Source organism: Onychomys torridus, chromosome 12 (genome assembly GCF_903995425.1).
Source record: "Onychomys torridus chromosome 12, mOncTor1.1, whole genome shotgun sequence".
NCBI classification, from domain to species: domain Eukaryota; kingdom Metazoa; phylum Chordata; class Mammalia; order Rodentia; family Cricetidae; genus Onychomys; species Onychomys torridus.
The window spans coordinates 59,558,624-59,630,712 of NC_050454.1; positions in this window are offsets into that span (position 1 = coordinate 59,558,624).

Genomic DNA, 72,089 nt, shown 5'->3' on the forward strand with positions numbered 1-72,089 from the left:
ACAGACACTGAAAACATGCACAGGTCCAGCAAAAGTCTGAGCCTTTTGGGGTGAGACAGGAAGTAGACACATGCCCCCTTCTCTAACTTGGAAGCTATCTCCAATTGATAACTGTTCAGGAAGGAAAAATTAGTTTTCTCCAATGGAGTCTCACTGGGAATACAAGCAACATTTAATGGGAATCCCAATGTATCCAGTAGATATTGAAGAAAAAAATAATGAACTTAGTGGAATTTGTGAAGGCTTTTCATCTCCTAATGCTTTGCCTGGGCAACTTGTGTATATTCCTTACATGTTTTTTTCTATTATATTATGTTTCTGATGTTGTGTTTTTAGGGGTCCTCTGTTTTTAACTGTGTATCTTTGTCCATGTTTCTTGTGATTTTCTTCAGCTCTTTTGTTGTCTGTTTTGTCCTATTGTTTGATTGATTTATTTTATTTTATATTATTTCATTCTTATTATTAAATGACTGTTTTCTATTAAGAGAAAGACAGAAGGATGTTGATTTGGGTGGGTGGGGAAATGAGGAGGATCAGGAAGAAGATGGGAAATGAAACATAATCAGAATATATTATATGAAAAAATCTATTTTCAACAAAAAAGGAAACAAAACAAAATGAAGAATCTACAGTCTTCTAATTGAGCAATTTTTCTATTGCTAAAAGCAATTAATTTAGAAAATCAAAGACTTTTACTATATCGCTACCATCATTTCATGTCATGAAAATATCAAATAATACATATTAAAATGTTAATGCTTTTTAATATTGCTTTTTAAAATTGATGTTTAAGTTATTGATCTGACTTTCAGAAAATCTTATTTTGTGAATTTTGGCTTGGGGTTAATGAAAAGAATTCTCACACATTCTGAAACAGTCTTGAACAGTTTACAAATACCATCATACTATAGATTTATCTAAAGTGACATTTAAAGAATTGCCAATTATAAATTCCAAATAACAGTGAAGTCTGACAAACACTGAAGATGACCTCTGTACAGTGGTAAATGAAATAATTAGCTAAATTTACTTGCTTATAAAAGTACATATGGATATTTTCTTAATATAGATGTTTGCCTTAATCTTTAAAAATGCTAAATTATATGTCTATCAAAGACTTGTTTTTTTAAAACAAGTTTTTAATATTATTACTAGTATTTATTTGATTTGTATATCTATTTTACATACCTGGATACTTAGTTAATAATACATTTTCTGATATAGAATAATACATCCTGATTAGAAAAGTTTTAAAAAGTACTGATATAGTTTCACAAGAAGCAAACTCTATTTGCCAAAAATTGCAAGCACATCATGTTTAGTAAGAGAAATATAAATCTATTTGGTAAGACAATGAGATCATGGGTATCACATATGTACACACATGGTAGCTCTCATACAATGTTCTGAGCATAAGCAAGTACAAAGAAGAACATAAGATAAAGGAACACACTCATGAAGAAGAGAACAAGTCAAAACACAGATAGCTACTTACAGACATTTTTGTTTGTGAAATTAAAAACACTACCATATAACATCTATGAAAACACTATAGATTTCAAGTCATTGATGGAAATATCTAAACATGTCATTTTAAGTTTGATATTTGTTTTAGAAAGAAGTTTATATCTTTGAGGGAACCATTGCTATAATGAAGTGAGTAAGAAATCCCAAATACCTTTCCAATGAGTAATAATAAATGACGCATTTACATTTAATGATGAAAGTACAGAAAAGAAATGATATTGAAATCTAAGCTAAAGCAGAAAAAAGACTAATTACCTCTAAGAAGAGAAAATCAATTCAATGGCGAAATTTTCATTAGACTTGCAAAAAGAAATAAATGGCTTCATATCAGTCAGTCCCATACCCTGAAATATAACTATGTATAAATAGATAAATATTTAATATAGTGGTAATTGTGAATGCTTTTCATCTCATAATGCTCTGCCTGGGCAGTTTGTGTGTGTGTATATATATATATATATACAGTCATTAAAAAAACTATCAGGAACTAGAACACATAGCGACCTTTCAGGTGAGCAACCAAATTACATCACTTCAAAATCATAAATATTGGAGTGAGTTTCAAGCACTTTTACCTAAAGAAAGAAAGTGCACTCTAATATGTTCCCTGAAAAGTCTCTGTGCTGAAAACTTAATGAAAAATATGATCATAATGTGAGAAAGGATGTGATATTGGATCATAATGGGAATTATGCCACAAACAATTCCAAATCAAAAATTTTCAAGAGAGATCATTATGCTTTCTGATATGAGGTGGGATTAGCATTCGTAATGAAAGTAATTAAGTCCATATTAGTTATGCTTTATATTAGAAGACAGTATGAAAGAATTTGTGAGGACTAAAAAGAAAGGTAATAATGAGGTCACACGAGAAATCATCATGCTTGTATGTATAACAGATGTTTTGACTGCTTTTTGAGAATCACACTAACGACAGATAATATTGATTTTCAACTTGACCAGAACTGAGACCAAATGAGAAGCATGTTTCTGGGGCCATGTCTATGAAAATATTTTCTATATTATTTCAAGGAAAAGAGACTTTCCTCAGAGTGGGCAGCATGTTGTGATATACAGCTTGGGGTCAAAAGTTTGTAGGAAGCACCAGTCATTGGAGCCCACTGCGTTTCTCTCTGTGCTTTATGCATCTCCTTTGGCCTCCGCTGCCTTTCTCATCCTTTGCTCTTTGCTGATACTGAGGCTCAGTTCCTTGACCATTTAAGGTACATTGAACACTGGTTCAGGAATTCTCCAGACTTTCAGGACCAGACTGAATTTTCTGATACCCAGCCTAGTGGACTGAGCAGCAACAGGTCTCTCAACACTTTCAGGTATAGATTACCATTTTTGGACCACCAGGTAAGTGTAGTATAACCCAGTATAAGGAGATCTTTTGTGACATGCATTCATTATGCCAATTCTGTGTGTTGATTCCACATTGTTTCATTACTAACGATACAGTATCCATTCAGACCAGTGAATGAAAAGAAGTTATTTGAGTTGTTAGTCTTTGAAGACAGATGCTTTTTAAGAAATTCGGGGTCAGTTTCCATATTACTGCTCTAGACTATCTTGGGGAGTCAGTAATGGAGACAGAAGAGCAGTGAGCAAAGTGCAGATATCCTGTGAAATAAGAATACGCCTTTCCAAAAGGATTCTCATTTCTTTGTATTGTATTTTTTAAACTAGAAAGGAAAAAATAAAAATGTAATTAATAATGTCAAAAACATGATAAGAGTAAATAATACATTCAAATCACTGTTTTATAACTTTTTCATTAACTGATTTTTATATCAATTATAAATATATTAAGGTACATTGAAATATTGAGTGTGAATGGCATTTAATATATACTCAAAAATATGCTTTGATTTCATTTCAAAGGTAGTTTATAAATCCTATGTAAATGTGAAAACAACTTGCAGTTAAACCAATAATCATAGAGATAAAAGTTTACCTTGAATTGTCCCTTCAATATATGAGAGAGAAACAAAAAGTATAGACATTGTTAAACCAAACTGTGAATGATAGTTAAAAGTCTCCTTTGACTTAAAAAGGTATCTGGCCCACAAAGTGGATTTTTACTTTCTGCTCAGAATTGCTTTAGAAATCTGTCTATTAAAATATAATCAGGAGATTAGTTTGTCAAAGGTGTAAAAAAATAAAAGATGTGAGCTCACAAAATTACAGCCTTGCAATTTCAGAGTAATTTAAGTCTGATATATTTCCTTTAAATATTTTTTTTTAGGCTGGAAACTATTCTAAATGATATTAAGAGTGACCCGAAGGTCCTGCAATTATTATTAACCAGCTCAGTTTTATCCATTATTTTCCAATTTATCACATGTTCAAGAAGCAAACTCAAATCAGACATTCCCTTGTGAAGATAACTGGTTTTTCCTATAGTTCAGAAAATTAGATTACAATTAGTATAATACATATTTTCTTTCTTCAGTTCACGTTTTATCCCTTTCTGTATCTGGAAGGCACAATTAGATAATGTGTACAGAATGACACTGACTGTAAAGTGTTCAAAAGGATGAATTGCTTCATATAAATTAGAGATGGCAAAGCCTGATTAGTTCCCTTTGGGTTAATGCACCTGGAGAGTCCCTCAGTAATTCTCTGAAAAATACTACCTTAGTTATACATTAGAATAAAATTACTGTCAAAAATGGACAGCACTGCAAATGGTATGCCACAGGTTCATTTCTGTCAGATAAGGAGTTCCTTGTAACTTGCCAGTGTAGCTATATTAGGTAATTATGCCCCCCAAAGCTTTACTTTTCAAACTAAATATTTAGAATGAATTTAAACCTTTAATTTATTATTAATTTTCCTTGCAGCCACATTTCCTTAATTAAGACAATTCAGAATATTGCATAAACTTATGAGGTGCTCTCTTGTGAGATGTCTACTCTTTTATGTTACTGGTGCACATTCACATTACTCTCTTACAACACTTTAGAGAATTCAGGCCAAATGTAAAGAAATCAATGAGATCTGTTATGATTTGTTTAAAATAGCTTTATACTATACATTTTCAAAGGATTGACAATTTGTAGTAGAAAAAAAAAACTTCTATTTTTACCATGTTAGTATAGTAGTAATTTGGGAGGCTGGAGAGATGGCTGAGTAGTTAAAAGCATTAACTTCTCTTCTAAGGTGTCAAGTTCAATACCCAGTACTATTGGAGTCGTAAAGCTGCCTGTGGATCTAACTCTAAAGGATCCAATGTCCCTCCATCATCTGTGGAAATCTGCACTCATGAACCCATATGCACATGTAGACACATATACACATGCAGAAATTTAAAATGTATGCTGTGGTTACCCGTCCTGCAGGCCAGGTTATTAGGTCGGACCTGAGGAGGCACCACCTGAAAGACCAATGGGGGCGAGAGAGGAAGGAGACCAGGCACATAAAGAAAAACAGAGACAATCTGAGTTGAGTCAAGGTCTCATTTATTGCAAAATAAAGCAAGCTTATATACTGGTGGATATGAGGGGAGGGGAGGGAGATGAAAAAACTGTTAGAAAAGGGTTCAGGACGAGGTCTCTTTGGTCCAGTGCTCAAGCAACCGATCAATCAATTAGAAAAGGGTTAGGGAGAGGTCTCTTTGGTCCGATGCTTTGAACAACTGATCAATCAAACATACTCCAGGAAGTTTAATCTAAAAGTACACTTTGTGGCTTTTCTGGGAATGATTGTTTTTGCAATTCAATGGGTGCAGTTATGCCAGATCATCCAAGCAAGAAAAGTCAAGGCACAGCTATCCAATTTTTGGTTCCCAACACTGTGGATATCACTCTGTATAAATAAAATGCTGACTGGCTAGTAGCCAGGCAGGAAGTAAAGGTGGGACAAGCAGAGAAGAGGATTGTGGGAGGTAGAAGGCTGAGGAGGAGAGACGCCACCAGCCGCTGCCATGAGAAGCAACATGTAAAGACACTGGTAAGCCACAAGCCATGTGGCAAAGTATAGACTAACAGAAATGGGCTAAATATAAGAGTAAGAGCTAGACAATGGTAGGCCTGACCTAATGGCCAAGCAGTTTAAATAATATAAGTATCTGTATGATTATTTTATATGTGGGTTGTGGGACCATGGGGGCTTGGTGGAACCTGGAGAGAATCTCTCCAACTACAATGTAATTTAAAATTGTAACATAACTATTACCTTTGTACAGATACTATAATGTCATTAGCTATTCGATTTCCTGGAATTTTCAATGAATCACTTCAAACAAAAGTTTGCTTGAATACACAAAAAATATGGATATGGGGATTAAACTAAAATATGTCAAAGGTGAATTTCTAAAACTAACACAAATGCAAATTTCTGAGATTAATTCTAGTACTTAGAATGTTTTCCTGAATATAGGCAAAGATTCCTTTTGTTGTTACTGTTAAAAATAACACACAAATGTATGAGGGTAGGTGGGGTAGAATGTAGGATTGATGAAATATAACAACTTGAAATACAAGTAGAAAATTATCCTGACTGTTCCACTGAATTAATACTAAAATATTATGAGGCAGAAAATTTTAAATAACAGTTTTATTATTTTTCAAATTGTAGCATAGTGTATTTATTCATACCCACTACCCTGCTCTGAAACCCTTCCTGATCCATCCCAAACTACTAACTCTTGAAATTTTGTGGTTTTTTTTTTTTCTTTTTAAGTACATTGTAGACAGAAGTCTCTCCTAAGTCCCTCCTGGTCCTGAGGCTCTGACAAATCTCTCCTTCCTGTCACAGAGCCATTTATAAAATAATCACTCAGAGGCTTATATTATTAACAAACTGTATGACTGGCCTGTGGGTCACACTTCTTGCTAGCTAGCTCCTATATCTTAAATTAACCCATTTCTTTTAACCTATGCTTTGTCATGTGGCTTTTTGGCTTACCAATACCTTTGCATCTTGCTTCTCCTGGTGGGGGCTCCCAGCTACTCCCCAGAATCTGCCTTTCTCTTTCCTGTCTCTTTTGAATTTCCTGCCTGCCTCTAAACTGTCTTGACATAGGCCAAATCAGCTTATTTATTAACCAATGTAAAAAACATGTATTCACAGCTTACAGAGAGACATCCCCCAGCAGGGTATTGCATTCAATTTACATTGTTCAAATACTCTTGCTTCTGGGTTTCCCCCTAGAGTGTGATTAGCATACTGAGCACTATACCATTAAAGAATACCAACTCTCCCTCTCCCACTAGCCACAAATGCCACCAGCTCCTAGGCTAGTGTTGACATTTCACACTGCCCTCTCTCTCTCAGTGCCTGGATTTTGTCTGTCATGAGATTGCTTAGGTCTTTCATAATGTTGGCACAGTCACTAAAATTTCATGTATTTTTTTTTCTTTTGGGTATGGCCCCTGGTCACTTACTCATCTCTAGTGAATAACCAGACATCCATAAAAATATGGGAAGCACTAATTGGAATCATTCAGTTTAAATAGATAAATAAGGAAATAAATGAGAAAAATAACACACAGCTATATGCAAACATTAAAATTTGCATTAATTTTCATGTACTGAATTACAATACTATTAATGACAGTATTCATTGTCTTCCAATGCTCTATTCCTCTCTCTGCTTTCCTAAATTGCTATTGTAAGAGCAAGAGATCATGGTGACTATGACATGTGAAGGGTTATGATCAGCAAAGCCTAAAGATTCTGAGATAGTGTTTTCCTTTTTGTCTTTTTTTAAAATATATACTTGGATTCATAATTCTCCCTTTCAAAAAAATGTGTAGATGTAATAGCCATACTGAAGATGCAGCCATCATGAGTTCCATATGAAAGCTAACACATAACGTAAGTCTAGAAAGTCGAAAAGTACAAGTGGAGCTCAGATTTGTCTGCCAGTTGTTTATAGATCTTCCTATAATTTGCCGCCTATTAACATTTGACATGATTTGTGAACTTGACCTCATAAACCAGTAAGAGAAAATTTTCCACAACTTACACATCTAGTAAATTTGTTAGTTAGGGTGCAATTTCACACTGTGATACGTTTTAAACACAAGAATGTCTTAAGGAACATCTTTAGCCTTTCCAACAGTAAAATCTTTCCTTTGCTGTTTTCACAAGAGTAAGTGATCCCCATTGTTGGAGGCCTGAGAGATAATTACTGAATTTTCTTTCTAGAAATCATGACTCAGAGAATATGTCACAGATAATTTCTTAACTAATTTTGCTGCTTAACCATTCAGCAAATTCTGATATACTTCCTGTCATTTGGAGAGAAATAAAATCTTCTTTTCTATAGAAAAGTGAGCCAATTTTAATATTATCATTTCCTAATTTCATAAAATTTCACATTGATTTTTTTAATGGTCATTATATCTTAAACTATGAAGTAAGGAGAGATTTTGGTTTTAGAATTAATGTAGATATATTTTTCCAGTAAATTAAACATATGGCATATAAACCCTCTTAAAGTTTGATATTTTAAATGGTTTTGATTGGATTTTAAATTTCATAGTAGTTTAACCATTATACACTGCTCTTGAAAGTTCTTTGGCAACTTCATTAAGGTGTCTTGATCTGAGTACATTTCTTCTCTATGAACAGTGTTTATCTCAGAGATCTCTTGTATCTTAGAAATATAATCAGTTTTGAGATTAAGTAACTTTCTGTTATATGAATCTGTTATAAACATCCTTTGTTTAACATGAAAACTGCCAGTACATAGTTCCTATGTTTAATAAAATTGATAGACAACTCTGTACTCATTTGAAGACTCACAAGTGTTTCTAAAACAATTTGAACATACTTGATTTTAATGTTGAGTCAATGCAGATTGATGCAATGAACCACTGTGATTAACAAAGCTATCGGCAACAACATAATAATATATTGTGTATTATTTGTATGAAAATCTATGTTTATTGTTCAACATTATTTACATATACACAATAGGAGTCATCTTGTCACATTGAAATTTATGTATAATTTACATTGAATTATGCTATCTTTCAAAGAATTTAATATTTAATATAGGTCTTAGTATTTATACTAAAAGGGTGCTTTCCATATATTTTGTAATATCTCATATTTTACACCAGAAATATATTATTTTTAAAATGAATTCATAAGTTAATTTTCTACATATAGAAAACTCCAAGTCACCACATTCTGCCAGTTCATCTGAAATCATGATTGGTGATATAGTGAATAGGGTCAATTGGTCATAACTTTGCTGACCAAATAATTTACATTCAATCTGTGAATAATGCACGTTCATAATTTGTGCTTTGGTTTTGAAAATCACATCTATTCAATTAGCATACCCTTAGACAACTAAATTCAATGAACATTTTGAACGCAGACAAATTCTGTGCTTCGTGCTTTTATAACAACCTCAACTTCATGAAACTTACTTTTTAGGTGATTTGTGATTGTTTCAGAAAAGTATTTTATCTTCATTTGAAAGAAATTACCAGTAATAAATTCAATAATCATTATATTCTGTGGTGATATTTTATTTGTATGTTAATAAATAAAGTTTGCCTGGAGGTCAGAGGAAATCGCAAGCCATTTTAAGTAAACACAAAGTCAGGCAGTTTTAGCACATGCCCTTAATCCGATCACTCAGCAGGTTTGGTTCCTTTTTGTTCAAGGCCACACTAGGAAACAGAACCAAGCGTGGTGACACAAGCCTTTAATTCCAGTACCAACCATAGAGACCTGGAGGTCTCTGTACAGACAGGCAGTGACAACAAAGTGAGGTAGCTGGGCTAAGAGCCAGTGAGAGGCCAGAACAACAAGGTAATAAAGGTGTGGGTAGACAGGAAGTAGCTCACTTGGGAAGCTGTGGCTTAGTGAGGTAAAGTAAGTTGGTAGCTATTCCCATTTCCCTGATCTCTGTGCTCTTTTATTTAATAAGACAGCTTAGAAATTCATCTACAGTATTCTGTTGTATGCCATGGAACTCTCCGCTTAAGTTTTCACCATATTTCCTTTTCCAAACTACTATTTGGCCACTTGGAAAATAATTTTCTGAGACATGCCTGTGCCCCATGTACTTTGATTCCTATTGTTCACGTTCTACTCCTTTCTCTCCAGTCCCTCCCACATCACCCCTAAGTCCCCGACTCCTGCAAATCCTCTTATTTATTAGTTTAGGTTTTGTTTAGTGTCACACAGCATCCAATCAGAACCATTTTGGGACCTGAGTTTGAAACTATCCATCAGAGCCTGGTAGGTTCACCAATGAGTACACAACCAGGTACCATATTTCTTCTCTACCATAATCTATCAGTTGCCAACATATGAGCAGTGTGTGTTAGGACCACCTGAAGCATTTCTCACCCTACAGATAACTGTGAGAAGGGCTCAACTTCTCTGGACGCAGTGTTGGTACCCATAGGTGAGCTGAGACTTTTGTTCTCATGTCCCTGTACTGTTTAGAGTCTGATATTTAACAGTCCTTCTCCCCAACATCTGGAACATACATTATTTTACCCCTTCATAGAAAATGTTGTGTGAGCCATAAAGTGGTGTGTGGTATGTCTTCTCAAAGACTGACCCATCAACCATCATTTATTCTCAGCAACCTGTGAAGCCATTGATCTTTTGATTTCATATAACCTCAGCAAAAAAAGTCTTAAAATTTCTGAAAGCCCTTTGGGACATTAAAGGGAAGAAAGGTGTGCTGGGGAATATTATTTTAAGGTGTGTTACTTTTGTTTATGTTGCATTTGTTTAACTCTGTGAAGCCTGTCTAAAACACCTGACCATCTAAGAAAGAAATGAACAGCCAGCAGCAAGGCAGGAGAACCAATAGCTGGGATGGCAGGCAGAAAGAATATATAGAAGGAGAAATCTTAGAAGGAAGGAAAGAGGATCAAGGAAGCAGAGAGGAAGGAGGAGGACTTCATGGACAGACCCCAGCTACACAGCCCAACAAGGAGTAAGAAGAAAAGATAAAAAAGAATAGAGAAAGACAAAAGCTTTGAGGCCAAAAATAGACAGTATAATTTAAGAAACATTGTCAAGAAACAAGCCAAGCTAAGTCCAGCCATTCATAAGTAAGAATAAGCTTCCTTTTGTGATTTATTTGGGAGCTGGAAGGTGGGTCCCCCCAAAAGAGAAAAACAATGAACAACAAAGGTACAGAGGTTACAGCTTACTTGTATTAATCATGCACATGATGGAATTTGATATTTTGTAAGTAAAATTATGAAATGATACTAATATGTAACTCTGGATGACCACCCATCCCATAACTGCCTTATGAAACTGAGCTTTGATTTGTTTTAATTTTCTTGTGATGACTTTCTGACTTGAGCTTCATGAAACTTACCTTATAATTGCTCCATTGCACAGAGTATCTGCACCCTTAGCAAGAGAGAAATGAAGTTGACAAAGAATATTTCTAGCAAACACAGCAAGTATCTTCAAAAGTCAATTAGTATTTTCTCTTCTATATTTATTGTGAATTTCATGTATGCATACAATGCAATTTGATCAGGTCCACCCCCATTCCTTCTCTATCCTTCCTACAACTTTTTCTTCCCAATTTCATGTCTTCTATATTTTCAAAACCCATTGAGTCCACTTAGTTTTCCCTGGATTTGCTTGTATATAAGACCAACAAATTCAGAACAGGTAGCCTTTTTGGATGTTGTACTGCTGGAAAAACAAAAATAAAAAACCCCCAAAAAAACCAACCAAACAAACAAAAAACCTGACACTCCCTTACAGGAGCCATCCCTCCATAATAGCTTTTTCAGCTATTGATAGGACGTCATGTGGTCACCACTGCCCATATAGGAATTTTTCTCTGTATTGATCTCATGAAGAACTTGTGGATGTAGTCAGAACCACTGAAAGTTCATGTAAATATCACCCCTGTCATGTGTAGAAAGTAATGCTTCATTGCAGACATCCACTACTTCTGGCTCTTATAATGTTTATGTTCCTCTGAGCCTTGATGATATGTGATATTGATGTTCCATTTAGGATAAATATCCATTTTTATTCTATTGTCTATATACCTTGGCTTTGGAAAGCCAAGGAACCAGCCTGGTTCCTTTAGTTGGTGATAGGTTGGTCTGTTCCAGAGTTGTGATCAAGAAAAACTATGTGGCTGAGTTGGTAGAGGACTTATCTAGTATATGGAAAACCCCTCCTGTATCCCCAACTCTCATAAACATGGGCATCATGTTGTACACTGTAAATACCTTCACTCAGGGACTGAAGGGAAGAGGATCTAAAATCAAGGCAATCCTGTGGTCGCAACCAGCTGGGACTAAATGCAATGATTCCCTTTTTTTCTCTCTCTGCATATATATACATATGTATTTATAACTATATACATTTAGTTATATACATATATATTTAAATATGCAATACATATATACAAATACACACACACACACACACACACACACATATATATATATGTGTGTGTGTGTGTGTGTACATATATGAACTAAGGTTTCAAAGGTCTTTGCTATTTACTGTTACAAATTCTCTTTTCCGTATTCAATTTCATAGAAACAAGAGGCACTGGAGTGATAGAAAAACCACTATCAGATAACAAGTTTTCCTGTTATAAGATCCTTAAACTTGTATCTCATCAAGTAAATAAATTAAGAGTTAATATTGATATGAAAATATCAAGTATGGGTAAGCAAACTAAACAATGTATAACACTTGAAACATATTACATGTAGGAGGGGATGTATCTGTTATGCACCATGCATATTAAATATAGATAAGAATGTACTGTTAGCACATTTTCATGAATCTAGTATTTTGTCCTTTCACCGAAATCAGCAAGTAATAAGTTACACTGTGAACCCATCTATTGATTAATGAGAGGAGGTGGTGCTGAGACATCACACTTTAATTAAAACATTTTGGACTATGTTAATTTTTCTTATCACTCAGCTCAGCTTTGTTTGTGTGAGTGTGCCTGTGGGCGGGTACGACAATAAGAAGGAGAATAGCTCTATTACCACTGTTGTGTTTCATTAAAAAACTGGGACAAGGATAAATCATTATCTCTTTTCCATCTTATTTTTCTGTTAATTTGCTTTACAAAGTTATTTACCAAGCATAAATTAAATGTTTGGAAGATGTTTAAATGTACTTACTTTTTAAAGCGAATACTACATATTAAAAGATATATTTTACAAGATACTTAAGAAAAAAAAACGCTTTGCATCTTACAGAGTGGGAGGGGTTCTCAGGAACAGAGAAGGTAGGGGAGAGCTGGGAGGAGAGAAGAGAGGGGAAACTGTGGTTTTGTTGTTTTGTGTGAGAGAAGAATCTATTTTCAGTAAAAATTTTAAAAGAGGAAAAATATATAATAAACATGATTCTAAGTATGCAGGCTTTCTTACCAATGGTACATTTTTAGTTATATATCAATGGATCATATAAAAGATGCAAAATTGTGAACAATCTATCTTTTATATGTAGGAGGTACAACAGAGATGTTACAATAATACATTTTAATTGATTTTATTATAAGATAGCTTAGCAGTTTTTGATTATCTTTCTATGCATCAGAAATATGCAAAAGAATGTATAATTCTTTGCCAGAGCAGAGGACTGAACCCAGGGCCTTGAGCTTGCTAGGCAAGCGCTCTACCACTTAGCTAAATCCCCAACCCCTATAATTCTTAAAATATCTGACATACATTCTGGACCATCTTCTATCCTCAGTCAACACATTAGACTAGACAGATTAGAACATGATCCAGAGATGCCCTCTGTTTTCTTTCCCAGGTGATTCTAACTGGAACTAATTAAAACTGTATTTAATGACAACCACCTGGAGAAATATTTTTATCACTTTGTGTTAATTTTCAAAGAACTTAAAAGATCTTAAAACTTAACCGTTTTAAAGACAGAGTATCAATGCTGTTTTTTTTTTTCATTTCTGTTTAATTTTTAATTTTTAATGCTACTGAGTATATTTGACAAAGATAATATTTTATGTTTGCCAACACTTTATTTAAATAAAATTTATTTCTCATGGTATTATTTGATAACTGAATGCTTATCCACAAAAAGACTAATTATTCCTCTCTGTGTAGTTTTTGGTTTCTAAAAGTCTTTCTCTAGAAATAGGACAACTTGAGATATTTCCTCTTCAGGATTGGCATGTCTGTTGGTGCCTTCATTGTACACATCTTGTCAATCTTAGTAGTCACTGTTAATGTGTTCTCCTTTCTAGGAGTCGCAGTCTTCACAGCCAACATGCTGTTCTCTGGATTTTAAAGACTTTTACCTTCCCCTTTCCTGATGTTCTCTAAGTTTTAGGTGCAGGAGTTATTAGCTCTGAAATCATACACATACACACAATAGTAAATGCACTAAATGAGTTATATTTATATATTTATGCATGTGTATACAACAATAGTAATCAAAGTCAAAAGTCCATGAATTTGAATGAGAATCAGGAGAGGACATGTAAGTTGTTGGTGTAAGGAAGTTTAGAAGGGATGGATGGGCAGAACAGGAAGGGGATGGAGTGTAATCATATGTCAATGAAAGTTTTCAAAATTAAGAATGAACAGAAAATTTTATTTTTCTTTTTTTTCTCCTCTAGTTAAAAACAAACAAAAAAAGCTTTACATAATTGATTTTAGAACACTAAATTATGAAGATACAAAACTCAAATTTGGTTCACACCATCTCTCTATAAGAAAATAAATAATTTAATATACTGAAATAATAATGACAGAAGCACATTTCTTAAAAATAACTGTTTGGGCCACAGGACTCACTTACTAGCATCCACCTTAGTACTAAGACAGTGGTCAAAGGTCAGGCATTGGGCCATAAGGTTTAATTTCAAGTTGTTGAATGAAATGATTTGTTAATCAATCAATGATATACTCTCATGTAGTATTCTATAATAGAATGACTGTGGGTTGGTTAGGTTTTAACAATGCCAATAACTACAAAAAGATCAAATGTGCTTGCAATTTACTGGTCTATACTGTTTTTCTAATGTCTTAATATTCAGTTTGTAGGAGATGATCAGCCTCACTATCAACAAGTAGTTTCATCTGTTTGTAAATCCAAAAGACTATTGTCTCCCACTTGTATAATATACTATGTTTCTCTCAGAAATAGCCAACATTTTCTTATTATCAAATCCTAGCTGAAAAGTCTTGGATCATATATTTCTTGTTGTGGAGAAGACATCATACTGAAGATAACTTCTGCTGTACAAATTGACCTTGAGATAGTGACAGATGATGCAATAAATATTAAAATGCTATTTTTCTTTTTAGAAGGAAGAAATAATATAATTCCATGAATTCTGTAGTAAACAAATCCTATATCATATAGGCATATCCCAGGGACAGAGATACTCCCTTACACTCTGGGGTGTCTCTAACTTCCCCTATTATCTACGATTATCTTGGTTGTACTCTTTAAATGCCTTTTTATTCATATTTCTTAGGTATTCATGGAGCATTCTTAGAAAAAATATCATCTTTAAGTAATATGCCTCACATTCTTCCTTCTTATTGAGATGGGAAAAATATTGAAATACTCTTATAGGGTTCAGGAAAGTGTACTAATATATTTCTTACCATAAGTGTTTAAAATATTTGGTGCATTTTCCTTTAATCTAATTTTTATGGTCTATTACTCAAAATACAAATTAAAAAAAAACTTTGCAACATTGCTTTCTGCAAAGTTATATACCAATAGAGTTTTCAGATTCAAATATCACTTGAGTTATTTCCTCTTAGACATCAAACTGTCAATATTATTTTTATTCATCAGAACTCTTTCAGTGGTTCTTAACCTTCCTAATGTTGTGAGTATTTAATACAGGTCCTCATGTTGTGGTGACTACCCAGCCATAAAATTATTTTTGTTCCTACTTCATGACTGTGATTTTGCTCCTGCTATGAATCAAAATGTAAATATCTGATCTGTGTCCTCCAGGGGTTGCAACATGAAGGTTAAGAACTTCTGTAAATGGTCTAGTAGCATTTGACTGAAGGCACTGCTCTACTGAATCAGTACATTCTGGAAATTATAATCAGTGGAAATTCATTTTCATCAGATTTTTGAGGTTTGAAATCTAACATCAAATCAAAATACCATTGGATTTTTTTTTTTTTTTTTTTTTTTTTTTTTGGTTTGTCTCTGAAAAATGGCAACTAAAGGGGAAAAAATTTCTTGGGTTCACACACAAGCCTGAAGATCTATAAGCAACTGATAACTGATTGGAGACTGATAATTAGACTTTCCAGGGATGAGTATCCAAATTGATTTTCAATACAAAGTGGTCCGCCCTCTATATACAAAACCACCCAAACAAACTCAGCAGGCAATAGTTCTTTCTTTCTTTCTCTCTCTCTCTCTTGCTCCCCCTCTCTTTTTCTGTGTGTGTGTGTGTGTGTGTGTGTGTGTGTGTGTGTGTGTTTATATTTGTTTTTTGTGTGTGTATTTGTAAAACAATAATTGGGGAGGAATTAGATATCAATTGAATTATGAGGGTTGTAAAGGAAAGGAGTTGGATGAAGGGAACTTGGGAGGAACTTGGGAAAAAGGAAGGGGAAGTGGTAGAATTATATTTTAATTAAAATGCATAAAATATATAATATAGACATTTTTAGAAAGGAAAGGCTAAAAGGAGCTGGGTATGTTGGTACATGCCTATAATCCTGACAGTGGGTAGAAGCATAAGGATTTGGAGTTAAAGTTCATCTTCATCTATATAGTAAGTTTTAAAGCTAGCCTTAGCAACTTGAAACAAAAATAACAATAATGGCTACAAGAAAACTATACAAATGAAACAAAACACAATACTGAGCTATTTCACAAAAGAAGTGATGTGTCTTTAAGTGATGACATTAAAACAATTTTAGTGTCAGCCACATTAAAAACTAAAACAGAACAGACATCAGCTGATCAAGTTTCCAAGCAATATTAAATCACATCAGCAACACTGTAATACCCACAGTTAATTTTAATCGTTTAAGCATCTCTGACAGTAATGCTACTCAGTTATTAAATGCAACATAAAATGTTAGAATACATTACCAGTCAGTGACCTAACATATTTAGAAATAGGTCTTTATTTCTAAAGGGGATGGATATAGGGAAATAATTACCAGGAAAAAATATTTCTCATTTGTCACCTTTAGAAATAGCTCTTGCTACAGCAATTATATATAAAACATTACATAAGAGAAGAACATAAGAATTTTCTCATTCACAGAGTAAAACAATACCTGGCATGGTTATCCCATGTTTGTAAGTTGACAGTGGTGTGTTGGAGACTTTACTGTTTACAAGAGAGTGAAAAAAGATTGAAAGAAAATGTTTCTGTCACTTGGTAAATCTATGAAGAAATGAGGAAGATGTCTGGGTTAGTAAAGAATACAATATTTATATACATAATTTCAGACACTTACTCTCTCTCAACATCATTATGATCTTCATATTCCTTTCTTCCAACATTTGATGACTGTCCAGTTCCACTCTTAAACTGTTTTAAACAACTGTGTCATTAAAACAATTGCTAATTCATTAAGTTATTTCACTGGTGACTGATTTTTCTGATTGCTGCATAAAATCTTTTATAAGTGCATAGTGCTCATTTGCTGCTGTTTTGAGTCATTTGAGAGTTCATTTGTATTCAAAATTTGCAAGATTTCCAGCATAATTTTGACTGCTGACTGTGACTACCAAAACCCCTTATTTTTACTCCTCTTTCATATAGTCTTCCTTATTGAACTGATTTAATCAACTTTTCTCTTTTTTCATTGTTTGTGTTACTGCTTATGTAGATTTCTTATTGCTGTACTGGAGATTGAAACTACAGTCTTTCCCATGCCATCCAAGTGCTCTATCCCTTAGCAGAATGTCCACCTAATGTTTTCTTACTTCATGTGCCATGATTTCATTGTGATTTCATTATTAATGTTATCCAGCATTTTGAAAAATTATTGCTTTATTTAGTTTAATTGAAATATCTTTGACATTGAACTTTTGAGTCACTTTTTAAATGATAATTTAAAAAGTATTTACTTAACCTACTTATTGTGACATTATTAAAGCACCTGTAATGCACAGATCTGAGATAAAATAAATAACATGTATTTAACATTTAGCAAAAATACAGGGTGAGATTAAATCAGATCTCATAAAATGAGAGAATTTATCATTTTTAAAGAAAATAATTAACAATATCTCCATACAATTAATATTATAAGGAAAGAAATTTACTATGAAAATTAAAAAGATTCGAATTTGAAGTATAGATAAAAGAAAAAATAAAGCTTGTACATCTCAATACAAAATCAAGAAGAATAAAAGAGCTATACCAATTGTTTCACAGATCACTGTGTTTCAGGGATTATCTTGAATCTAATGGTTCAAGTTTTAAAAAAGGCAAGTTATCCTTATATAATTATTAAAAATAATACAGTTGATAGTGAAATTATCCCTAAATAGTTACTGAAAATGATACAAATCTGTTTGTTCTTATTAAAAATGTCTTCCTTTTTCTGTAAGACACATTATGTCCTTTTAAATATGTAGAATTAGTATGAAGTTGCTTCCTATTTAATCTTGCACTCAAAAGAAGTTCATACATAACTGTCACTGAATTCATCAAAATATGCATATTTTAAATATCTGAATAAAATTTACTTGTATAAATCATTCCTGGAGTTTTAAGTCAATAATAATAGTTCACTAAGTACTACTGTGAAATTGTGCCTCATTAATGCCATACAAGTTTTAAAATTAATAATATTATGAAACCTATTATTAAGTTCTTATTGGACAAATACTAAGAGATTGTAATATATGATTTAAAATCATGGCCAATATTCTGGGATGAATGTATGCCTGAGGTTTTTATTGGAACAGCTGTCATGGTCCCTAGAACAGTCCTATACAGCTCATTTCCTAGCTTATCAATCTAATTGAGTAGGTGATGCAATTCATAAGAACATATTTCAATGCTACACATTATGTCTGCTTTGACACAATGTAAGAGGTCTTGTAGACACAATAGGATTGATGCACATATGAACTCACAGGGGATATAGTAGCATTCATAAACCAGCACAGTTTCCAGCCAAATGGGCTTCCACACTGAGAAGAGGAAGTGGACATGGGGAATCAACCCTAACTAAGGTGCTGTTTGCAAATTGCACCTACCAACAAAGTAAAAATCTGTTTCTCCTTTGGACTGGGATTATAAACTATACTTCAGTGCAAGCTGCAGGCCTAGGATATTAAAAGAAAAAAAATGAACTCTACAGGTTTTTGTTGTGGTTAATCTTGTGTTTCATTTTGACTATTTTTTTTATCTTATCAGTCTTTTGCTTATATTTTCTGATTCATACTTTTGTGGTTTGATAAAGAGATTGAGACTATAAAGATAGAAGAGTTGAAAAATAGGGGTTTTCAGGAAGTAGTTGGGAGAGGAAAAGATTCACTAAAATATACTGTACGAAATCCTGTGGCATGTCAGAGGAGCAGCAGATGGCAATTAACTTCAGGGGATCAGCCCACCAGGAAACAAAACCCTAAAGGGTAAATCTCTAATAGGCAAGGCCACAAGATTACAGACACAAGAATGTCTTTTGCTTCTGCTTTGCCTTCACTTGTTTGCCACAGCCATCTTTCTCTAGTATCTGACATGGTGTGAATGTGTTGGGGGAGAACCCTACTGCCAGTTATGAGGTGTGTTTATTTCATAGAAATATCCTGATCTCCTGGGTATTTCTACCTGTGGATTATTATGAAGATGATTTCTCCAGAAGTTGTACTGTCTAATTGCTAACAATAATCTTAATTTAATAGAGTTTTGATAAAAAAAAAAAAAACCAAACCAAACAAAACAGGAAGTATCACACAGCTACAGTACATGTATTTCTATTGAGGATCTGTATGGATTATGGCTTAGGTTAATGATTAAAAAAAAAGTTGAATCTCAATAGCCCAGCTAGTTTAAATTCCTCTAATCTTAACATCGGGAGGTGTTTTCACAGGTTTTGGAGTGCATCATAGCTGAAACAAAGTTTTGAAAATAACTTAAAATTAGACTAAGGTGTTTTGTTAACCAGCTTTTATGTGAAAAACCCAAGACGAGAATCTAACATTTTAGAAAGGCACATAATTGAGTGAGGAACTCTTTAAGGTCAGGAAACAAGAGCAAAGCATTTCAATTATCATTAGCTGGTGAGGCTTTCTTACTAGGATGACCAAAGGTGATGATTAATTCCTTATACCCATTTCTGCCCTCAATCTCTTGAATGTTATATATATTACTGATAAGTGGGTATGCACACTAAAGATTTAAAGTAAGTTGACTAATTATTTTTCATGCATAAAAGTTTATGTTTGTGATTCCTTTAAGATTCCCTATAAGATTATCTTCCAAGGTAAGTAATGAAGTGATTGGTCCTTTCTTTGTAACTGCAGAATGCAGCCTGCTGGTAAAAGGACTGACAGAGAATACCTTGCTTATTTACACTCTGTTAAGCCATAACAAGTTGCTTGAGTATGAATGTATGTGGGTTCTTGGGGATAATTTGTTTCTGACCAGTAATACATAAATTATTCAATCATGTAAGGGAAATGAAAAACATGTTTTTTACTTGTATTCATTGTAATTTTTCACTTGAAAAACAGAATGTAACCGCAATATAATTTCTATACTGCCTAAAAGATTTTGTTGGGTTATATAAGCTGCAGAGGAAAAATAAAGATGGATTTAGAAGAAAAAACACCAAGAATGAGAGAATAAGGAAACAAAGACAGAGTGAGAAACAACACATCAAGAATGAGAGAATTAGAGAAAAAAAAATAACATTAAGAGAGTTATAAGGAAAACATCAAGATAGACAGAAGAGACATCTCTGGATAGAGATAAGAAAATAGAACATGAAATATAGAGTCAGACTATAAAGGAAGAATAAAGAAAAGATCTGAAGGAAGCCACCATGAGAGTGTATGAGTGTCCTTTCTCTTAACCCTCATATAAAAATGTCATAGTACGCCAACTCTGTGGACTACCATCGAGCCCTGCGCTACTAGAGGCTGGTTGCCCAGGCAGCCAAAATGGAAAATTGTAAACAAAGTAAGAATATATTTATATTTATATAAGGCAGGTTAGATGGCTATGTTGATAAAGGTGCTTGACACTGAACCAGAGTTCAGTGCCTCAAACACATATCACAAAATGTGAAACAACTCCTTCACATTGTTCTCTGCTCTCCATGCTCTCCAGGGCATATGAGCAAATGTACATGCACACACATAAACACACACATACACAGACACACAGACACACAGACACACACAAAACCTCATAAAAATAAACACATACAAAATCACATATATTGACCATTATTAGAATATATAATAATAACATATTCAAAACTTAATATATAAAATAGTTTGCCACATAAATCTATACTATGTAATAATTCAATTATTTCAATTAATAACTTCATTATGCTTTTATAGGTGCTCTCTGGACAATCAAATTTTTTAACATATCACAATAGAATGCTCAAAAGCTAAGTAATAATTTTAGAAATAGCTTATACTAATTGAATATAGTTTAGGATTTTGTAAATTAGAAATTTTAAGTTAACAAAATTTCAGTTATTTCTGGGGAATTCTGTTTCACATAACTGTGATTGTCAAAATATCTAATATACTTGAGTCATTAAATGTTTAAATATTAACGTGTCTTTTCAAAGCTTAAGTTCCACACAGTAGTTTTTTAATAGATACATTATCTGAAATTTGGATTATTGATATTTTGCAAATAAATAAGGATGTTCCCAGTTTTAATTTGTACTGTGTGTTTGAATTGAATGTCATCTGATAAATGACTAATACATGCACAATTGATTTCCTTTTCATTATATCAAATGTTCCCTTCTGATTGCACTTCTCCATACTGAGCTCATTAATAAAAAGTGATATTTAGATTAAATAGTATTATCTAATAGTTTGAAGAATAATTTAAAATGGCACACTATAGTCAAAATATTCCATTCATTATTTTTACTTGTAGAGAAGTGACAGTATGGCGATTTTTTTTTTCAGATATCCTTGAAAGCTTATATTAACATGTCAGAAGTGTTATTTCTGGAGACCATAATTTCTGGAAAGATATTCAAAAAATTAAATTATTAATACTAGTTAAATTGATTTAAAAATATAGTGAGATGTGGCAATATATGTGTTCCCAATATATTGAGCACCCTAATAAAGTTTATCTGAAGATCAGAGGACAATGCCAGCCACTATATTAAACATAGAAGTCAGGCAATGTTAGCACACATCTTTAATCCCAGCATTCGGGAGGCAGGGATCTGTCTGGATCTCTGTAGGTTCAAGGCCACACTGGGGAAGAGAGCCAGGTATGGTGGCACACACCTTTAATACCAGCACTAATCATAGAGATTGGGAGGTCTGTACAGAAAGAAAGTGATGTAGCTGGGCGGAGAGAGGAAGTAATACACAGAACAGAAAGGCATATAGGCGTGGGTATACAGTAAGTAGCTTTCTTTGGCAGAGGATTTCTAAGTGGTAAGAACTTGGCTGAATTCTTTCTGCTTTTTTGATCTCTCGGTTTTTACCTCATTATCTGGCTCTAGGTTTTTTATTAATAAGCTGTTTAGCAATTTGTTTTACAGTGAGAGGCTATATAATACAAAATTTATAAAATTCAATGGGTATTAATTTAGTAATTTTTATATAATAAAGTATTTAAACTTGAGGATTTGTTTTAATCATTTTATATTTAAAGAAATAATATGGAATTATAGGACCCAGAAATAGCAAAATCAAATTTTGAATATGTTTCTAGTTTAAAAAGTATGTATTTTAAAATTATGTGTTCTTTCTAAAATCTGAAAATTTGTTGCAGGTTCACATATTGAATGCTTGGCCCATGTTAGATGATACTAATTGTAGGGCAGGATATTGGTTATGGTGCATGGTGATGAAGATGGTGGTCTTCATTGGAAGATTGTCTACATGATCCCTGGATTGTTTGTTTTTCTCTCTCTGCGATACATTTTTTAATGATCTGATAATCCCTTCCCATTACCATGCAAACCTGCCTCAGCTAGGGCTTAGAGTCAATAAAACAGAGGAAAATGCACTGAAACTTTGAAGTAAACTAGTTTTCTTTAAACTGTTCCCTTGCACATTTTGGTCAAAGAAAAGTAAAGCTGACTAGTACATTGTCAAGCGCTTGAGAACTTTGGCATTGTCTATGACCAATAAAATGGAAACTGAGCTTGAGCAAATGCACCAAATGTGGTAAATATTATATAATTGTATCTTTAAAATGAATAAAATATAATAGCAAAGTGAGGAATGTTAGCAAAGATAAGCTAGAACCCCACCCACCAAGACCCCCCAGTGGACCCTGCAATCTACATGCCCTGCCCCCATACCCATTTGCCCAAGACCCCCAGCCACTTCCTGAGGCTCAGAAACCAAACTTCCAGCTCTCATTGGAGAAAGAGCTGTCATTGGACCAAGAGTAACCTCAGAAGACAGGGAATCTGTCAGCCCTCATTGGACCAAGAGTGGCTTTCTGAGGAGTATAATAAAATCTGTGATATAATAAATCAGTGAGAAAATCTATTAACCCCAATGTCACATTATTACAATGATCATTACCTATTAATATTTTCCCTTATAAGTATCAAATACTGTACATGCAAATAGGCATTTTTCCATTCAATATTAACAGTTGTGCAATAGGTGTAATAGTAACCCTTCATTCTATTTAATATTAATAATTGTTTGCAGGAGTATCAAGCCATGGTACCAAATACCTGGAATCCCTATGGAAAGGAGAGGCAGGAAGATCAAGAACTAAGTGTTAGCTACAGTTCTGCAATGAGTTTAAGATCAGCCTGGAAGAGTCCCACAGCCCTTGCCTCCAAACAACAAAACAAAACAAAAAGCAACAACAATAACAAAAACCCACTGCAGTTGAAAAAATTTATGCTGTAATGTATTTTTTTTCTAAAACATTAGTACACTTTACAGTTAGGAATTAAATTAAAATCAATCCAACAAATTCTATCTTGTTTTATTTTATCACAATCTCTTGCTTTGAAATTATGTATCCATTTAATGTATATTGTACACTTTTAAAAGTTAAAATTACTCAAAAAGATTTGTATTTAAAGGGTACCTCCTCTCAGGGCATTTTCAACATTCCAAATTGCTTTTATCTTGTTCAGATATAATATACTACCTTTTTCTAATTTCACATCAGATAATTCTGCATGAAGTATAAACACGGCCTGTCTACTGCCATTATCATGGGCTAGCAGAGAACTAAGTCTTGTACCTTTTACCATCTGGACAGCTCCAGTTTTTCTTTCTTTATTAGAAGTTTTAGTTCCTTTAACATCTATTTCTGTTTTGTTTTCATTGTTCTAATATACCAGGGTGGTTGTTATCAACAATTAAGAAAGATTGTTTAATTTATCAAAGTCTCCACAACATAGTTGCTTTGATCTCTTCTGTTGATCAATTTAATAAGGGAGTGAATCCCAGATATCTCATCCATTAGAAGTCATTTTACAGATGCAATTACAGAACAGAGAACTTCTACAAACAATGCTGGGGATGAAAATAACTAATTTTTGCAATTAAACAGAAGTATGTTCAAAGGATTCTGATCCTCACACCAAAGCTCACTATTCCTACAAAGTAAATTACTTTGGAGACATCTGGGCAAGCTGAAGTCTTCAGTGAGTATCACTGGAACACAGATTTTTCTCCAACACCTGGCCTCAGGGAGAAGTTAACTTCAGAACAGATGCTAATGTTTCATGCAGTTTTAACAGAGAATATGATGATGAAACAATTTTTATTTAACTTCATTCTAGAAAAACACAACCTGCATGATTTGGTAAAGTTCAGATTGAAACTTCTTTAAGGAAATGGAAAATAGACACACTTTCAATTTTTTTTTTTTTAATTTTACACAGTACGTAAAATGTCTTTTGGGGAATTAAAATGACATTTGAGTCTATCTGTATTTGGGCTGAAATTTTTATCATTTCTATTACATGTATTTGTTATTAAGACTAGATGTGCTTACTTTCCTCATTTGTAGTAGTATATAATAAGAGTAATGCATATTTTAAAATAAGACATGATAGCTGAATAATAAAACAATAAGAGATAGAGTGATATTTCAAAGCAATTCTTTAAAAACTGTCCATGAACTATGTATCTTGAACAATGAGTTTTTGTATAACTGATATTATCATATCTTTAACCATAAAAATATTTTATGCTAAAGAATTTCTTCTTTGCATAATATTTTTGACAAGATAAAGTAAATCAAAACATATAAGTAAGCACCACTGCAGTCCAAGTACATAATTAATTATCCATCTATCATGACAGAGGGCCAGCTCTAAGAAGGTCACACTGATTTTTACAAAGCATTTTATATTTTTCCATATTTGATGTAAGATATTTACTAAAGTGTCCATGTTTGTAACCAGGTCATCATTATTTCATTATGTTCTATTATTCAAACATCTATTCTGTTTGATAGATGTGATTTCATCCATTGTTTCTTGAAAGGACAAAGATGTTAGAATTTGATTATCTTTTAATGAGGAGAAACAGGACTAAAGCACCATTTTAACATACCAACTGGGATGAGAACAGATGGGGATCTCTAGAAGACAGTCAAGGGGAGCTTAAAGAGGGGGGTGATGTGTTTACCAGAGGGGCAAGATGAACAGGACAATAATTAACATCAACAGGACTGAAGGGGTAGCGCTAACATGTCTTAAGGGAGAATAAGAGTGACATCTTACCATATTCATAAACATTGTTAGATTTCAGTGCAAAACTGATATCACTTCTCACACTCCTCCCTTTCTAACTCTCGTCAGTGCACCCTGCAGAGTAGAACACCCCAAGACAGGCCACTTTGAAATGGGGATTATTTTTGAACCAAAGGTACACACAAAATGAGTAATCTGGTTGCTTGGATTTCTTCTAGAAAGCTACAGATGAAGCTGTCATGTAACAAACATGCTTTTTGTACCTCATCATCATTCCACAACTGAGTATTAATTTAATAATCTGTACCAACCTGCCCTCCTGGTCTTCATTTTACTGTCATAACATTTATCCACATACAAAACTCTGTTTTCCCCCATCTGTCAATCATACCAACTTAACCTTCACTTCCCGTGAAGACACCCTACGAGTAATAAAGTCAAAGTCTGCTGATCCTGCAATCCAATTAACCAAAACCAAGAGGATCAAAGATAAAGGTCCTGTTCAGACTCTTTATCCTCCATTCATAGGAGTCTTATCTAGGGTCACCTGCACAGACTCCTGAGAGTTTCCCTTGTGTTAGGTTTCTACATCTTCACAGAGATGCTCCCATCCCTAGATTCCAGTTGTCTCTGCCAATACTTTCGCCCTCCATCCTCTCCCACATGATCTCTCCTGCTCTCATCTCCAACCACATCCAGAGTCCTTCATTGTCAACCAGCAATGTCTTTTCTGTTTCTCCTTCACAGTGAGATTCATGCATCCCACCTTGAGCCCTCCTTGCTACATAGCCTCACTGGGTCTGTGGATTTGCAGCATGGTTAGCCTTTAATCTATGACTAATACTCACTTAAAAGTGAGCGGGTTTCTTACTTGGTCCGAGTTACCTCACTCAGGATTATTTTTTTACTAGTGCCATCTATTTTCCAGTAATTTCATGATGCCATCGTGTTTAGCAGCTAGTACTCCATTCCTTTTCCCATTCTTTGGTTGAGGAACATTTAGATTGTTTCCAGATTATGCCTATTACAAACAAAACTGAACCTAGTTGAGTAGGTGTTCTTGTGATATGGTGTAGTGCACTTTAGATACATGTCAAGGAGAAGGATAGCAAGGTCTTGAAGTAGATGTATTCCCAGTTTTCTGTGAGACTGCCACATCGATTTCCAGAGTGTCTGTACAAGTTTGCATTCCCACCAGCAATGAAGGAGTGTTCTCCTTGAGCCGTGTCCCCTCTATCATGAGCTGTCAATTTGTTTTTGATTTTAGCAGTTCTGACAAGTGAAAGAGTGCATCCAAAAGTCATTATAATTTGCATTTCTTTGATAGCTACAGATGTTGAACTTTTGTGTTTCTTATACATTTGCGATTCCTTTTTTTGAGAATTTTCTGTTTAGGTCTGTACCCAATTACTTTTTACTTAATTTTAATTATTTTTTGTCTAGTTTCTTAAGTTCTTTATATATTTTGGATATCAGCCCTTGTTAAGATATGGGGCTGATGAAGATCTTTTCCCACTCTGTAGGCTGCTATTTTGTCCTCTTGACAGTGTTCTTTGCCTTACAGAAGCTCTTAAGTTTCATGAGATCCCATTATTTATTTGTTTAGCTCCAAGACTGTGCTATTGGTGTTCTGTTCAGAAAGTTGTCTTTTGTGCCAATTTGTTCAAGGCTGTTTCCCACTTTCTCTTCTATCAGGTTCAGTTTACCGGGACTTAAGTTGAGGTGTTGACCCACTCAGAACTGAGCTTTTTGCAGAGTGATAGATGTGGCTTTATTTGAATTCTTCTACATGCAGACATTAAGTTAGGCCGGCACCATCTGCTGAATCTCCTGTAACCAGGGAAAACTTCAACTGGAGGGACTGGGACACCAACCCATTCACAAAACCATCAGTCTAGAATTTTCCTGACTACAGATATGCTGGGCTAAAGGTGTAGTAGAAATTGAAGGAGTGGTCAATCAATGGCTGTCCAGTGTGAGGCCTATCAAATGACCTTGAGTTTACCCCCAACACTCCCTGCAGTTCCGTTCCAGTACTAAGATGTGGGATGACTCAGAGATCTAGGATAGAATCTGGCAAAATAAAAAAAAGAAAAGAAGAGGAAAAGAAAGAGAAATTTCAATGCAATGATACCTAATGATAGTCTGTTATATTCATGAACTGGTCTCTAGCACTATTTTCATCAGAGATGCTTCACCTAGCAATGAACTCAAATAGATGGAGACAGCCAAACATTAGGTGGAGCTTGGGAATCTGTGGGAGAGTGGGAGGAAGGAATGTCAGAGGCAGAGGAGTTATGGGCATCACAAGAAACCCAACAAAATGAACTAACCCGGGACTGATAGAGATTGAACAACAACTAAAAGGCAGAAAGCCTGCCTGAGACTGACTTTGGCTGTCTGCATATATGTTACAGCTGTGTAGCTTGGTCTTCTTGTGGGATCCCTAACAGTGGGAGCAGGAGCTGTGTCTGAAGCTGTTGCTCTGTTGCCTGCTTTGGGGACCCTTTCCTTCAATTGGATTGCCTTGTGTCTAGCCTTAATATAAGAGGAAGTGTCTAGTTTCACTGCAGATTGATGCATAATGGTAGATGATCATGGCTGTTAGATATCCATGGGATATCCATTTTTCTGAAGAGAAACACAGGAGGAATTATTGGGTTGGAGGGAAATTGAGATTTTAGGGAAAGAGACTGGGAGGAGAGGATAGAGAAACAATTGTCAGGATGTATAAAAAATATAGATACATAAATATAAAAAATAAATAAAACTACACACAACACAAGATAAAAGTACTGACAGACTTGTCTATAACTCAGTTACAATCAGAATGGAGATGTACAGAGATTCAATCTGGCAGAAGAAAATCATCTTTAGTGACATATTTCTTTTTCCCAGTATTGCCTCCTATCTTTTTCACCTTTTTAAAAAAATGAAATGTATTTATTTATTTTACATCTGACTGCAGTTTTCCTTCCCTCCTCTTCTGCCAGTTCCTCCTCCCAACCTCCCTTTGCATCTCTCCAATCCATTCCTCCTCCATTTCTATTCAAAGAAGGGCAGGCCTCCCATGGATATCAAGAAGACATCATATATGAAGTTGCAGTAAGCCTAAGAACCTTGTCTTTATTAAGGCTGGGCAGAGCAACCAAATATGAGGAATGGGGCCCCAAATTCCAGCAAAAGAGTCAGAGACAGCCTGCTCCGACTCGTTTGAGTCCCACTAGAAGACCAAGCTACACATCTATCACATATATGCAAAGGGCCTAGGTCAGTCCCATGCATGGTTCCTGGTTGTCAGCTTGGTCTCTGTGATCTCCTAGGAGCCCAGGGTTCTGTGGGTTTTCTAGTGGTGTCATTGACCCCTCTGCCTCCTATAATCTTTCCTCTCTCTCTTCAGCAGGATTTCCAGAGCTTGGCCTAATGTTTGACTGTGGGCCTCTCCATTTGTTTCTACCAGTCGCTGGATGAAGTCTCTCTGATGACTACTGGGTTAGACATCAATCTATGAGTATAGCAGAGTATTGTTAGGCATCACTACACTGACTTCTTTGTTCCCAGTCAAGTTTGGTTCTAGCCTAGGTATCTTGGCCATCCAGCCTCTGGGTCCTTGTGCTCCAAGCACTGTTGGGGTGCTCAACTTCATATGGAAAAAGAAATAAACAACAACAACAACAAAAAAAAACAAAACCAAACAAACAAACAAAAACAGACAGCTAAAGCAACACTGTACAGTAAATGAGCTTCTGCAGGTATCACCACCCCAGATTTTAAGCTCTACTATGGGGCTATAGTAAGAAAAGACACCATAGTATTAGCATAAAATCAGACAGGTGGATCAATGGGATAAAATCTGATTTCCAGACTTAAAACCACACACATAGGGGCACCTGACTTCTGACAAACAAGCCAAAATTATGCAATGGAAAAAAGAATGTAACTTCATCAAATGGGGCTGGTATAACTGGATATTTTCATGAAGAAGGATACAAATAGTTCCATATATATCACCCTGTATAAAACTCAAATACAAGTGGATAAAATACCTCAACATAAATCCAGATACACTGAACTTGATAGAAGAGAAAGTGAGAAGTAGCCTGGCCCACATTGGACCAGGAGACAACTTCTTGAATAGAACAACAATGATGCAGACACTAACACTGACAATAAATTAATGGGATCTCATGAAACCGAAAAGCTTCCATATAGTGAAGGACACCACCAATACAACAGAATGGAAGCCCATATTGTGGGAAAAATCTCCACCATCTTCATATCTGATAGAGGGCTGATTTCCCAAATATATGAAGAACTCAAGAAAATAGACATTACAACAAAACAAAACAAAACAAATATTCCAATTACAAAGGAGGTACAAATCTAAACAGAGAATTTGCAACAGAACAATGTCAAATGGCTAAGAAACACTTAAAAGAAATGTTCAACATCTGTAACCATCATGGATATGCAAATGCTCCTACTTTCTAATCTCCCTATTTCATCTCCTGTGTTTTGTGCAGATTGCATCTATCTCTTACTTCATGGGGGATTGGTGCGATGCTACCCTACCATGAATACTATCTCCAGATGATCACAACTTTCTACACTGTGGCAAGGGTGTAAATGAAATCTTTTTTATGTTCTCCTATAGATATTACTTATACTATTTAATGTATTGGACTTATGTCCAATATAATGTTCTTTATGTAATAATGTCAAGGAAAAGATTGTATATGCTCATTACAGACACAATATTTAGATAATTTTTACCTGTAATTGGTTGAATCCATTGATGCAGAATGATAGACTGAAATTCCAAATACATACAATTGTGGATAAAACATGATTAACCAATTGGTAACATTTTCTTCTGAGGATCTTGCTTCTCTGTGAAGAACATTTTCTTCCTGCAATGTTGTATTCTACCCTTCCCTAATGCTCTTTCAGACAGTCTGGCTATGTATTTTGAATACTGCTATAAAGAGTTTGTTTGAGTTTGGGACTAACCTGTAACATCCTTGATTGCCATTCATAAAATGTTAATATTTTTGTCTTAATATCTGACTCTTATTCTATCCCTAAATTTGCTTTGGCTGTGGAAAATGTATAAACGCTCTGTCTAGAGCCATCAGGGATCCCAAACCCCTGCATTGTCTTCAGCAAGTTGTTTCTTTGCCCTCATTCTAAGCTTTCTTTCTAAAGACATGATTTTTACCCAACATGGAAGTATGGAATATATTTTGCTATAAAGCAGAAATTGATAAACAGGTGCAAATCAACATTATCTCATTAGAGAGAGAAAACTTATCCTGAAGATTGAATGATTCCTCACAGTGTGGTTATCTATTAACAAACACTGAAAAAACAAACTGTTTGGGGCTGACTTAAATAGAAGAAGGGACAAAATAGCCAGCAAACAAACAAAACAACAGTAGACCATTTCAGAAATCCTCGTCAACACAAGATAATAATAAATGTTATTACAGCCATGTGGCAGGTGGATTAGTACTGACTGCTCCACTCTAACTTTGCCAGCATTTAGGGAAGCGCTTAAATGCTTATGCATATGTTTTAAAATAAAATCATATGTACTACTAATTATCTGATATAACTTGTTGACTTATGCAAACATAATACTGTGAGAAATAAAGTTTTCTGTTAATTATCGTTAAGTGTCAAAATCAATTTCTGTCTTGTAAACACTTACTAATGTTTAACAATCTTTATTCTTGCTAAATAAGGGTTACTACTTCCTAAAAGTTATAATACCTTAGTTAACATTTAAGTAAATACAAGAGACTCTATTTTCAACATAGAGTCATAAAATTACTGAGAAAACCTGCTAAATGTGATTGTTCCACAACTGTATATCTACCACTTTATATACAAAACACATATGGGCTTGCAGTTTTTAAATTCTTCAAATGTCAAAAAATGAATAAAAAATGAACTTTTTTGAGAGTCCCATTCAGTGTTTTCTCTTGTGGTAATACACTTCATGGTTCTGCTGTTAATCTATTTCTCACCTCCTTTTGCCTGTGAAGGGTATCCCAGCTATATTTTCTGGTCAAACACCCTTCTAACAAACATTCACATTTCTGACCAATCATAATTATGTTTTGGTTTTCATTTAACTTGAAAAAAATATATCTATTTATTTTATACATGAAAATGTTAAAATAAATGGGAAAGTGTTACAAATCTGAAATGTTATATTATCAATACTTTCTCATTTTCCCTTCATTTCCTAAAGGACATCCAATTTTCAGTTAATAAGAAAAATATTCAAAAATATTAAAATTCCATTTATTTTCATTGTCATGCATTAGTTTTTTATGCCTGCTTTAACAAACACTTTTTTCTTAGTACAATGTTAACTTAGTTTACCATATTTCTGATGGCTAGAAATGAGAAATTACATCCATATAATTTTGTGGCCCACTAGAATTTGCTCTTTGTCTCCTCCCAGTTGCTAGCAGTTTGTTGTACAACTCGAATGCTTGCTTGTCTGTGGAGTTATCCTTTCTCTGTCTATGTAGTCATATGCCATTCTTCCTTCATGCATCTTTTTCTTAATGTACTACCTTCTGAATAGGATTTCCATAATGCTTGATAAAAATTGAGTCTTCATAACCTTCATCTTGATTGAATACATTGAAATACTGTATTTACAAATAAGGTCAAAATCTGAGGCACTAATATGAATGTAATTAATTTCACTATAATCTTTGTGCTAAGGTAAGGGGTAGAGCCATATGTCACTCTATAAAATGCAGGGAGAATAAAATGTGCTTGCTTTAGAATAGAGATATTTAAATCTGTGGATTCTGTTTTGAACACAGTAATTCTGTACCATGGAATTCCAGGGAACAAAGAGCCTACATATTGCTTTTGTGAATTTACTAAAAATGAAACAATTTAACTGCTTGATTTCACTAGTTTTAAGAATTTCTGCTATCCATGGCCAGTGAGATTTTACCTTCTGTTTTTGGCAAATGGAAGCCATACTACTTAATAACTCAACCATTTGCAATCTGCTCTGTGGTGGGATGTTTTACTGAGCCAGGCCATTTACTTAGAATGCTGTTATTGTTCATTATTCCATAAAGATTGTTTTCCAGATATAGAAATAGACAAAATTCAAAGAATCTCAAGACTGATTTCATATTTATTTGTGTTCTTTTGGATTGGATTTAGTGGCTACTATGACAAGTTACTATACATTGTTAGTCTTAAAAGAAAGGGAATTCATTTTCTTGTCTAAGTCCTTTATCTTTTCTTAAATGTAATGATTAGATAAAGTTTACCATTATCTATTTCAGGAACTCAAAAACACATTGCAAAGATGACTACCATCATATCATATGAAAAAGATTATAAAAGTGCAATATTTTAGTAATATCAAAGAGATCATAGGAAATAAACAAATGGAATTTTGACTTCTGTGACAACATATATAGACTAAAAAATAATAACTCCAAGTTAAATATATTGTACTGCAAAAGGAACTCATACATATTTATGCTGAGTCTAAAATTTCTAATTCCACACATGTCAGGAAAACAGTGATATTTTCCAAATGTTGGGGAAAGGAATTAAGGTGAGCAATGAGGGTGAGGGAAGTTTGCTCAAGCCAATGAACTGTAAGTGACTTAGAATAGAGAGAAATTTTGGTGTTATATTGCACAGTAAGAAAGCTACAGATAAGAAGAAAGTACATTTTAAAGGCTAGAATAAAGATTTTTTGAAAGTTTTTTAAAATAAATAATATATCATTGATAAGACAATTATGTTTTATCTACTTTAAGCATTGCACACATATGGACAAAGTGCATTACATGATACCTACTGAAACATCTATTTTCAATTGTTTTTGCTTTAGTTCAAAGCAATCATTAAAAGAAAATTTTATGCAAAATTAATATTCAAGGTAAGGAGAACAGAGTCTTATGATCGAAAACATATTTGTTCAATAATAATATGATGATGATCTCTGAAAATGGATGGAATACACTATGTTGTGATTTATGACAACAGCAACAACTGAGTATATTCAGTAAAATAACTGACTTTTTTTTATGTGACAAGAGGCTGACTCCACAGGCCATGCATGGCATAATTCATTCCATGTGATAAAGGGAAAATATAGAGAGACAAAACATACATCAGTGTTTTTCTGTATTTGTGAGGAAGAACATTGCTAATAGAAGATAGCATTAGTGAGGTAGGTGGGTGGTGGCACATCTGTTGTTTGTTTCGATTAAGCTGGTGGTAACATGCCTATACGCATTTGAGAAAACTAATAATATCATTTCTCAATAAAAAAACTTAGTTCAGCTACTTGAAAGTTTCTATATATGGCAAAATTTCTGAACATATTGTTGCTTTCACTCTCTTGGACTCCCATGGTTCAAATTACTATATTTATGCTATTACTAACAGGGAATGACTTCCTTATTTGTATTTTGTGATTTGTTTCATGTGACACATTTACTTCATCAGCTAATGCATCTTTGATTCATGTTAGAGTTTGCTTCAGATTGTGTCATTTTATTTTCCCTAACATTACAAGGGACTGTTCAGGATCCTTCTCTCTCTCTCTCTCTCTCTCTCTCTCTCTCTCTCTCTCTCTCTCTCTCTGTCTGTGTGTGTGTGTGTGTGTGTGTGTGTGTGTGTGTGTGTGTGTGTGTGTGTGTGTGTAAGAAATTGAGTTTTATTATTTACACACTCAGTATAAAATCTTTATTCTTTTCAAAAGCAAGTTTAATATATGCTTCCTGATATAAATAAAAGACAAAGGTAGAATAATTCTTCTCTATTGTCTACTTGAAATCAGTCTTGAATATGTCATCTATGGATTCTCTTTCTACTAATATATCCTGCATTTTCCCCTAGCAGTTAGAAACAGAAAAATCTCATTCTTCACTGTTGCAATTGCCTAAGCCTTTTTAACTGCCTTCCTAAATGCATTTGACAGCGTTGATGATCTGTAAAAGGTGTTGCTGTAGCTACAGCCTCATACAGATTTGTGAAAATAATACCCTGATTGTGAGGAAAGGCCCATATTTAGTTCTGTAGTTTCAAACCATGCATTTTATTTTGTACATGTAGAAGGAGCCATATGCTTCACTGAATGTAATGATGAATTATAAACCACCCATGAAAACCAGGCGCAGTAAGGAAAGGAGAGGAAATTAGAAGTTAATACAAATCAACGTGCATGGCTGAAGTACACTGAACCAACTCTGCCTTCATTTTATGAAAGGTTTACATTTAATATTTTTAGTTACCTGGACACTCACAAAGTGTTAACTAATTGTTTTGTGTACATTCAGTCTTTGTATCTCTTTCACAAAAAATCATTAACGATTGTTTCCATTATTCTAACTATCCTAATTATTCTTATACAGAGATTTGTTTAAGAATTTATATTACATATCTCATAATATGTAAATGCTAGTGATTTTAAGTAGATTAATTGTTTCCATGTTTTTTGTAATTATTCTTTGTTTACTCTTTCAGATAATTCAAGTAAATTAATTCATATTGTTCCCATATACCTCTGCTGTGATACAGAAACAATGCCTGTGTATTGTACAGACGCCTTGTAACACAAATAGTTCATCAAGGTCTCAAATGCTTGACATTTGCATGAAACTCATATGTATGAACCAGCAAAGCTTCTAAAACCTGAGGACTCTAAGATGAAATTGACTTAAAGTAATACTCTGTAAGAATTTAAATAAGATATAATTAATAGTGTTCATCATTGTCTCTTGATATTTATGCCACTCTTTCTTTGGTGCTGTTTAGTGAATTACAGATCTTAATGACTGTTAAAATTGTAATTTAGAACAAATACTAATTTTAATCTCACCATGGGAAAAATATACAGCTTTCATGAATATACTGACTGAGACTATTACAATTATAAATAAGGCCTGCATCTGAATAAAAAAAATAAGAAAATAAGATTTAAATCTCTCTACCTGTTTCTAAATTATTCATATTACATGTTCTGTTGGAATATGATCTATTAAAAAGAAAGTGAAGAAAATGATAGAAATGCTACTTTCCTCCAAAAAAAATTGGAGGCAAATATGGAGATTTGAAATAATTGTTTTGATATAAGGAGTCAACACAGTCATCAATTTATGGACAGATAATTGAAATCTCCTTTGGTGTCTCCCCAACTGCTTTGCTGGCAGATGAGGGATAATTCCTAGACTTAGTTTCACCTTCTTACAATCCTTGAGATGTAAGAGTTTTCCTGTTCATATTTACAAAATCCATTCAACACATTTCCTGATAGTTGGATGCTGATTGAGAGCCATGTGAGAAACTGAGGTGTCATGTAGGAAATGTATTAGAAGATCGAAGAGGAAGCTATAACTATTAAAAGTCATTTGACCATAAGCAGTGTTGGGACAGGGGACCTTGCGGAAGAGGAGAGAAGAGCAGCTAGATTTGATTCCTATTTCAGTGTTGTTTGCTAGCAAAGCTTCTGGGATCATCACAGCTCTAAGCCCCAAGCTTTTTTCAAATGATAAAGGGCTTCACATGTCTGGATGTTGTTGTTGTTTCTAAATAATTTGAAAATTCTGAGGGAACAACCATCAAACTACATGGGCAAATTTCTCTTAAATTATATGTGTACATTTATATGCAGACTCATAAGTATTGTATCTTAGTTAGGAAGACAACAATATGATTCCCTATCATGTTTTCAGATACCTTTATTGTTATTTCATACACTACCTTTCTCCTTTTGTATTAACCTCTCACTCCTCCCCCTAATTAAGACCATCCTCATTATTAATATTCCCAACTTCAAATGACTGTACTTACATTTCCTTTTTTATTGCTCCCTACCATCATGGACTTGTTAATTTCCTGGTTTCTGCATTTACCCAGGTTATATATTCAAATCTGGATACCTTTAATACAAATGTGAAAGAATGTGCTACATTTGTCTTTTAGGGGCTAGGTTACCTCGCTCACATAGTATGTAAGTACTTTATGCTCAATAGTCATTGGGTATTGGAAGAATATTTAAATTGTATCCTAGATATTATGAATAGAGTGTCAAAGCACATGACTGAGAAATTATCTGTGAAGTAGGCTCTCAATACCCTTTAGCATATGCAAGAAGTGGCATAGCTAGGTCATATAATAAATTTATTTCTATCTTTTGGGGATTTTCCACATGGATTTTCAGAGTGGCTGAACAAGTTGGTAAGCACAAAAAACGGTGAATAATAGTTTCCTTTCCCCCACATATTTTTAGAATTTGTTGCTGGTTGTTGTGTTATTTTCTACCATGTTGGCTAGGGTAATATAAAAATCTCAACATTGTTTTTATTTTCATTTTATTTACTGATTAGGACATGGAACATTTAAAAAAAGTATTTCTACACCAATTTTAATTTCTTTTTTTAAGATGCCCTGTCCAGTTATATAATCCACTTTTTGAATTTTATGTAATATTTTAATTATTTATATGCCCTACATTGGGACTGTACTTATATTGTTCATATTTTTTGTGCATTGAACATTTAATATCTTCAGGTTATTGAAACTGCATGCATATAAAGGTCAGGTTTTTATTATAAATTCCCATTTCAAAAAGTATTCCTATGGCCCAAAGCTCTATGAGAATTACATGACTTAAAATTTATTGCTTCAAAGTTTCATGACAAATATGTCTTTACATAGATGTCACAACATTTTGTGAATGTAACACCTTTTTTATATTTTCATAACTATATTTAAATTATATTTTCTTCTTTTACTATGTTGTCACTTAGACAGACACTAGTTAGAAGCAATGTGAAGAAGTAACAAATTTTGAAATCTGTGGATATGCAATTGTAGAAGGTCTTGCTCTTTACAATGGTGATTTCTAATCCTTTGGAATATTTGTCAATCACATAATGTTATAGAATGAGGTCATGTGTGTCATAAAAATTTCTTTATTCTTCTTTGTAAATAAGTGATGTAATGCACTGTTAAAGATCAAAATGAAGCAGAATAATGTTTGACAAATTTATTTATAAACATCATTTAATGAAAAGGTAATTTACAAATAGCTTTAATATTCATGTGTGTGTGTGTATGTGTGTACATATGCAAGGAATATAAAGCAATCAAATTGAGGATTATATGAGGTTAAGTATGGGCAGAACTAAAAATTTCCAAGTTCCTTACTCGGGTCCAATTCTATTTCTGTATGGTACATCAATGTTCATATTTCAATTCATCAAGACTCAAGGAGGCATGCTAAAATCATTTCTCTTGATTCTGTACATTCAATCTTCTATATAAATGGAAGCTCTTTCTGAAGGCATGGAGATACTATTTTAAAATATTACTACTATAGTAATAAAACAAAACCAAGAAAGTTATCTTTCTGGATTTTTTTATAGTATAAATTTTGTTCTTTACAATAATTGAGTAGAGTTGGTATGTTCAATCCATATAGCCCAGGCAGAGAAAAAGAATTGTTACTTAGCTAAGTTTCTATGATTCCACATCAGTTAGTTTTAGATCCAGAAGTTATGGGTGGATATAAAACATAAAGGGAAACAGAACATCACTAATTGCTACCATAATGTAAAATTAATGATATGAAAAAATATCGGCTATGATAACTCTTGGAAAATGGGGTGAGAATTGAAAAATATTTATTATGCAAGTTCACTGTGTTTCATTTATCACATGTATATTAGAGTCCTTTTACTCTGGCTTATATATTTATTTTCTCTTTGTGTTTTCTTATAACAACTCTGCTTCATATGAGAAAATCATTTCAAAATAGAACATTTGCTTTCTAGCTTCACAGATAAAAGAAATATAGGTGGTTTTATCAAGTTATATAATATAACTTCACTAATTCAGATCTTGGAATTGAAAAAAAAAAGTTCTTGTAGCTTTTGCTGCAACATGAAGCTTATCTCTACATGGTTAAAGGGGAAAAAGTGACATTTGTCAGATAAGAAAATAAGGAATCCCGCCGAGCGCACGCCTTTAATCCCAGCACTCAGGAGGCAGAGCCAGGAGGATATCTGTGTGTTTGAGGCCAGCCTAGTCTCCAAAGCGAGTTCCAGGAAAGGTGCAAAGCTACACAGAGAAACCCTGTCTCGAAAAAACAAACAAACAAACAAAATAAAATAAAATAAAATAAAATAAGGAATCCCTTACTCTTTACACTATTCAAGTTAGGTGATAGAAACATGCATTGCAATTAAAATGTAGAGTATAATTTCAAGAGACTTGCCCCTAGTAACATTTGTGTTTTCTCTGATTGACAAGGGAAGTTGTCCAGTTACTGAGGATTCATAGTATTCATAGATTCAGAGATTGTATTGATTTTCTTTTCAGATATTAGAAACAAAAAACAATAACCTACTTTGTTGATTGCAGTTTTGTAGACTTCCTTGGAAAGACATAGTTAATAGCTAGATTCTGAGGCTCTTTTTGTACCAATAGCTGTCCAGCCTTCCCTAATCACTCCATCCTATTTATTTAATGTTTAGTTAAAACTGAATGCATCAAGAACATATAATGTAATTTACATCATGAGATGGGTAAATAAAACTACTTATATATAGTATTAAAACGCTGAATAATTTTATATTATTTAATTTTATATAATAATATTTTATATACTTATTTTTATATTTAGATGAATTTTTCTTTCAGCTCTTTGCTGGCTTTAAATTCACTATGTCTTTTAGCATGTATATGCTGGCATTATGGTTTGCACCATCATTCTTGGCCCATCCTCACCTTTAAATTAAAATGGTTCCATAAATCATTTAAGTAACTTAAATAACTTAATTTCTTTTACCTAATGAAATGCAAGAATTAGTGAATTGTACCTAATAATAGTTCTGTGGTTTGAATATGATTTAATCCATCTTAAATTTCTACAGAAATCTAGTATCAAATGTAACAGTATTGAGAGCCACTGTAGGAGGTGATTAGAGAAGTCAAATGCTTTAATGTTCCCCTTACAGAGCTGTGTTAAGTGCTGCAAGAATAGGCCGCTGTAAATATTGCACCATGTGCTTTCTGGCTTTCACAAGGAACTCACTTCATGGCACGTTTTCATCATTGTATGAAGGATAATGAGAGTCTCACCAGAAGCAATTCGGTTTTGTGCATATGAGTGTGGTGTATGTGTAAATGGAATATATGTGTGCATGTGTGTTTGTGTGTGTGTGTGTGTGTATGTGTGTGTGTTTGTGTGTGTGCATGTGCACACTCCAGCATGTATGTTCTTAGGCCAAAGAATGATTCAGTGCATAGCAATAACTCTCTGCTTTACACCTTTGCAATAGGTTTCTCACCCTACCTGGAGTTAAAATTCCCAGTAGCAAGCCCCAAAGATGCTCCTAACTCTATTTCACACTAAAAAGTAAAGTTATAACTTTTGAGACTATAATCTTAGGTAGAAATACCTGGGTCTTTACATGGATGTTGGGATCTGAACTCAGGTTTTATGCTACTGTTTGTCAAAAGGAAGGTCAGGAGTCTCTGGGTGGTAGACCTTAAGTGAAGGAAATAAAGAGTCAAAAACATTGAAAACTATCAGAGTAATCTGTTTCAGAGCAAAGTGATACACTATAGAGAGTGACAGTGGATCACATGATTGTAAGGCGACTCAGAGTCTTCAGGTGATTGCCTGGGCCAGCATTTCAAGCGACCTCAAGGAGGAGGAGTTTGTTTACTATTGATGATGATTTAGTTTGCTTAATAGGCTTAGAGTTTATAGGCCTTTGCTAACTGCGCATTTCCTTTCTCATAATGCATTGTTTTTATTAATTGATTGATTGATGATTCATTTCAAGACAGGGGTTCTCTGTGTAACTTTGGAGCCTTTTTTGGAACTCACTCTGTAGCTCAGGCTGGCCTCAAACTAACAGAGATCCACTTGCCTCTGCCTCCAGAGTGCTGGGATTAAAGATGTGTGCCAGCACTGCTGAGCACATTGTTTTTATTATGTGTAATAATTTAGTAAATAAGGAATATTTTGCTAAAAGTTCACCCATAGGACATGCTTACCTTCTTGAGCATGTACCCCAAAATAATTTCAGCCAGATTGGGTATCCTACCACCATTACCCAGAAATAAACAGTGAATGATTGATTAGAATCTGCCTCAATTCACTAGTCATTTTAGGGAAAATAATTTCATTATTCATATTGGGGTTTGCACACAGCTGCATGTAGGTATGGTCACAAATCGCTAACAAGGTACTCAGTTTATGCAGACAATTTTGTTTGTTTCTTGAGACATTTGAGTGTGTGTTTGTGTATGTGTGAGTGTGTGTGTGTGTGTGTGTGTGTGTGTGTGTGTGTGTGCATGTAGTATGTGCAACATAGGCACTTAGGCTGTAAAGTGCACAATTGATAAAAAAGGTGTATGTATAGTCCACACCAAGAGGAGCACCATGTTGTTCAACTATTGCCTGTTTTTGAGTGGTAGCATTCTTACCCACTGAGCCAACTTGCTAGCCCCCAGATACAATTTTTGAAGGCTAGGCTTCCAATCTCCAGAATTGTGAGGCAAAAAAGGAAAAAAAAAGATAATTTTCCTTTGTAAATTATCTACTCTTAGGCATTCTGCTATAAAGAAATAGAGAATATACAATACAAAAGATAAATCTAATAAATGAAACATATGCCTTACAGAGCTCAATGTGCTGGAACAATTTGACAAGTAGATCAATAAATATCAGTCCTTGAGCTAATTTCAATTCTTTGAATTGTGCTACTGCTGCACATATGCAAAGTAAATTTTATCAATGTAAGGTAAAGAGATTGAACACATTTTGAATCAATGCACCCAGTGATCGGTTTTTCAGAGAAGGGAAAGGAGAGGTTTCAATGACAGTCACACATCAATTCTCCCTGTGGCTTTGTATTCCGAGCAGTTGTAATAAGTAGGACAAAGAGAAATATCTTCTCCTTCATTCACTGCAACAATATTGACAATAGCAGTCTAAGAAACAGGATCTGCCCCAGAACTCCCATCTGGACCAGAGCTTCCATCCTGCCCTGGAACTCCCATCTGGACAACATAAGGAGACCCCAGGGGTTTTCTGAGACTCAGAGTCCAGCCCCCAGCTCCTATCCGGCCAGCACTCTCATCTGGACCAGAGCTCCCATCCGGCCCAGAGCTTCCATCTGGACCAGAGAGAGGTTCCCTAAATCTGTCAGCTCTGTCTGGACTAAGTGCACTGATAAGACCAAGAACGAATCCATGAGGAGATGGGCAGACATCAAAGCAGAAGTACATACAACAAAATAAAGAGCAATACAGCATCACCAGAACCTAGTACTTCTCCAACAGCTAGACCTGAACATCACAGAATGGAAGAAGCAGAAGAAAACAACCTTATAAGTAACATCATGAAGAAGCTAGAGCCTTATATAGAAGAAATCAAAAATAAAGTGGAGGAACAGACAAACAAAAAAATGGGAAGAATGCTATAAAAAACTAGAATTTACTTTCTTAATATGATAACAGATTATGTATGAATGCAAATATCAAAATTTAGAAAATATTCAAATGTATATAGTTGATTAGACTTCATAATTATTGTTTAATAAATTTTAAAATAAACTAACGCTTAGTATCCACCAGAAAAACAAACTGTTTCTACTCTCTTAAGGTTCATATTACTGTGATTAAATACTTTGGCCAGAAATAACTTGGGAAAGAAAGGGTTTATTTAATAATAAACATCCTAATCACTGTCCATGTCATGAAGGCAAGTAAAGGCAGGAAATCAAACAGGAACCTGGAGATTAGAACTGATATCGTGGCCCATGGAGGAGCTTACTGGCTTCTACTTCATAGTTTCTCAGCCAGCTTTATTAGAGCATCCAGGAACATCAGTCCAACCTGACAGTGGCCACAGTGCACTGTGCTCTCCCACAAGCATCAACCAAGGAAAACCCCACAGGCTTCCTCCCATGCTATATGATGGATGCATTTTCTCAACTGAAGTTCCCTATGCTCAAAAGATAACTAGCTTGTGGCAAGTTGATATAAAAATAAGTATTATACTACTGTTATGTATAAATAGCAGACTGATAGCTAGTTTTGTAAAATCCATCATTACCAAAAGGATCAATTGAATTACACAATTCCTTATTAGAATAGGGATTCCTAGGTCAATGCTTCAAAACCAAGTCCAAATAAGTAATCTATCCAATGAGATAAATCGATAGACCTTGGCTTAAAATGCAACATCTTGACAACTGAACAAAAATTTTACACTAAATTGGTTTCTTTTCTGCTCAAGCTTCTGTGTGTTACAATGTACAAGCATGTTGGAAAGTTAATAATTCCTGGGAGCTGTAGTTCAGAGTGACAGAACTGATAGCAACATCTCAAAGCTATCAAATTCTTTCATTGCAAAATTCACGAAAATGACAGTTAGATTTAACAGAGGAGCCATACATAGAAACTGTCCTGTCTGGACTGAGTATATCTCGCTAGGGTAGAACAATCCTTCACTAATATCACCACCGGTAACTCTGAGATAGAAATATGCTATTCAACAGTCAGACAACTTGAACAGTGCCCCCACTGGATGTTGGTAAAGTTGTGACAAAATGGATAGATATGTTTCTTGCTTTCCTTTGGGCCTATACTGGCTCTGGGAATAGACTGAACATTGCTATCATTCTCATCTCTGAAGATTGGTATATGCCAGATTGTCTGAAGGTATAGTTTCCAGAGAATTGCACGATAATTTAAAACCATCAGTCAACAAAGCCCTCAAATGAGAGCTGGAGATATTACTCAATAGTAGAACTCTTAAATAGAATTTTCAACTAAACAAAATCAAAACCCAAAAGTATACATTTATACTCCACAGTCCTCAAACAACAACAAAAAAAAACTGCAGAAAAAGAATGAAAAAAGAAAAAAAATAATTAAAGCCTTATTCAAATACCACACTTTCTGAGTCCATCAAGATTGACAGAAGAGAGAGATTGAAGGTGAGAACCTATAAGGGATGACCAGGTTTGTTATACTGTCTTTAATAATATGAAAAAAGCACAAATGAAAAAGAATCTTTATCCTGTCAAGTAAGTAAAAATTCAATGCAACAAATAAAATCAAGGAACAATCACTTACCAGAAAAATCATCATCATCACATGCATGCAGTTTTAACATTCAGTTGAAAAACCTAACTAATTATTATATGGTAGTATAATATTAGGAAACAACATAAAAGGACGAAAGTATCTACATGCAAAGACATATTTTCCTAGACATTCATGAAGACAAAAGAAGAATTTTTAATTATTTTCAGAAACCTTTTAGAACATATATTCTTGATTAAACAGGTTTTTCATTTGGTCATAGGTTACATTATGAGGCACAAATTTGAATATATTCCTTACACAAATATCTAATTTTGTCAGATTATATGGTGCTTATCAAAGCTAGCATTCATTGTTATTCTTTCCTGCTTTGCAAAATATAATTTTCTGAGAAGAAAGCCATTTCTAAATTGCTATAAATTCTATATTAGAGACTATAAAAATGACTTAAGTATTTAGTGAAAACCTATTTGCATTCTTGGTCCTTCAACATCACTGGATTAAAGTTCATCATATCCATTACTTGTTTTTCTTTTTTTCTTTTTTACCATTTTTCTTATAACACTCTCCCCAAAATGAAAATATTTATATAGTAAATAATCAATACTCCATGAAAGGTAAGCATATTTTCTCTTCATTTTGCTCTCAGAAGTTATATGATTTCACTTACACTTAGTGAAGAGAATGGCTTCTTCCCTCACTCCAATTGACTCTGCTCTCCCTCATTGAAGTTTTTTTTATTTACTGCCTGAGTTGAAATGTGTGCTTGAATCATAGGCAAACAAATATTAATTATTAATTTGTGCACAGTTCTTTCTGATGTCTGTTGCCACAGACATTTCTGGGGCTCTCTGAATTAATGCATTTTTGTCTCTGCTTTCCACAGTTGCCTTCAGTGAGTTTCTTCAGGTTAGCAGCCCATAGATTGTTATTTTATGGACCTGTCATTGTAACTTCTCAGATACTATCAAGCTAGATTTCTTTTAAAATGATCCTGTCACAACAGGTACATGGATCTCTATGACCAATCCAAGTTTTACGTCTCAAGTTTTGTTACAATCATTACAAAACATCACAGCTATATGTCACCAACAACCTCCCGTCCCAACCCTATTTTTTCTTCACTTTTATCCATCCACTATTTTTCCCAAAACAAGGAGCCACCAACTGAGTTCATTCTTTCTTTTCTTTATTCCTTTATTTTGTTTTGTCATTAAAACCAAATTGAAAATAAGTGAAAACATCACACAACAAAACCAACCATTACCAAAGTTTTTGCAAGTTATTGAACTTACAGACAGAAATGGCATTCAAAAGAGAAGCTACAAAGCTTCATATTAGATTTCACACTCCCATTAATGACATATTTCATGCCTTTATACACAAACAAAAAAATAATTCATGGCAGAATTACAACTAGACAATTATTCAGCTTTTTATGTGCATTACTTGCATTTAATGCTCAATTTAGATACACAGATACTCTGAGACAGTACTAGAGATGTAGTTTGTAGGCTTTCAACACTTCAATAACATTCCCAGAAGCCCTTTTTGCTGACTTGAGATGATAACACATCTCCATCCTTATGAGTGACAATTGAATAGGAGTTGGAGGCATATTCATAAGATGATAATAATTTTCTCCAAGTATATATTTTTAGAAAACCACAGTTTACAACTTCTCCTTGATCCTTTTTATAACCTGAAGGTAAGAGTGCTTTCAAAAGTTTAGGAAAAATATCTTGAAGCATTTAGGTAGAAATGTGGATTTTGCACTGCCTTCCAATGCATATTGGAAGCTGATTTTCATTCTATCTCAGACATGTGCAGATAATTTCCAAATTAACAGATTGTCATGATTCTTTCTAAATTATACTCTAGAAAGAAGGGGTAGATAGAGTAGAATAGAATTTACTAAATAACAAAGCAAAGCCAAGAAAGGGAAAAAGGAAAGAACACAAAGATTAAGTGGGAGGATTCAAATATATATTTTCTTCTTGCAATTGGTAACTTTATATTTAGAGGATGAAGTTAACTATTCAAGAGAAAAAGACAAGAAATAACAAAACACACACTTATACAGATTTCATGTCTTTCAGTTTTAACATACCTTGTAATTATATCTAATTTCCAGAAATAGCACATACTGGATGTTATTTCTGAATACATATTTTCGGGGTTTTGCACATTCCTTCCCTTTTCTAGTGGTTTTCACCGCGGTTCTCACACATCCTGCCAACTGGAGAATTGTGTCTCCATGCATGAGTCATTGGAGAAATAGCAAATATATTAATATTAAGCCTCTTTTGAATTGAGAATTAGAAATGCACACTTTGGTGTTGCACTCTGCGGTCCGCAACACTGCCATGAAAGTTCAAATGCCTTCAAATAGTAGAAGATTTTTCTCTCTTTCTCTTTCTAAAGATCATTTTTGCTCTCGAACTCTAAATATGCCTAACTAATGGCATTTGCTAAGGTTGACATTTTAAAATGCCGTCAAATGTTGAGCGTGAAAAGGATCTTTCACAGTTTAAGAAAATCCACACACAGAGTAGATTTGTTTCTGACCAATTAGTAAGCTTAGATATCTCACAAAACACAGGATCCCCTGCAGGCACCAAACATCTCTTTAAGATTTGTCTGCTGTAACAAAGTAAGGCTAGCGTCTGCTCTTCTCTCATGTATGTGAATGTATATTTAAAATTCAGTAAATATACACATTCAAATATGTGATTTTAAAACTTGAAGTACTGGAATTATTTTGGCATAATACTGTCACATGTTTATAATTGAAAGCCACCTGGAAATGTTTGATGATTAAACACCTGCTAATTTTCCACCAGACCTCCAATTGAAAGGAAGAGAAATACAAAGTAAATTTCATAAAGTAACACTGAACATTTGGCATGAGAAAGTTTTCAAACTTACAACATTGGTTTAAAATTAATACATGAGAAAGAAAAACCTGAGTTGTTTAATTTTTGCACTTTATCCTCTCAAATAAAATTATTTGTTTAATAGTAATGCATGGGGTGCAGAGGATATGGTAACATTTCTAAAGGACTTGTTGCACAGTCTTTAGGACCTGAGTTCAGATTCTGTAATGTCAACAAGTAGAGGAAGGTAGAAGGCTGATCTGAGCTTACTGACTAGCTAGTCTAGCTGAATCAGTGAGCACTGGATTTAAGGAGCATCTGTCTCTCAAAATACAGTGGAAAGTGACCAAGAAAGCTACAAGTTCTTGACCTATGAACTGTTCTTCACTGCATTCATGTACTGATGCACTCACACATATATTTGACATATACATGAACATACACACACATTACCCATACAAAGTTATGCATGTGCCAAGTGGAGGACTTAGGAATTTATGTTGCCTAAATTTGAGCCCAGTATGGGCTATCCAGTACTTTGTGTTCACCTGGTTTACAAAATTATAAATTATATGCATATATATATGAAACAAATATACTAGCAAAACTAAAATTCTTCTTCATGCATTTATTGCAAATTCTAGGGGAATTTGCATGGCTGTTATTTTTGGGCTAGGATAAACTTTCATCATTACAATGAAATTCCTAGAATATATAAGAACTACATGAAAATTAAACACCAAGAAATATGTACCAAATCAATCAATTGGCTAATTAATTGAATGAACAATCTCAAAAATGCAAATTTCCAATAAATACCAAAAGATTAAATAAATATTCTTAGTCATTAAAAAAATAGAAATTTGGGGTGTGGTGATATTTTGTCCCCCACTATATTGTGCACCTTAATAAATTTATGTGGGGGTTAGAGAACAGAAGAGCCACTAGACAGAAATGGAGGCCAGAAAATTGTGGCACACACAACTATAATCCTAGCATTCCAGAGGCAGAGATACATCCAGATCTCTATGAGTTCAAAACCACATTGGAAACAGCCAGGCATGGTGACACATGCCTTTAATCCCGGGAAGTGATTGGAAGGAAGAAGAAAGGTATATAAGGCATGAAAACCAGGAAGTAGAGTCTGTTGAGCTTTTAGCAGCAGTTCAGCTGAGATTCATTTGGATGACACAGAGGATCCCAGTTTGAGGAGAGGAAATCAACTGAGGAATTGGCAAGCTGAGGTTGGCTGTGGCTGGTTCTGTTTCTCTGAACTTTCTTTTTTTTTTTTTTTTTTTTGAGCTGAGGATCGAACCCAGGGCCTGCGCTAAATCCCCAACCCTTCTCTGAACTTTCAACGTTCACCCCAATACCTGGATCCAGGTTTGTTTTTACTCATAAGACCTTTTAAGATTCATGTTACATTGGGGGGCTGGAGGAGGGAGGAGAGGGGGATCTGTGGTTGGTAATTAAAATGAATAGGACATTTTTTAATAATAAAAAATAGAAACTCAAACTCGCTTTTGATTGTAAGCCCCCTCAGTCAGAATGTTCCAAAAGAAGAAAACAATAGAGTTCTCTGTTTATGATCAAAATCATTTTGTTTGGTTTGGTTTTATTTTGCAAGACAGAGTTTCTCTGTGTAGCCTGGCTGTCCTGGAACTCACTCTGTAGACCAGGTTGGCCTTGAATTTACTGATATCTGCCTGCCTCTGCTTCCTTCCCTGCTGAATGCAGGTATTTAGGACAAATTATCTTTTTGAATGACATTACACTTTGGTCATTTATATGACTTATATAGATAACTCTGTACAATTATTTGTACCACCTACATATTTTTAAAATTCATTCTTATAGTGCCCAAAACTGTTGGAAATATTGATCATATAAATGTTGCTTCAAGTTCTCACTTTTTATACATGAATTTGTCACTCGTGTATAAATTCAAGTATGAATTCAAATACCATCTAAGTAACAAATACTCTCTCTCAAATGTGTACCTTCAAATTGAGTTTTTATTTATGAAATGCAACTATAACCACATTCTTACTTAAAGCAAAGTCTTCATAATCTAATGCCTCTAAAATGAAATTTAAACAGGGAGTATTAGCTACAGATTAGAGAGCATATACAATCTGAAGCCACTGCTCCTAGGACAAACTATATCTCCTTGTTCTCCGTTTAGTAAGCCTCCCTAGAGAGAAGTTCATGATGGTGCTACCTTTCAGGTTTATTACAAGGGAAAATATTTAATTACAAATTCTAAAAACTAGCCCCAACAGCTCTGTTCATTATCACCACCATCAAAGTAACTCTAAGCACCTGGGATACTTAGGTATTTTAATAACTTGTTCTCTCTGTTAGTTTATGATCGATTCTCAACTCAACAACTGGAATTGTCTATTGGAGGGCTAAATTGTTATACATAGCACAATGACTACATTTTTTAAGGAATGAGCTAATGTCTTGTACAATCTGGGTACAATCCAATCAGCTCTTGACATTACCACATACATTCCAAATATGCTTCTCATGTTGTATCTCTCTGCGGTTGGCTATACCCAAAGCTTTTCTGTTTCCCAGAACAGGCAGGACAAATCTCTCCCACTGGAGTCCCCTGAGTAAACACACAGAGGCTTATATTAATTATAACTGCATGGCCATGGCTCAAGCTTTTAGCTGGCTAGCACTATATCTTAAATTAACCCGTAACTATTAATATATGTATAGCCACATGTTCTGTGGCTTTACCTGTGTCCCATTACAGGTTGCTCCTTGGGCGACTCACTGGCTTCTCTCCCTGCCTTCTTCCTGTCTTTTTAATTTCCTGCCTGGTGTAGAGAGCTGCTCACAGCCACACCCATAAGATGGCTCTGGCTTCCGCCCCCATCTTCCCGATGGTGAGTGCTCACGGGAGTAAACAACTCCATATTTGGCTTGGTCCTAGCATCTGGCTTGCTTCCGTGAACCTGGACCTATCCGCAGTGCCCACATAGCAGGCTGGGGTTGGCCGACCAGGGACTGTTTAGGTCGTGGGCGGGCTTTCCCCAGGGTCAGAAGATTGTTCAAGGTTCCTGAGTAAACTGCTGAAAGAAGAGCTTGGTGTTGCGTCTTCCTTGCTGGTCGAGGCGGTCGTGACAAGTGGTGGCCCGTAAGGGGAACTTCACTACTTTCAAGGAGGGCTCAGAACTTTCTGCAGTCAGGGCAGTGCACTGGTAAGTTCCCAGGTAAATTGGGAATCCGCGACAAAAGCTGGGATAAAGGAAATCCCAGGCAAATTGGGAACCTGCGACAAAAGCAGGGTTAAAGGAATTCCCGGGTGAATTGGGAACCCGTGACAAAAGCGGGGAGGTTTTTGCTCTTCTCTGTAGACAAAGAGAGAGCAGGGCAAGCCAAAAGTGAAAGTGAAAGCTGGGAGGTTTTTGCTCTTCTCTGTAGACAAAGAGAGAGTGAAAGTGAAACATTGTCTAAAAGGTTGAAAAGTTTTAGACATGGGCGCTTCTACTTCGCACCCAATTTTTTTGGCTCTTAATGAGCTGCTTAGATCCAAAGACCTAAAGGTTAAGAAAAAACACAAATACTAGAACAAGCCTATGTAGATCTGGTCTAAATGCTTGAAGGGAGGGGGCTGTTTATAGCCCCTAAAAAGGTACAAAAGGACAAAATTATTAATTATTTAGAAGCAAAGGTTAATGAGAGATGTATCATCCCCAGAAAATGGAATTGAGAAAAGATAATTTACGAACCCTAAATGATTTTCAAAAATTGTTAGGAGATATAAATTGGATTAGATGTTATTTAAAGTTACCAAATTATGACTTAAAGCCTCTTTACAACATCTTAAATGGGGATTCTGCATTAGATTCTCTGAGACAATTAACTGAGGAGGCACGGAAGGCTTTACAAAAGATGAAAGAGAGGTTGCAGGGTGCCTTCTTACAGAGGTTACAAGAAGGTAAAGACATTATCCTGTGCATCCTTCCTACCTATTACCAGCCCACTGGGTTGTTATGGCAGGATGGGCCATTATTCTGGATTTATTCCAAGATTTCACCAACTAAATCCATTGAACATTACCCTACTGCCTTGGCAAACCTTGCCATGATTGGAATCCAACAATGCCTACAATATTTTGGGGTCGCTCCGGTTACCATTATAGTGCCTTATACCAGTCATCAAGTTCAAACATTGTGTGCTACAATAGATGATTGGGCCATTTTGCAATGTAGCTTTACTGGATGCATGGATAACCATTACCCCAAACACCAGCTATTAGGGTTCTTTAAGGAACACCCAGTGATATTCCCTAGGATAATGTCATCGCAGCCCATCCCTAAATGTGTTTACAGACAGATCTAAGACTGGATGTGGTGTATACATGATAGATACACAAGAGCCTTTACAACACCAATTTCAACCTGGCTCCCCTCAGATTGTAGAATTGAAGATAGCGATTGAAGCCTTTAAAGCTTGTCCTTTTCCTTTTAATTTGATATCAGACTCTGCCTACGTTATTACTGCCCTCAAAATTTTGGAAGTAGCTGGACCTGTTAAAAGCTCCAGTCTGGTCTGCATTTTGTTTCAACAACTGCAACAATTGATTTGGCATAGGAAGTCCTGCTTTTATCCCCAACATATTAGAGCTCATACAGGCCTGCCAGGGCCCCTGAGCAAAAGTAATGATATAGTAGATCAATGGACTCGAAAGGAATGGATATTCATTAGCTCTGCCTTCGACAGAACCAGAACCTTTCATGAAACATTTCTCCTCAGTGCAAAAACGTTACAACAAAAGTTTCAACTAAATTAGTTTTCAACTAATTTAGTTTTCAACTAAAAGTTTCAAGCTAATGCTCAACAAGTGATTCTAGATTGCCCTCAATGTGTAGTTTATCAACATCTGCCCAGTATTGGGGTAAATCCCCAGGGTCTACTCCCGCTTAAGGTTTGGCAAATGGATGTGACACACATCTCTGAAGTTGGACACATAAAATATGTGCACGTGTCTGTGGACACCTGCTCAGGCATCATGCACGCCACACCTTTGACTGGGGAAAAGGCATGAAATGTTTTTGCCCATTGTTTGGAGGCCTGGGTGGCCTGGGGAAAACCTCATCAACTTAAGACTGACCATGGACCTGCTTACACGGGACAACAGTTTGCCTCCTTTTGTCATCAGATGGAGGTGCAGCTTGTACATGGCTTGCCCTACAATCCCCAAGGTCAAGGCATTGTGGAACGTGCTCACCGCACATTAAAAGAATGCCTGCAAAAACAAAAAGGGGGAATAGGCCGCGGCCATACCCCAAAGGAAAGACTTTCTCTTGCTTTATTTACCATCAATTTTTTAAATTTGGATGCTCAGGGCCATTCCGCAGTGGATAGGCATCATGAGTCTCATGGTACAGCTAAAGGAATGGTAAAATGGAAAGATGTGTTCATAGGGCTCTGGCGAGGGGCTGATCCCGTGCTGACATGGGCAGGAGGTTCTGTTTGTGTTTTCCCTCAGGATCAACAAGATCCCGTGTGGGTGCCTGAACGCCTCACTATAAGAGTCCAGTATGGGGAAATCCATGATGGTCGAAATGACGATCCTCCTGCTCTTCCTCGTGACAATGCAGTTGGGAATGCTGGAAAAAAGATGGGGGATACTGTCCGTGTTCCTGAGATCAATGCTAGTTCCACAACCTGATGGAACAGCTGAGGGTGGCTATTGTCACGGTGAACTCGACCTGGGTGGATGCTGGACTGGCAAAAGGATTATCTACATGGATCTCTAATGCCATGAATCATCTCAAGGAGTGGGCGGGCTGGGAGCCTTAGCAGGCCTTTTGGTGCTGGTCTCCCTGGCTTGCCTGTGGTGTATCTGCAGAGTCAGGGCCTCTCAACAGTGTAATACAGCCATGATCATACAAGCCTTTACTGCCATAGAGGCAGGACAGTCCCCTCAGGCCTGGCTGGCCACCCTTAAAGATTATTGAAGTGCAGGATGCGAGGCTGGTGCACTGCACTCGGGGCACATGCCATGATCAAGTCCCGAGAAGAGCATGTCTGACTGCACGTGGGTTGATACCCGAATTCCCACCTCTGCAAAAAAGGGTATCAGACAGGTCAAGTGTTCTCTGGGTGGATGACACCTGGACAAACACCAGTACATTGTCCTAAATTTTTTCCGCAGAGATCGGACCTCTACTCTTGCCTGCTTGTTTATAATAAAAAAGGGGGAACTGTAGAGAGCTGCGCACAGCCACACCCATAAGATGGCTCTGGCTTCCGCCCCCACCTTCCCGATGGTGAGTGCTCACGGGAGTAAACAACTCCATATTTGGCTTGGTCCTAGGATCTGGCTTGCATCCATGAATCTGGACCTATCTTCAGTGCCCATGTGGCAGGCTGAGGTTGGCCACCCAGGGACTATTTAGGTCGTGGGCAGGCCTTCCCCAGGGTCAGAAGATTGTTCAACATTCCTGAGTAAACTGCTGAAAGAAGAGCTTGGTGTTGTGTCTTCCTTGCTGGTCGAGGCGGTCATGTCAGCCTGGCCCTAAGCTGCCTTGCCATAGGCCAAACAGCTTTATTTACCAACCAATCAAAGCAACACATATTCACAGCATACAGAAAGGCATTACCCCATCAGTTGGCCTAGAATTTGTTTGTCTCCTTTCCTCAATTTCTATCCTTGACTTTGTATCCATTCTTAAGTATCCTTGACACCTGTTGAATTCCTGTATAGAAACATGTGTACATATGTTCTCAAATGTATACTGGGTAAATGAGCTATGTGCAGGTTCATATGCACACTTGTATGCATGCATACAGAGGGAAAAGTAGGTAATAGAAGCTAGATGTCCTTCTTGATCAATCTTTATTTATTTATTAAAGTTGAGCTCTATGGTTAGGCTTGTCTAGATAGCCAAATTGCCCCAGGGACCCTGTCTTCACCTCCTAAGAACTGGGAGTATAGATGGCCTTTCTACCCCTACCCATCCAGTCTTTATGTAAATGTCCAGAATAGAACTCCAGGTCCCTGCTTGAACTTTATCTATTGTGACATTAAACCAGCTCTCAAATTTTGAGATTTTTTTCATGAGATTAATGTCTTGTGGGTTTATTAGCAGATTTTTGCTGACGCTGCAGTCCTAAGCGTTCTTTTCAACATAGAAAAGAGCCAGAAGCATGAAGAATGCTATTTTTACAGTATTTGCATATTATGAAGGGATAATCTCTCTGATTGTATAAAATGTCTTTCTTCTGATAATTTTAAAGCAAGCATTAGAAATTCTGAGCATTATTTGGGCCCATGCCATGGCTAGTATTGATTCAGGCAAGAATTCTGTGTGTCAGTGTAAATCATATGATATGTGAATGTTTGCACTGTACACACCAGTAAATATTTTATTTAAATACCACTTTGCTATCTTCTCCATTGTTTCTATTTGTGATGCCCTCTTGAGTCCTACAGCTTAATAACAAGCTAAAATTCTCATTAGCTTGAGGCCACACTATAGGGAATATGAGAGGTAAGAATTTTGGTGTAAATGTCCTAAGCCACCTATTTCAGGACCCATATATAAGAAAAATATATTACAACATTTTCATTTAAGTTTTTTTCTTTTGAGAGCTTCACACAAAAGAAAAGTGAAAAATAGAAAACAATTATGTAATTATAAATGCTATGCTCTAAGAAAATTGATTTTCTGGAGTAGCACCAAGAATTTCTTGAGAGATCTATAAATGATATCAAAATAATGGCACCTTCAACACCCCTCCCATGGTGCAAAATTATGAGTCAGACTAGCAAAGACTGGTCTTTGTTTTGTTGACACTAGTTAAGGACTAGGCACTGAACTCTATGCCAACTGGGTCATAAGACAAATTGCCCCAAGTCTATAGTATCAGTTCTTTCTGTATTTACATGTGCATTTCCAAAGAAATAAGCATAAAGATGCTTCAGAGAAAAACAACTGAGCTCACATATGGTAGGACGTTTTCCAGAACGTCCTCAGATCTGCACTTTTATGCTATAGTCGCGCAGCTTGTTTTAACTTTTAAAACTTTGACTATTAACACAAGTTTGTGTTCTGCATATGAGATGCACATCAGTCCAAACCATTTGTCGGAAATAATGTGATATAAGAGAGAAAGTATGTCATGCTAATGAGTCTGTTTGTTGTCATCTTCGTTTACTTGAGGGATATTGGGGATGAAGAATTCCTTTTGTTAACTGAACTCCAGTTAGGTAACATGGTAGTAATAAGTATATATCCTGAAAAGTATAATTTTCTTTATTACCTCTACTTTGGAAAAATATGAAATATAAATAATTGATAGAAAAATGTATTTCTAGAAAGTATTTTCAATCTGAAAGACATGCAAATTCAATGTTTTTTTTTTACAAATTAACAAATATATTTCCTATATCTCTTCATATAACATATGCATATAATATATAGGTGTGTATATATGTGTATACAGAGTTATATAATGATCATACAACAAAGTATTGGCTAGAATTTAGAATCTTGTTTCCTACCTATTTCCAGTTGTTTCTGTCTTGCCTAGAAAGAATCAATGTCCAAAAAATAAATAAAAGTGTCTTAGGTAATGCAGAGGGTTTGGGCTGGAGGCACAAATTAAGTATTTAGTTTGTCTGAAATCCTGGTAAAGGGAAAAATTTTGCTCTGAATTTAAAAGCAACATTTTCTGCTCTCTAGATGAGAAAGTGTGAGATATATGAGCAGGAATTTGAAGAAAAACTGAGAACCCCTGAGTTCATTGAGATTTGTTATGGGCCAAGGAAAGGATTGATTTGTTGTGCTGAAATTTAATTTCCATATGCAAGGCCACCCTCCTATGCTTCTCAGCTTGAAGGATTTTAGCAGGCCTATTAACTTATACACCTGGTTCCCTGTTCTGCATGGATCTCTCAGTAAGAATTTATTTTCAGCAGAGAAACCTAGCAAGAAATTGTGCTATTTAGGCAATTGAAGAGAAAATAAAAGTGATGGGAACTTATTTCTGAAATATAAATAAATGGCATACAATCATCAAATTTATGAAGAGATAGCAGGATCACAGAGATTAGAGGATGTCTGAAAGAAAAAATTAAGCATAAGTTCACCAAAGCAGAAGCTGAACACAACTTTAAGAAGAGTTACAAAATTCTGATCAAAGCAAATTTATCAGAATATATAGCCCACCCCTCCAAAAAGGAAAGAATCCATAAATTGTACACTCTGCTGACAATAACTGTAAAGTATATTCATTATTTTGACTATTTCTAATTATGACTACTTTCACTAGCTTTTCTTGTCTGGAATATTATATGAGCCTTCAAATTGTAATTTCCATGGTGCAAACATTTTTCCCTATAAGTCATTTCTTCCAAGGTGACCAATAATCCAATTAATCATGATGAACAGGGAGTTTCCTAAATCCTATGTCTCACCCTATCCACTCAGTGGTCTCTCTACTCAATCAGACCAAAACGAAATTTCCTTCAATGCCTACCATTTACTGAATTTGTCCATTCTAACCTTGTCTCTCAGTATTTTTTTCCCTCACATTTGCTTAGCTATAAAGACTTCTTTAAAAGACCTTCATACTGTTTCCATTACCAATGTTCCAAATCTTAAGTGAATTACTCCTTTATTTTGTCCACATCTTACATGCAGTTTTTTTTGATAGGCTATTTCTGGGTCCTCACATGTGTAGGTGAAACCCATTCTGATCCAGGATTGTCAAATTTCTCCTTAGGTGTCAGTGTTCTCACAGCCAAATCATTTGCTTGTACTCAACTGTTACTCCTTTCTCTTCACTGTGAGGAGAAGTTTAAAGATCCCAAGACTTGGGATGCTACTGTGGTTCTTCTGTGTTTTCTTTCTTTATTGAATAATCTAACTTTAGTTCTTTAAAATAAAATATAATTGCATATTTTCACTCTCTTCTTTTTCTTCCTAACCCCTTCCATGTACCTCACTGTGTTCTCTCTGAAATTTATGGCCTCTTTTGACTTAGTTATTCTTCCTTTTATTCTCTTTGCCATATTAAATGTCTTTTTTGGTATCATCAGCTTATAGTTAAGATTTTTCTCTTCATATTGCTCATGGCTGTAGTTCGAGATTTTCTGCCCGGCCCAGTCAGAACAAATCTCTCTCACCGGCCAGGCCCATATATGCTCAGAACCAACCAAGTAAACATACAGAAACTTACATTGTTTACAAACTGTATGGCTGTGGCAGGCTTCTTGTTATCTACTTCTTCTATCTTAAATTAAGCCATTTCTAATAATCTATACTTTGCCACATGGCTTGTGGCTTACCAGTACCTTACATCTTGTCATGGCGGTGGCTGGTGGTGTCTTTCTCCACTCAGCCTTCCCCCTCCCAGAATTCTCTTCTCTCTTGTCCTGCCTATACTTCCTGCCTGGCCAGTGGCCAATCAGAACTTTATTTACACAGAGCGATATCCACAGCACATGGCTCTGATGGTTGCATTTTGGAGATAAATAAGACAAAGATAGCATTTGCTTATACTGGTATTTTCATTCATTAATTTTTATAAGACTTCTTTTTGTTGATTATTTTATTCCTCAAGTTGTTATGTTTCAATGGAAATGTAACATGGACTCTTCATCCCCAATTTAAGCCACAGCTGTTTGAATGGCCCTGACTTTAGAAATGGTTATGTCAGCATTAAAAAAAAAAAAAAAAAAAAAAAAAAGGAACTTAAGAAATTCTTTTAACAGCAAAGGGAGAGCAAGAGTTTTTATCTGGCACTCTGAGCAGCCTGAAGAATCTTCTTAAATTTTTACAGACCTTCACTTGCTCCATACATGTATTTGTGGCTTTGACTCTGAAAGGAATTTCAGATGTAACTGGTCTAGTGAAGCAGTTAGAAATTTTACTGTAGCAGTTGTTTTATAACATGATCCAAAATGATGTTTGGAAGAAATAGATATACACCTAGGAGTCACAAAAAAGAAATTTGCCAAAATATGGATTCCTCAAGGTGAATAATTCCTCAAGGTGAATAATCGGTTAGTTACCTTAGCATGAGCCTCATATTGTATATGGGAGGCTTTTTTTATTGAGACAGATGATGTTGAGAGTTATCAATGCTGCATTTGTTGGTTCCTATTATTGTGTGTTGTTGTTGCTCTGTAAGTGTGTTTACCCTGTTCTGATTTGCTCCTCTGGGATCATTGATTCCTTGGATATAGTTAACTTTCTTTTGTTGGAGTTGTTTCTAGCAATTTCTGTGGGGTTGGATTTATAGATAAATATTGCTTAAATTTGGTTTTATCATAAAATACTTTATTTGTCCATCTATTGTGGTTGGAAGTATTTCTGGCTATAGTATTTGGTGATGGCAGGTGTGGTCTCTTAGGGGCTGTAGGCCATCTGTCTAAGTCCTTATAGCTTTTAGACTCTCTGTTGAGAAATCATTTGTTCTTTAAACTAGGTCTAATTTTGTATTTTACTTGGACTTTCCCTTTGTAGCTTTTTTTTTTTTTTTGATTCTTCCTCTGTTCTGCACATTTAATGTTTTGATTGTTATATATCAAACAGAATTCTTTTTATAGTCCACTGTAATTGATGTTCTGTATTTCTCTTCTACCTTGATAGGCACCTCCTTCTTTAGTGTGGAGACATTTTTCTTTTTCCTATGATTTTACCGAAAGTATTTTCTGTGCCTTTGACCTAAAGTGTATTCCTCATGTTCTTATTCCTAGGTTTGGTCTTTCTATGGTATCCCAGATTTTGTGGATATTTTGTGTTTAAATTCTTTTTTTAGCATTTTCCTCGAGTGAGGTATCCATTTCTTCTACTGTGTCTTTAATTCCTGAGATTTTATCTTCCATCTCTTGTCTCTTGTGTTCTATTTGTGAGGTTTGCCTGTGAAATTTCTGTTTCTCTTTTCTTTTTTCATTTCTGTATTTCCTTCAGTATGGGTTTTCTATATAAATTCTATTTTTACTTTATAATCTTAAACTGTTTTATTCATTTTCTTCTATTCTTTGCTTTTGTTTTCATAGATTTCTTTGTGGGATTTCTTCATTTCTTCTTTACTGGCCTCTATAATATTCCTAAAGAATATTTTAATGATTTTTCATTGTGTTTTAGCTATGTTGGAATTAGACCTGCTGTGCTAGGGTTGATGAACTCTAGTTGATACATTGTCTTGACTGTTATTGATTGTGTTTTCACTCTGGGAACTAGGCATCTGGGTTTGGGACGATTATATTTTTAGGTTCTGCTATCCAACCTTGTGTTTGTTGGGTGAGTGCTTTGTTCCTTGGTTTCTGTTGCATTCTTTAATTCATGGGAGGATGTGGTGCCTGTGTGTTGCCTAGTAGGGAATTCTTGTCCTAGCTCCTGGAGATTGTGGGTAGAATGTGTTTCTAGGCAATGGAAGCTGACACAGAAGTGGGGATGGGAAAAGGTGGGACTGAAAGAGCCCAGAAGAGAGGAAAACAGGGTCTTCCCTCAGGATCTGTCTAGTTTCAGGAATCGGGGCAGAGCGTGAAGAGAAACCACAAGTAGAGCTGGGAATGAGACTTGAGGGTTGTATTTGGAGCAGAGAAAGGGACTTAAGTTCTGAAACTTGCCTATCTGCTTCAGTGGCTTGCTTGCTTCTCTGGTAGCCTTGGTTGGAGCGTTCACAGGGTATGCCTACTAGAGTTGGTTACTGGGTTAGCAGGGTGAGTTGAGAGGAAAGTTGGAGAAGATCTGAAGGATCCTCTGGAGAAAGAGACAGAGAAGGATAAAGCCATAGTAGGTGGTCTGCTACAAAGAGGGAGTAAGATGGAAGGAGCAGGCATTGGATTTAGAGAAGAAAGGAGAGGTGAAGATCCAAAGTTAGTCTACCTTCCCTCCTAGTAGGGTTGGCTTGGTAGTTCCCAGGGAATGCCTGTTGGAGATGGACTGGGATACATCGACTAGTTGGGAGAAGACTGGAGGGGAACAAAAATACATACGGGAGGAATTTTCAAAGATAACTTTGATAGAATTGTAGTTTCAGATATTATAACTAGAAGTGGTAGTGGTACACACCTTCATTCCCAGCACTCGGGAGACAGAGTCAGTCAGAACTCTGTGAGTTCAAGGCCAGCCTAGTCTACAGAGCAAGATCCAGGACAGGCTCCAAAACCACACAGAGAAACCCTGCCTACAAAAGAAAACAACCAAAAAAGATAACTTTAATAGAATTGTAATTTCAGATATTGTAACTAGAAATAATTAAGAGTATAGTCAGTATTCCCACACATTCTTTCTTTGCAGATCTGTTTTCTAGTAGGATTCCTAGAATGCAGGTTTATGACAGACAAGAGACGAAGCCTTAAGAGGAAATTGTAGTGGAATTATTTCTTCTCTGCTGAGAGAAGTTTTGACTGAATTCCAGGGTGAGGAGTTCTCTATTTTCCTGACTTACAGTTTTTACACTGGTCTGTATCTCCATTCTGCCTATCTCATAAGCTAGCTCACCCAGTTTGCTTTACTATCTTTGTTTCTTTGGGGCCCTTTGAACACAATGGTGATTACATTTGAAGAATTGAATAAAACTATTAAGAATGGTGTTGCAATGAAAATAGAATCTATCGTAATACCAAGCAAATGAACTACCTGAAGTTCAATGAACATAAGATATGCGCTGTGTAGGGAAGTGAGGCATTGTGGATTGCACTTCATAGTTCACTGGAGAGGAGCCAAAAGAAAAGAAAGAAGCCAAAGAGAGTTTTATGTTTTCAAAAGAAAGAGAGATCAAGTAATAATATCATCCACTAAAATATGAAAAACAGACATCATGATGAGTAGTTACTGTTGACTTCTATTTTAGCTGTGAGGTTGTAGCTTGGTACTTCCCCTTATTAGGAGAGGTTGAAATATTTTCATAACTTTATAGAACATTCATTCTCAATGTTCAGTAAGTTTGATATCATACACTATATTGTAATATGAGTTGCTAAACAGTCTTATGAATAGGAAATCAGGAGCCAGGATATTGGGGTGAAAGCTGAAAGATGAGAGAAGCAGAGCAGCTAGCCACTAGCTTACCTCTGTAAAATCATCAGCCTTAACAGAATGAGTTCCTGTTTCCTCATGCTTTATATACCTTTCTCTGCACAGACATTTCTTCCTGGGATTACATTCCTGTGTGTGCTTCCCAGGACTGGGATTAAAGGTGTGTGCCACTACTGCCTGGCTCTGTTTCCAGTGTGGCCTTGAATTCACAGAGATCCAGATGGATTTATGCCTCCCGAGTAATAGGATTAAGGGTGTGTGCCATCACTGCCTGACCTCTATGTCTAATCTAGTGGTTGGCCCTGTCCTCTGATACTCAGAAAAGTTTATTAGGGTACACAATATATCATATATCACCACACTATATACATAATTTTCCAAAATAATACAAAATAATATGTGAAAAGTGTGTGTCATAAAAAGACTCAGGCTCACTTGCTATTTTAGGTTTGTTCATTTATCATTTTTATGTTATAATCATCCTCCTCCAGAAGCAAATGGTCTTACGGACATAATAATGTGACCCAGACATAAGTCTGGATAGAAAAATTCTTTAGGCATGAGAAATGTGTAATGGAATTGAATTGCTGAATATATCATATAAGGCCAACATAGAACAGAACCAAGAAACAGACTATCACAGGAAATGGAAAACTGCAAAGAAGACTGAGGAAACCTGTTAATTGAAGCGGTGTGATAAAGATAAGAATGGAGAATCATTTATCATAAGGAGAAAAGAAAAGAGGGTGTAAACTGTGTTATGAATAATTTTGCCTGAGTACCCACTCCTTTTCATTTGACTTTGTACAAACAACAATTTAGCAGAAACAGAGATGTTTATTGCTTATTGAAATCTATTTTATATCCTTTAGTTGCAAAACAATGTGCTTTAAAGATTTCTATAGCATTTAAATACACAGCAGCCTTTACATTTGTTTATAAATAGGCTTATATCTCATGTCATTTTATGATCATCTTGTAGTCACAACCTTTACTTACTAGATAGATATTATGAGATAGAATTATACCTCTACTATGAAATTGTAATACCTAGTGCCTAGAATGTGATCACATTTAAAGGTAATGTCTTCAAATATGTTTAAAACCAGGCTATTAATTCTGCCATAATCAAGGGATTTTAACATTACATTTTTTAAAAATGTGCCTTTCATGTTGTGTCTGAAATAAATATTTTTGGTAAATACACTCACACATAACACACACACACACACACACACACACACAGACGTCTGTGTGTGTGTGTGTGTGTGTGTGCATGCCATATATATATATATATATATATATATATATATATATATATATATATATATATATATATATATGCTATGTTTGAGTAGTGGCTAAACATGCCAAGTAAGTTTACTTGAGACATCAATTATTTGAATACACATTGATGTATTAAAATTTCTGTAATTGTAGAAAGAAATAAAAATAAAGGGTAGGCTTGTAGCAGGAATCTTATCAGTTCTTATTAATAAGAACAAACCTGAGGCCACTTATTGGGGTGAATGCTGGAAGATCATAGAGACATAACAAGCCACAGCTACCTCAACTTGCTAGTTCCTCAGCTGGTCTTATTTCCTCAGACTGGAAGCTTCTGAGTCCTCATCCACATGAATTTCAGCTGAGTTGTGCTGCTCCAAAGCCTGAATACTTAACCAGCCAAAAGGCTTCTAGTTTCTGGTCTTCAAGCCTTATATATCTTTCTACTTTCTGCAGACACTCCCTGGGATTAAAGGCTGGGTTTCTGGGATTAAAGGCGTGTGTCACCATGCCTAGCTGTTTCAAATGTGGCCTTGAACTCAGAGATCCAGATGTATTTCTGTCTCTGGAATGCTAGAATTAAAGGCGTGTGCTGCCACTGCCTATCATCATGTTTAACATTGTGGCCATCCTGTTCTCTGACCCCAGATAAGTTTATTAGCCTGCACAATGTTTTGTGGAACACAATACCACCACATAGGCTCTTATACTGGGATATTTACTCTGAATGATGTTCTTGTAAGAAGAAGAATGAACAGACACAGACACCTGAGTCCTGAGTGAATATAGTAAAATGTATTTCACAGACCAAAAGAAGACCTTCAGCATGCTCAGGAAAGAAACTGAGACAGCTCCACTATCCCAGGAACATTTTTTTAGCCATCTAAGCTCCTGGATTATGAGGGAATAGTCTTGTGCTGTTAAAGCCAGCCAAGTTTTAGAATTTTGTAATCAGTCCTCATCAGAGAAACTCACTCTTGCAATGGATGGTCATTAACACAGAGCCAAACAATTGAACAATGTGTAGAGATTGAGAGACTTTTGAGCACTCAGCCCTAAATGGATTATCTTTATCATATCATTTCCCAAGAGGCCAGGATCCATGCTGAAAAGGAAGTGGAATGATTCTAAGAGCCAGAAGTGGTAGATGATTTCAAAAAATCTGTTTTTTTTTTTTAATACAAAGCAGAGGGGATATCCATATGAACTCAGAGATTATGAGACATGGTTTTCTAAGTCATATACAAACTCAAGCCAGAAAATTTCCTAGACGTGAGGAGCAGAAAGAAACATTAATTTAGAGAGAAGATAATAGTTAGGATATCTGGAAGAAGCTGGTGAAAGGAGATGACTATCAAAATGCATTGTATGAAGTTCTCAAAAAATAAATAAAACCATTATTTAAAAAATTTCCACTGACCACAACTTTCAACCATGACAAAAAGAATATATGGAGTGCTAAATGTTCTGGCAGTGCAAGGAAAAAAACACAGTAGGAAGATGAGGATCCATACAATATAATCCTAAACTATCCACCTTATATTTTTTCCACTGTAGAAGAGAAATAGATCAGTCTTTTCTCTGTAATTGCAAGGTATTTTGCTAAGACAAAACATTTATCTTTCAGGAAAATGTTACTTTCAAGCTCCAATAAGAAAACTGAGCTCAATTTCCTAAAGTTTAATTTTCATTCAACATTTATCAGAAAATGTATGTACTTTCACTCTGTGATCTAGAATTGTACCTCATAAAGTGCTCCTACTTGTGCAGGAAACATAGTTTTGAATTGTTTTTAATACAAAATACAATGAAGATGTAAAACATTAGGAAATGATAAAGCACAATGATTAAAGGTATAGTAACATATAGAAAGCAAGACAGTAATGTATGCTAAATTTTCTGGCAAGGGTTGGGGGTGAAGAAGAACCCACTTTTGCTTAATGGATTGGCCACTGGGAGTTGGACAATGCTCCAATGAGTATACGTGCTTTAATTTTTTCTTCTGTTTTTTTGTGGAGGGGGTCACAAGCTGGGGGTAGACATGGAGAGGGAGGATGGAGAAATGAGTGCTCAGGATTCATTGTGTGAAGTTCTCAAATAATCATTAAATTTATGTTGGTTAAAAAATGAAGAGTTCCAAGATTTACAAGTTAATGTGTCATACTATCTCAAGAGCATTAACAGAATACAAGGTCAGAATCAATACTATATGTTTACATATATGTATGTATACATGAATATCTTTTGGTTTTGCTTTTTTGTTTGTTTGTTTTTGCCGCAGGGTTTCTCTGAGTAGACCTGGCTGTCCTGGAACTCACAATGTATACCAGGCTTCCCACGAACTCAGAGACCTACCTGCTGTTGCTTCTTGAGTGCTGGGATTAAAGACATGCGCTTATCTTCTATATATGTTTTAAATCCCTTATACATAGCTTTCTAACTTTTTTTTTTCATTCACTAGAAACTAAAGATATTTATTTATAACTTCATTAAGATAATACTTTTACATGTGTGAAATAATATAAAAGTTTAGCTGGATCAGGCCCTCTGGATAAGTGAGACAATTGAATAGCTTGAATGGTTTGGGGGGCACCCAGGCTGTAGGACAGGACCTGTCCTTAGTGCATGAGCTGGAAGTTTTAAGAAAGTATTTTTATCTAATTTAAATATATTATATGGTATTAATAGAATAAGAAAAAATATATTATACAAAAACAGTAAACATTACCCTTGTCCTTTCTTTGGAAAGCAAATTTATGTAAATAAATATATGTGACTGGTATTTAGCAACAATTGTACCAGAATAGAGTGGTACCAGTTATATCTAGATGTTCAGAAAAAAATGCAGCCTTTCTTATTCTTATGGCATGTTTTTCTGAGGTTGTCATCCAAAGCTTTCATAATAATTCTATCAGAGTATTTGATGTAAAACAATTAATGAAGCCAGAATTATTGAACAGGTAACATCTGATATACAATAGAAACAAATACAGACACCTTCGTCAACCTTGGACTACCTGCCACCAGGAAAAATGGAAGATGACCATGGAGCTTCAAGAATGACCTGAGGAAAAACTTCCAGAAGGCTGACCCATTTAAACCTACTGAAAATTGCTGATCTATAGGATTATAAGAAAAAAAATCAAGCAAATAAATTGGTTGTTTAAAGCCATGGTTTTTTGTGGTAGTGTGTTATGAAGAAAAGGATAAATGGTAAATCTCAAAGACATCCTCTTTCTGAAATAAAATTAAATCTGTCCGGTATACCCAGATATAATCTCGTTGAATAATAGCTAATAATAAAAATAGTAATATTTACTGGTAGTCTCTGTGCTAAATATTTTACTTTTATTGCTTCCAATAAGTCTCAATGTAATAAACTTAGTGTTTTCCTTAAGCCTGTGGATACTGAAACTCTAAGGGATGTGTAAAGTGCTGCCCGAAGTTCCACAACTAGAAAAAAATGTGTAAAACATTACAAACTCTATTCTAGCTCTTAAGGTAATTTTCACATCTGTTTATTGTATCATGGTCTACTATATTGTCTCATAACTTTACAAATTGTCAGCTCAGGACCAGAAATAAACTTTAAAACAATAATACTTCAGTTTTAGATGACAAACAAATGTAAAAGCAATGATCCTTGAATCATATAATTTTTTTGTGTTTTTTTTTCTACCTGCTCACAGATTCAGAAATGAGCTCTCTAGTGAAAGTTTCAGTAGTTATATCTGAAAGAAAAAAATTCATTTATATGACTACTTGAACATATCATTACATAAATAATAGTGCCAGATTCAATTGATCAGAAAATAAGGTTCAACCTTGTATGAGCTACTGAGAATCAATGGGATACACTACAGAAAGAAATAAAAATAATCTAAGCTCAGCTAAGGAATCAGGAGACAAGAATAACATTTAAAATCATAAATGGTCTTTCTAATACACTGTTAATATAAATAGAACTGATTCAACTATGAAATACAAATATTTTAAGATAAATATTAAAGCATTAATAGCAGTCAATAAAGTTGATCAGTTCTCCTTTTCTTTCTTTACTTATGATATTCAAATAATACTTAACAATAAGCTCCTGAAAATAGCAACTTGGAATCAAGTTATTTCTCTCTATCTGTGCCTCTATATACACATTTATGTCCTCATAAATATCTATACATCTTAATATATAAATACATGTCATCAAGTGTGAACATATATATATGCACATATATAATCAATAAACAATAAATATGTAAAATTAAAGTGTCTAAAAATACTAAATTTTAAATAGGAAACATGAAAAATTGATGATGAAAAATTTTAAAATTTACCTTGTTTATAGTTGAACAACCCAGTATTATTAAGATACACATTTTCTGCACACTTATTAAGTACACATTAGTAAGATTTATCAATCTTTTTATGGAAATAAAGAGTTGTTGCTAAACTGTACATGAAAATACCATGAAAAAATAATTTAACAAAACTGCAAACATTGAATCCACACTTACTAAGATAAACAAGAAACAAAGTGCCTACAATAAAAATAAACTTATGCCAAATATTGATGAGAATGTGAAGCCCAATAACTTTCACATGCTCTTGAATGTTAAACAGTGAAAATCATTCATAAACAAGTTTAATAGTTATCTAGATATTAGACTCATGCCAATCATTATTACTCAGCAATTATGCTTCTGAATACTTTGAGTTTGCAATTCCAAGGAGAAGGAACTGCAAAAGCAAAGAAATCTATCAAGACTTATTTTCTCCTATAGAGAACACCACCTAGAAAAATACATTGTCAAACAAGCAGAGTGTTTATAGCAAAATCATCTAGTGCATCAATATTACAAATCACAGTTTACAATGTGATTTGTAACTGCAAAAATATACTTAGGTCAAACTGTCATGTATAAATCTATGAATCTTTGCATAATGGAATATTGATGAACACAATGTGAGCTATTCTAAGTGTTACCTGGGGATTTTATTTCACAAGTCAGGGCACTGTTACATCTAAGTGTTTCCCTATAGTACTTATTCTTTTTCTCCTCTCAACAGATGTTGCATTTTAACTCTGGGTCACTAATATTTTTATTGTACTTTTAATTTCTATTTTCATTGAAAATTACAATACGAATCATTAACTTATCATTTGATCTATGCTTCTTGTCATGCTTATCCTCCATACTTTGTGCATCATATTATAATTCTCAGTAATGTGGGAACTCTATAAGGACACAAAACAACAATTTTCACTTGTCACCATTTTAAATGAGACATAAACATTAGGTTTCACATGACCATTCACAAACCAAGAAAAGTGTTATAAATTTGACTTAGACATTAATGGAATTACAACATATTAATAATAAGTATTAGGGGCTAGAATATGATTCAATGATTAAAAGACTGAAGCCACAGGATGGCTCACAACTATATGTAACTCTAACTCCACAGAATCCTAAAACTACCCCTAGCTGCTGTAGGTACTTCACACATTTGGTATAAGACACAAATTCAAGGATAACCAACCATGAACATTAAAAAAATAAATCTTTAAAACTCTATGACAGTAACCATAACCATTAATTATTGCTCAACTGCAATAGAAAAAATACATGTTTTTAAAAACTTTATAAAATGGAAATAGCCTACATAGTTGAATTTACTACTTTATAATATAAAAATACATTGTGAAATAAATATTATATGTAATAGATACTTCTGCATTACTACTGTAAAATACCCATAAGTACATAGTAGAGGAACAATGCCAGATGACTTGAAAAGGTTAATGGTCAAAGGCCTGCATTTCTAGTCCAAGGTCTTGTCAGACCAAAGTTAGAACATCATGGCAGCCAAATATGATATGACAGAAAAGACTCAAACCATGAGCCATCTGTCTTCTAGGCTCTCTCTTCTAAGGGGACCCAGACCTCTCAAGATAGACACAAATAGAGACTCAATAGTAGAATTTGGAGCATGGGTAGATCATGTATATTTATGTGACAGCATCTGTCCCATACCTGCAATAATCCATGCTCAACACATTATGTGAAATTTCCAGCCTGTTTCTATGTGTTTCCAAACTACTAAACTTAAAACAATACTAGTATGGATGAGGATGGTATCCGGCATCTATTAAGCTCTTTCTCATTTTTTAGTGAGCTGAGCTGGTGCCAAATGATGGCTGCTAGGGGAGGGAAATGCTGCTATGCCCCTGCAAAACTTGGCAACATTAAATGGACTCAGTTGGTTTAATAAGAGTACTTCATCTAGAGAAGGAAATACTGAAGTGATGATAGGGTATGAGAAGAATTGAAGAGGCAGTAGTGTAGGCTGGGTTGCATCTAGGTTGTTTCCCACAAACTGACAGCCAGGTGCCATTGCTGAAGATAACAATTACAGAATTCATTAAACACAGAGAAGTCACAGTGGTACTTACATAGAGCCTTCTATCTACAATGGTGTCCTTGAAAGCTAATGCAATGTGACATAATGCTTGTGCTTTGTGTCAACCAGTAACTGATTGGATTTAAGGCCCACTCCATGAGATGCAACCAATACCTGCCACTGCTTAGATGACCATGGACCTGAGTTAGATAGTCCAGATACCTGGGTATAAACCAAATACTGCTGTTCTAGGTAAGGTACATAGAATCAAAATGACTCCTAATGAAACTCTACTATACTCATAGATCAGTGTTTTGTTCAGTCATAATCACAGCAAGAAAATATGCAGAGAATGAGAGACTTTGGAACACCAAGCCCTAAATACCTTGCTTCAGGGTTCATAGAACCCTTAGAGAAAGGTGGAGGAATGTATATAAAGGCCAGAGGAGATGGAAGACATGAAGAAAACTATCCTTCTAAACACAGTTTGACTAGTGTGTATGTGGATTCACAGAGACTGAAGCCGCATTCACAGGCACTTCCTACACGGATCTACACCAGATGGAGTTCAAGAGCTATGGTGAAGTTGACACATGCCATAATCTTTAATTCAAATGCTTTCTTCAATTGATAACCACTTATAAGAGTCATTTTTCTACAAGTGAGTCTTACTGAGGAAACAAACTACTTATATAGGCTGTATACCCAGAATTTAACAACATAAAAAGAAACTCAGTGCATCTTTGGAGGTTCTTAGTCTTATAGTGTTGTGTTAGGACAGTCATTTTATTTTATTATAACTCCTTTGAGTATATAATAGGGCCTCAGGTTTTGTGTTTCCAGGGAATTCCTGTGAGTGAGAATGTGTGTGTCTTTATCCACATGTATTTCTTTTTTTTTTTTTTCTTTAGCCTTTTCCTTCTGTGTCTTTTGTCCCATTCTATTTTTTTCTCTTGAAAACGGATTCTTCCCTCATACAGCTCATCCTGACCACAATTTCCCCTCCCTCCACTCCTCCCTGCCCACCCTCCACATCTCCTTTTTCCTCATATCCACCACCCTCTGTTTCCTCTTCAGAAAAAAGCAGGTCTCTCAGAGAAGACTTTCAAATACAACAAAACAAGACACAACAAGACAAGACAATGACAAGCCCTCAAGACAAGTCAACCCAATAGGAGACAAAGAGTCCCAAGAGCAGGCAAGTCAGAGATATACCTGTTCCCACTGTTTGGTGTCCCAGAAGTTAGTAGCCAGAGCATATATGGAGAAAACTTGGTGCAGACCTAAAAATTTCCTGTGGTTATACCTTCAGTCTTGTGAGCCCATGTGACCCCTGCTTAGTGGATTCAGTTTGTTTTTGTATTATTATTATCATTATAGTATAGTATAATATAGCATAGTATAAATTATATCATATTATATTATTTTCTTATTATCCCTTAGATGCATTTGTTTTCTATTGAGAGGCAGAGTGTTGGTGACTCTGGAATGGAGGGGACATGGGAGGAACTAGGAGGAGTTGGGAAATGGAAAGCTGTAACTAGAATATGAAGAAAATGTATTTTCAATGAAATAATAAAAAATTATATTTGAGTATGAAAAACAAAAGATAATTGATACAAAAGTCTAAGTTTAAAAACTCCTTGAAACTCAAGGCAAATGATTACAAACTCAAATTAACAATTCAGATAGACAATGGCAAAGATTAAAGATTCTTATAAAAATTTTAATTAAGCATTGGTTATATCTACACTTGAAAGATCAAGTGTAGATATATTTCAAATGGAGAACCCAAAGAGGAAATGGAGGTAATGTATTACCACAAAATTTTTCCTTGACAATAAAAGCTTCCTAATGCATAACTGGGAAATTATTTTCCTAGAGTATTGCTTGGCCTCAGCATAGAAACCTTCCTGTACCCTCAGCACTTCCCTCTCTGAATATTAGATGAATAGATTAGGTCCATCTTATTTTTTTTTCTCCCTTCCAACTAAGATGATGACATGTAACGTTTTTCTAACTTCACTTTTAAAAGAAATTGTTACTCTGATAAAAACGAAAGTTAAAAACTTTATGCTCTAGGGAAAAAGCAACCTATCCTCCAACATGTTAAAAATAAATAAATAAGAAATGAAAAAATCCCAGGAAATAATTAATTCCATCATTTATGAGACACTCCTGTTAATATTAATATCCTGATTTTAATTGGTTCCTCTGGACTTTCAATCGGCTCAACACATTCAGTTTGTAGAAAGCACAACTGTGATTATGCTAAAAACTTTCAAGAGCACAACTGCCTACAGAGTAGATAGGAAATTAGGGTCATTAAATCTCACTCAGCTCCAGCAACTTTTGAAAGTATTTTGACATCCTGTAAATATATTAAGGAATCATTGACATAAAAATTGTATGTTAAGTTAAACTGCATTATTATTATTCTTAAAGGAATGAATTCATGCTTGACAGGAATTAGTTTCAAAGAAAGTTATTGCTATGAATTGGGGGACTGGTAGATACATGTGTGCTATATATTATTTATCTGGAGTTTTCAGGATAATATTATTTTTCTTTTTTTATTATATTTGTGTTTTAATTTTACATATCAGCCATGAGTTCCCCTGTCCTCCCCATCCATCCCCTGCCCCCACCTTCCCGCCAGTCCCTCCCCTCCATTCCCAACTCCTCCAGGGACAAGACTCCCCTGGGGATTCATTTAAACCTGTGGATTCAGTATAGGCAGGTCCAGTCCCCTCCTTCCAGGCTGAGCAAAGTGTCCCTGTGTAAGCCCAAGGTTCCAAACAGCCAGCTCATGCACTAAGGAAAAGTCTCAGTCCCACAGCCTGGGTGCCTCCCAAACATTTCAAGCTATTCAATTGTCTCACTTATCCAGAGGGCCTGATCCAGCTGGGGGCTCCACAGCCTTTGGTTCATAATTCATGTGCTTCCATTTGTTTGGCTCTTTGTCCCTGTGCTTTTCCAATCTTGGTCTCAACAATTCATGTTCTTACAATCCCTCCTCTTTCTCGACAACTGGACTTCTGGAGCTCCACCTGGGGCCTGGCTGAGGATCTCTGCATCCACTTCCATCAGTTATTGGATGAGAGTCCCAGCACAACCCTTAAGGTTTTTGGCCACCTGATCACCAGACTAGGTCAGATCAGGCTTTCTCTTGACCATTGCCAGCAGTCTACAGAGGATGTATCATTGTGGATTTCTGGGGACCTCTCCAGCACTCTGCCTATTCCTGTTCTCATGTGGTCATCATTTATCATGGTCTGTTGTTCCTTGTTCTCCCTTTCACTTCTTGATCCAGCTGGGATCTCCTAAGCTTTCTTTCCCTTAAACCTTGCACTTCATTACTACCAATTTCGTCCAGGTTGTTCATGTAGATCTCATCCTTTTCTCTATCATTGGGTGATCCCTGTGTCTTTTCTAGGGTCCCGTTTTCTAAGTAGCCTCCCTGGAGTTGTGTAGCAGTCTAGTCATCTTTGTTTTACATCTTGTATCCTACTATGAGTGAGTACATACCATGTTCGTCCTTCTGAGTCTGGGTTACCTCATTCAGGATGATTTTTTCTAGATCCATCCATTTGCCTGCAAACCTCATGATGTCATTGTTTTTCTCTGCTGAGTAGTACTCCACTGTGTATATGTACCATATTTTCTTTATCCATTCTTCAGTTGAAGGGCATCTAGGTTGTTTCCAGGATCTGGCTATTACAAATAATGCTGATATGAACATAGCTGAGCAAATGCCCTTGTGGTATGATTGAGTATTCCTTGGGTATATGCCCAAGAGTGCTACAGCTGGGTCTTGGGGGAGATGGATTCCCAATTTTCTATTGATTTCCAAAGTTGCTGTACAAGCTTGCATTCCCACCAGCAGTGGAGGAAAGTTCCCCTTACTCCACATCCTCTCCAGCATAAGCTCTCTTCTGTGCTTTTGATCTTAGCCATTCTCTCAGGTGTAATGTGGTGTTTCAGAGCTGTTTTGATTTGCATTTCCTGGTTAATTAGGGATGTGGAACAATTCCTTAAAGGTT